The 71844-nt window shown below is 48.4% G+C and overlaps 1 protein-coding gene and 1 long non-coding RNA gene across 2 annotated transcripts; one reads left to right on the top strand and one right to left on the bottom strand.

Moving 5' to 3' along the window:
- Positions 1-31977: 31977 nt before the first annotated feature.
- Positions 31978-34686, bottom strand: FOXL2 (forkhead box L2). Its single transcript, XM_075546844.1, has one exon. The coding sequence runs from the start codon at positions 34402-34404 to the stop codon at positions 33253-33255; it is 1152 nt and encodes a 383-aa protein (XP_075402959.1). The 5' UTR covers positions 34405-34686; the 3' UTR covers positions 31978-33252.
- A 1242-nt stretch (positions 34687-35928) lies between these two features.
- On the top strand, positions 35929-56263 carry LOC142445222 (uncharacterized). The gene is made up of 3 exons (XR_012783999.1): positions 35929-36042; positions 36311-36486; positions 53647-56263. It is a non-coding gene; the product is annotated as an uncharacterized LOC142445222 (long non-coding RNA).
- Positions 56264-71844: the final 15581 nt, after the last annotated feature.

The following is a 71844-nucleotide window of genomic DNA, read 5'->3' as shown; positions in this document are numbered from 1 at the left end:
GTGTAGAAGGATACAAGATTAACAAGCAGAAGTCAATTGGGCTCTTATATACATGATGGGAAAGGCTGCAAAAGAGATCAAGGAAATGATACCACTCATAATGGACACTCAGGAGCTGAAATACTTAGGAATAAACCTAACCAAATATTGCCTAAAGCACTATACAGATTGAATGAAATCCCCATCTAAATCCCAGGATCACAGATGGGAGAGATGGGATGGAAAGAAAGGAAACAAGGTACCAAGCAACTCCAACAGTTAGGGCACTCATTAAATAAGGCCTGGAACGAAGTAAACTGTCACAAATTCAAGGTTGTGGAAGATCAGTACATCAGTTATAGATGGGACGACAGAACCAGGAACACAATCCTGAGTGTAGGCATCCACCAGAACTGGGTGTAGGCCCCAGCTTCCAGGAACACTGAAATGTGTTAAAATAATAAAAACGACAAAATTTGAACATAAGGTTTACTCTGAACAGTTATTCTAGATGCATACAGGGAGAGACCATTTTGATTTCAGAAAAAAATCAAGCTGTACAATGGAACCAGCCAGGTACAACGAGACATATAAAGAGAAGAGAGGGGGACTGAGTAACACATACCAGAGGGACTCCACAGAAATCAACCCAGGAGAGTTGCTTAGAGGGAAATTCGACACTGCTGGATCACAGGAGGAGCATAATAAAGATAAGTAGGCACAGACCCACAAGGTTTCGAGGGGCTGGGGACTTTGGCTTACTGCAGTGGAGGCCAGCTAGGGCTGGATCTTAGCCCCACCACTGAATAAAACCTAAGAGCTATGTCTGATGCTATAAGGAGGAACAACATTATAATTATTGGCTTGCTGGAGGAAGACACATTAAAGAAGTCATCTGCAACAATAGTGAGAGAATTCTTGGAGGAAAACTTACCCAGCTTAATGAATGAAAACCAGGCAACCATCCAGAAGGCTGAAAGAACACCAGCTAGACTAAATCTCAATAAGAAGTCACCAAGGCACATAATTGTTAAACTATCCAACTTTGAGGAAAAGGAGAAAATCATGAGCGCAGCTAGGGAAAAACAAACAATCACATATAAATGTCCCCAAATAAGAATATACTCAGACCTATCAGCAGAAACTATGAAGAACAGGAGAGAGTGGAGTAACATATTCCAAAATTTGAAGAAAAACAATGCAAACCCAAGAATACTCTACCCAGCCAAATTATCGATCAAGATAGATGGAGAAGTAAGAGTCTTCCCAGACAAGGAAAAACTCAAAGAATACATTAGAAGAAACCCAGCCCTACAAAAGATCCTTGCCGACCCAGTATGGGCAGAAGAACAACACTCACCCAGCATAAATAAGAGACTGCCACATAGAACAACCTCACCCAGAGGACAATAAAAAAACAGACCCCAAGATAGCATTGGATTAAGGATGGAAAGAAGTTAAGAATCACACACACACACACACACACACACACACACACTAATGAGAAAGGAAGGTAGGAAAACACCCAACACAAAAGGTATAAGATGGCATCACAGAGTCTGCAGATTGAGATAATAACCCTGAATATCAATGGCCTGAACTCACACATTAAAAGACTGAGGCTTACAGATTGGCTTAGAAAACACAACCCATAAATCAGCTGCCTAGAGGACACACATCACAAGGCTAACAAAAATAGGCTGAGAATCAAAGGCTGGAGAATGGTGAACCAAGCAAACAGCAAATCAAAAAAAGTGGGGGTTGCAATCCTAATCTTGAATAAAATTGACTTAAACGTGCAAACCATAAAAAAGAGTTAAGGAGGGACACTATATAATGCTCAAAGGAATGGTAGACAAAGAACCACTATGCATTCTAAACATATATTCCCCGAATGAGAGACGTGCTGAATACGTCAGGTCTCTGAAAAAAGAAATTACAGACTCGACAATTATAATGGGTGACTTCAACACACAGCTCTCCGAGAAAGATAGATCACAGGGAAAGAAACTCAATTAGGAAGCTAGCGATCTAAACACTACAATTAGACAATTATGACCTGATATTTACAGAGCTTTTCATCCAAATAAAAAAGTTCACATTCTTTACAAGCCTGGATGGCATAAAGTGAATCTACATAAATTTAAGCTCATTGATATCACACAGACCTCTCTCTCTGACCACTGTGCTATAAGAATGGAAATCAACCAAAGGAAGACGAAGAAAACAAGAGCAAACAATTGGAGGATGAATAACTCTCTTCTTCAAAAGGAGTGTGTACTGGCACAGATCAGAGATGAAATTAGGAAATTTCTAGAAATCAACAAGAATGAGCACATGCCGCCCCAAAACTTAAGGGACACAGCAAAGGCAGTTATCAGAGGAAGTTTCATAGCAATACATGCACACTTGAGAAGCAAGAGAGACTTATGACTCATATGTTGCCACAAAATTTACAACAACTAGAGCAGATTCAGCAGGACAATCCCACTAAGAGCAAAAGAAAAGAAATAATAAAAATCAGGGCTGAGATTCAGGAGAGGGAAAATAAGAAAACTATGAAAAAATGCTGCTAAAAGTGAGTTCTTTGAAAGGATAAACAGAATCAACAGACCACTGGTAAACCTAACCAAAGAAAGGAGGGCACAGTTTTCAATAGCAAGAATGAGGGATGAAAGAGGGGATATTACAACAGAGCCCAACGAAATCAAAAGGATAATTACACAGTACTACAAAGGATTGTACTCCAATGAATTCAACAACTTGGAAGACATGGACAAATTCTTGGAAAAACAATCCCTTCTTTAGACATTCCTCCCAAAGGATGTCAAGAATCTCAACAGATCCATAGCAATAGAAGAAATAGATAAGGGCATCAAGGGATTAACAACAAAAAAAATCCCCTGGACCAGATGACTTCACTGGAGAATTCTACCAAGCATTCAGGGAAGAACTAACACCAATCCTACACAAACTCTTCCAGGTCATAGAAAAAGATGGCAAACTCCTACACTCCTTCTATGAAGCTAGTATAACTCTGATATCAAAACCGGGCAAGGATCCCACAAGAATGGAGAACTACAGACCAATATCCCTAATGAACACTGATGCAAAAATCCTTAACAATATATATACAAAAGCATATAAAACAAATAATTCACCATGACCTAGTAGGATTTATACCAGGGATGCAGGGATGGTTCAACCTATGAAAGACCATTAATATCATTTGCCACATTGACATGAAAAACGATAAGAACCACATGATAATATCGATAGATGCAGAAAAAGCATTCAACAACATCCAACACCAATTCCTGCTTAAGACACTTGAGAAGATAGGAATGGAGGGAAAATTCCTCTAGACAATATGAGCTATATATGAAAAACCAACAGCCAACATGGTAGTCAATGGAGAAAAGAATAAGACAATCCCACTGAAAAAGGGGACCAGACAAGGATGCTCCTTGTCCCCACTCATATTTAATATCATGCTGGAGGTTTTAGCTAACAGCATCAGGCAAAGAAAAGACATCAAAGGTATTTGTCTGGGGGAGGAAGAGGTGAAACATCATTATTTGCAGATGATATGATTTTATTTATGGAAAATCGCAAATGCCCCACAAGGGGAGTACTGGAAGCAATAGCGGAGTTTGGCAGAGTGGCAGTATACAAGATCAAAAAAAAGAAGTCCATTGGACTGCTATACACATCAGATAAGACCACAGAAGAGGAGATAAAAAAGATGGTACCCTTCACAATAGTCAAACACAAATAGAAATATCTAGGGATATTCCTGACTAAAAGAACAGAAGATCTATATGGGGAAAACTACAGAGCACTATTATAAGAAACTAAGAGTGACCTCAACCATGCTCGTGGATTGGAAGACTCAATATAGTCAAGATATCAGTTCTGCCTTAGGCACTATATAAGTTTAATGCAATCCCAATACAATTACCCTCATCTTTCTTCACAGAAATAGAAAAACTGATTACCAACTTCATATGGAGAGGGAAGAAGCCCAGAATTAGCAGAGAACTCCACAAGAAGAAGGACAGAGTGGGAGGGCTTGCTTTGCCTGACTTTAGCACCACAGTCATCAAAACCACATGGTATTGATACAATGACAGAAAATCAGACCAATGGAGAAGAACTGAAAACCCAGAAATAAAATAATCAGCATGCAGCATCCAGATCTTTGATAAGGGCCCCAGAATATCCAATGGGAAGCAAATGCTCTCTTTAACAAGTGGTGCTTGAAAAAAATGGATATTTACCTGCAGAAAAGTGAAGCAAGACTCTTATCTCACTCCATGCACAAGAATAAACTCAAGGTGGATCACAGACCTTGAAGTTAAGCCCCAAACTATTAGGGCCATCAATGAGGGAATTGTGACCAACTTGAGAACTTTGGCACAGGGAATACACAGGCTATCAGACATAGGGAAGGACACAGAGAGGAGGCACAAATTGACAAATGGGATATATTGAAGAGAAAACACCTGTGTACATCGAAAGAATTCACCAAGAGAGTAATAAGAGAGTCCACGGATTGGGAAAACATCTTTAGCAATGATCCATCAGACAAAGGCCTTATTACTAAAATCTACAATACTCTGCTAGCTTCCAAAAAGAAATAAAAACTAATTGCCCACTGAGGAAGTGGGCCAAGGACCTGAACAGAAGTTTCACAGGGGCAGAATTCTGAATGGCCAACAAACATATTAGAAAATGTTCCCGATCTTTAACCATAAGAGAAATGTAAATTAAAACAACAATGATGTACCACTTAACACCCTCAAAAGTAGCCCAATTCAAAAAATCAGAAAGCAACAAGTGTTGGAAGGGCTGTGGGGAGACAGGAACTCTGATCCACTGCTGGTGGACCTATAAGTATGTACAGCCACTATGGAAATAGATCTGGTGATATCTAAAACAGATGGAATTCGAGTTACCATACGACCCAGCAATCCCCCTACTGGGCCTATATCCAGAAGAGGAAAGAAAAAGACCAAGGCCAGACATCTGTGCTCCAATGTTCATTGCGGCACAGTTCACAATGGCAAAGAGTTGGAAACAACCCAAATTTCCATCAACTGGCGAGTGGATTAAAAAGCTGTGGTACATACATACAATGGAGTACTACACATTGCCAAAAAACAGTGATGAATGTATGAAGCACATCACTGCATGGGAAGAACTGGAGTAAATCGTGCTAAGCAAAATAAGTCAAGCACAAAAGGAAAAGTACAACATGAGTGTGCTGAGGTAAGCTTTAAAAAAAATACAAAAGGGGTATGGGGAAAAAGCTATTTTATACAAACATTCCTGGGGTGAGGACCAGGTGGTGTGGCAGGGACCAGTCCAAATCATGGGATACATATGGCAGCCAACTAAAAAGGAGGTGGGGAAAGGAAAAAAAAAAGAAATGGATAGTGGGGTCAAGGGGCACTAACCCACCCAAGGGGCGGGTATTGTTTATAGCTCCACAGGGAAAGAGGGACCAGACTTCAACCCAGTGCTCCAAGATGTGAATGCAACAAGCCGGCATGGAGGAGGGAACCAGTGGAGAGGTCTGAGGGGCTGGCTCCTATGCCAACTATGTGGACAGCTGCCCCTCCCCACAGAAGAATTTATTTCAGAGGACAGCGCTGAAGCTGCAGCTCAGGGAGCGGGGCATATCTGATTGGAGCACACTGGAGCAGATGAAGAGGGAGGAGGAGAGAGTGGAACACATCCTGGCACACGAGGTCTTGAGTTCAGTGTTCCCGATTAGAGCAGTCAGTCCACAGAGAGGACCACATGGCCAGCCCCACTGTGAGACACGATGTACCTCACTGACTCATAGCCCTACAGGGGACAACACCAGAGACATAGTATGAGAATTGCTCCCGATCTGATTCTGCTACACCAAGGCAAAACACTAAGGGGATGCATCAGAACAGCAAGGGAACGGAGAGGTGAGGTCCCCAGGGAATGTTGAAAGTGGACTTTGGGGCCAGGGCATGGTGCCCCAACAGACTGGACTGGAAAACACTCCCAAAGGCCAACAAATAATTTTTGAACTAACTACAAGATTTTTTCTTGTGTTTTGTTTTGTTTGCTTTTTTTTGGTCATTGACTTGTTGTTATTGTTTTGTTGTATATTGTTGCTTGGTTTTGCTCTGTCTTGTTTTTGTGCATGTTATTATCTCCACAGGTGTGTCTAGATAAGATAAACTGGATGAACAATCTGGAGGAGAAAACAATGGGACCGACAGTTCCGGGGGACATGGGAGAAGGGGAGGTGCGGGGAAAGGTAGTGGTGTTAACAAACCCAGGGACAAGGGAACAACAAGTGATCCATTTCGGTAGTGAGGAGGGTGTAGGAGGCCTGGTAGGGCATGATCAAGGGTAATGTAACCAAGAGGAATTACTGAAACCTAAATGAAGACTGAGCATGATAGTGGAAGAAGTGGAAAGTCAAAGGAAATAGAGGAAAGAGCTAGGAGGCACAGGGCATTTATAGAGGTCTAAATAAGGGCATGTACATATGTGAATATATTTATATATCAAGATGGGGGAAATAGATCTATGTGCATATATTTATAGGTTTAGTATTAAGGTGGCAGAAGGACACTGGGCCTCCACTCTAGTACTCCCTCAATGCAACAATACTTTCTTCTATTAAATTGCCATTCTATGATGCTCACCTTCCCGACATAACTGCTGAAGGCAAAGTGGGTGCATAAGCAAATGTGGTGAAGAAAGCTGATGGTGCCCGGCTATCAAAAGATATAGGGTCTGGGATTTTAAAGGCTTGAAGGTAAACAAGCAGCCATCTAGCTCAGAAGCAACAAAGCCCACATGGAAGAAGCACAGCAGCCTGTGCGATCACGAGGTGCCAAAGGGATCAGTTATCAGGCATCAAAGAACAAAAAATCGTGTCATTGTGTGCTCACCTCCCTGATACAATCACTGAAGGCAAATGGATGCATAAGCAAATGTGGAGAAGAAATGGTGCCTGGCTATCAAAAGATATAGAATATGGAGTCTTAAAGACTTGAAGGTAAACAAGCAGACATCTAGCTCAGAAGCAACAAAGCCCAGATGGAAGAAGCACACCAGCCTGTGCTATCCTGAGGTGTCGAAGGCATAAGGTATCAGGCATCATCAGAACAAAAAAATCATATCATTGTTAATGATGGGGGGAGTGCAGAGTGGAGACCCAAATCCCATTTTTAAGGCTACTGGACATCCCCTTACTGAAGGGTTGTGGGGAGGAGATAAGTCAATCAGGGTGCGATGTAGCAACGAAGAAACATACAACTTTCCTGTAGTTCCTAAATCCTTTTTCCCCTTCTCCCCCCGACTATCATGATGCCACTTCTACCTTACAAATCTGGCTAGACCAGAGGATGTACACTGGTGCAGATAGGAACCGGAAACACAGGGAATCCAGAGCGGATGATCCTTTCAGGACCAGTGGTGTGAGTGGTGATACTGGGAGGGTTGAGCTGATGGCAGGGGTGTAGGTAGAGAGCAAATATGTTGAGAATGATGAGGGCAAATGTGCTTTACACAATTGATGTATGTATGGATAGTGATAAGAGTTGTATGAGCCCCTAATAAAATGATTTTAAAAAAGAGAAGAGAGGGAGAAACTGAAAATCAACCATTCATTCATCTCAACATGATAGACTGGAACTCACCAAGACTCCTTTTACTGAAACCAACCTGATGGTCCCAGTAAATAAAAAGTGGTCTCCACTCAGCCATATCTTTTGAGATTCAAATACAGTAAACCAGGCTTAGGACAGAGATGAAAGGATTTGTCACTTTAAGGGAAAGAAAGACCTTTAGTGGATTAATTTTGTTCAGGGGTTACTTTCAAGGAAATTAAAAGAAAAATACTTTTATTGGGAGCTCTTACATCTTTTATCACAATCCATACATTCATCCAGTGTGTCAAGCACATTTGCACATATGCTGCCATCATCATTTTCAAAGCATTCTGTTCACACTTGAGCCCCTGATATCAGCTCCCCATTTCTTCCCCCTTCATCCCCCGCCCGCCCTCCCTCACAAACCTTTGATAAGTTATAGAGTATTATTTTTATATCTTACATCGTCCTCCATCGCCCCTCACCCACTTTTCTGTTATTCGTCCCCCTGGGAAGGGGCTCTAGGTTTATCCTTGTGATTGATTTCCCCTTTCTCCCCCAACCCTCCCCTAATCATTCTGGTATCTCGACTCTCATTGTTAGCCCTGAGGGGTTTATCTATCCTGGATTCCCTGTGTTGCGGGCTCTTATCTGTAGCAGTGTGCATGTTTTGGTCTAATCTAATTTGTAAGGTAGAATTGAGGTCCTGATAGTGGGGGAAGGAAGCACCAAAGAACTAGAGGAAAGTTGTTTGTTTCATCGGTGCTATACTGCACACTGACTGGCTCATCTCTCGCCTGTGACCCCTCTGTGAGGGGATGTCCAATTGTCTACAGATGGGCATTGGGTCTCCACTCCATGCCCCACCCCCATTCACATTGTGTATGATTTTGTTCTGAGTCTTAGATACCTGATACCTGTTCCCATCGACACCTCGTGATCACATAGGGTGGTGTGCTTCTTTCGTGTGGGCTTTGTTGTTTCATAGCTAGATGGCTACTTGTTTATCTTCAAGTCTTTAAGAACCCAGATGCTATATCTTTTGCTAGCCGGACACCATCAGCTTTCTTCACCACATTTACTTATGCACTTATTTTGTCTTCAGGGATCATGTCGGGAAAGTGAACATCACAGAATGCCGGATTGTTAGAACAAAGTGTTCTTGTGTTGAGGGAGTACAAGTGGAGGCCCAATGTCCATCTGCAACCTTAATTCTTAATGTATAGATATGAGTACATAATTTTATTCCCTTGTGTTTATATATATGTTTATATACATATATTTATATATGTACATGCCTGTATTCAGACCTCTAGAAATGTCCTTTGCATCCTGATTCTTTCCTCTATTTCCTTTTACTTTCCTCTTGTCCCATCATCATGTTTGGCCTTCATTCGTGTTTAGTAATTCCTCACTGCTACATTGCCCCTCTAGGCATCTGATAACTTATCTTCCATTGATTTTAGTTCGCTTGTTCTTTTGCCCCTGGGTTGGTTTCCCCCAACCCTCTTCCTTCCTCCCACCTCCTCTTCTCCCGTATCCCCCTGGAACCACTGGCCCTGTTCTTTTCATCTCTGAATTCTTAACTAGATAGACATGTCCTATCTTATCTAGATAGACATGCAAATACATTTAAAAACAGGCAGAGCCAAATAAAGCAACAAAGGAAGTCAAAACCAACAAAAAGAATACAAAACCCAAAATAACAACAACAAAAAGAAAGCCACTGACAAAAATGGAAAAGCCCATAAATAGTTCAAGTTCTGTTTGCTGCCCTTTACGCGTGTTTTCCCATTGAGTCTGATGCGGTGGCTCACTCTGTCTCCAGAAATATTTGGTTTTGTGAGTTAGAAAACCCTAAAACTCAAAGCAAGGATATCTACTATCAAAGAGTTACAAGTTAACAGAGGCACATACTGTATTGTACATATTCCTTTAATCCCTACAAAAGTTCTGGAATTGGCTTCCTTTGGCTTAATTAATTTGTTTGCCTCTGAAGCAATCTATATAGTAGATGGAGGTGAAATATACTGATTTCCCAGGCCCATGCAGTACTTTCCTTCCTACGAGAATGGAAGAGAGAGAGAGAGAGAGAGAGAGAGAGAGAGAGAGAGAGAGTGTGTGTGTGTGTCTGTGTGTGTGTGTCCCATCTGCTCTACTGAGTTGAGAGTGGTGGGGAGACAGTTTACTAAAACAAACAAAGGCCAACAACATGTGTACTCTTGGAAGAATGGAGAATAGATTCCAGGTAGGAACAAAGCGGCAGGTATGTGTTATATCTAGGAGTATACATGTCCCTATACTGGGAACAACTTGGGCCCCAGCTGAGGTGCACATACAGCTAAATGGCAGCCACAGAAGCTGTGTGAGGACCTCTCTCATGAGAGATACAGATAGCAAGGGATGTGAGGGACCGGAGGAGAAAAGATTTGGATTGGAGCTGTATGATAGAATAATGCTTCTCAAATGTGCATGTACACACCTGGGAGCTTGTTAACATGTAGGTCTTTGTCTTAGTTATATAATCTGCTGTCAACTTGAGACTATTAATTGTGAAGGGGCAGAGTCTAGCCTGTCAATCAGGTCACAGCTAGATGACCTCATTTAGAGGCACTCAGTAGATTAATAACTGAATGGAGGCTTGACATTCCTGCTGGCAAGCCACATGGAGACCCACATGGAGCCAGAGGACTGGAGCTGGAGGAGCCACCTGGAGACCCACACCAGCGCTGAGATCCTTCCACCACCACTGCGTCCACAACTCTTTCCACCCACTGGCCTGTGATCTTCCTGAATTTGGCGTCATTTCATGTGTTGCATGAGTCTGAAGAGAAAATTAGAGACTGGTATTGGACATATGGGCTAATATTGAACTTATGGACTTGATCTGGACTGGGCTGAGATGTTTTCTTAATATACAATTACTCGGTATAAAGCTCTTTCTTATACACATATGAGTGTCTATGAATTTGTTTCTCTAGTCCACCCAGACTAACACAATCATGATTCAATGTCTTTGAGAAGGCTCACAGTGGAGGGTGATGCGGGTGGGGGTGGGTTTTGGAAATGTCTGGAGACAGTTGTGGATGCCACAATGGGGTGTATGTGTGTCTACTGGCATCTAGTGGGGAGAAGTCGAGGTGGCTGCTAAACATCTCCCAGTGCACAGGAATGACCTGCTTCAGAATGTCAGCAGTACCCTCAAAAGGGGAGGGTAGGTTCTGTTAATGGGGTGCAGGAGGGGTGATAGGTAGCTGAAATCACTGAACACGAAGTTAATTATCTGAAATGCAAGCCCTTACCTGATTCACAATAAAAAATGTCAGCAGTGCCTGGGGGGCAGGAATCTTGCTGAGAGGACTGCTTATAGGGTATGCAGATCATGAGCCACGGGAACGGGGACTTCTGAGCAGAGGGGCTGTCCACTAAGGGTCCTCAAAGGGGAAGAAGTGCCTGCTTTATGGCCTCAGGTCACAAGCAGCCCAGCGGGAGGGGAGGGTACATAGTCCTGGAATCTCACAACCACAAGTTCCAAATCTGGCTTGGAAAGAAGCTCGCAGATCACCTGCAGCCTGGAGAAGGAACGTGTGACCCTTATCGCCTGGGGACTGGTTAACAAGGTGGATTCTCAGATACTCCCCGCACCCCCAGACGTTTTGAATGAAAATCTGCATTTTCATAAGATCCTGCTGATTCACACATTCACACTAAGGTTGGTTAAACACTGGCCTCTGATGGGTCCCAAAGAAGCTTTTGCTGGTTGGCTAGTATGTGGCTCACTGGTGGCATGCTCAGGTTTGCATTACGTATGGAATGGATGGAGCGTTGGCCTCTCGATCTGCCGAATTGCTTACTCACAGTTCTAATAGAATGTGACTCCGCTTCACCTGGATCTTCTCAAATGGACAGGCAGCAGCAGTCAGGTGTTCTAACTCCACCCCCTTCATTGGTCAGAGCTCATTGGACTTGGCATTGCTCATGACACCACAGCAGTCACTCCAGGTACCAGCTGAGCCAACAAACTCCGAAGTCACTAGGCTTGACAGGATGCATGACCTCAAAGTCCCTTTCTTTGAGATTAGACTAGAAATTGTCAAGAGAAGTTGTCAATTTGCAGAAGGAATGGGAGGAACCTCGATGTCCATGTGAGCAGCAAACCCAGGAGGCAGCTGATGGGCGGAGGAAGCTGGTTGGTAAGGCAGGCCAGACGGGGATGAGCAAGAGAAGCGGGGGAGCCTTGAGAGAAATGGAAACTTCTAATCCTGACAGCAGTCCAGGCTCAGGCGTACAACTGGGCCCCCTTTGTAGGAACTGCAGAATCCAACGAAAACACCATTCATTGACAATTTGCACAGACTAAAGGAAAGACTAGTAACAATAAAGGAGCACTAAATAAGACCAAAATCCACACAAGTGAACCAATATATGGGGAAAAGGGTAAAGTTGTCAAGGATTTTGTCTTGTTGGATTCATAATTAATGCTCATGGAAGCACAGTCATGAGATCAAAAGACATTGCCTTCGGTAAATATGCTGCACAGATTTCCTAAGAGTATTGAAAAGTAATGACTAAGGTGCACCTGATCCAAGCCATGGTATTCGCCATCGCCTCATGTGCATGTGAAGGTTGGACATTGAATGAGGACGACTGAAGAAGAATTGGTGCATTCGAATTGTGGTGCTGGAGAAGATGGAAAGTACCACAGACTGCTCAGAGGACAAACTGATCTTTTTTTCTTTTTTAAATAAAAGAATGGTCAGAGTGCTCCTTAAAGGCAAGGATGGCTGGACTTCATCTTAGATACCTTGGACATGTTGTCAGGAGCGATCGGTCCTTGGAGAGGGACATCATGTTAGGGGAAGTGGAGAGACAGTGAAGGAGAGGGGGCTTCTCAAGGAGATGGATTGACACTGCCACAATGGGCTCAGGCAGAGGAGCCAGTGTGAGGCTGGCACGGGACTGACTAGTGTGTCAATGTGCACAGGGTCACTGTAGATAACACCAGACTCCACGACACCTAACTATACCAACACTGAGAGTCCAAGTGTGTGTTTGTGAGGGGTTGGGGAGTGGAGCAGGATTCAAATTGCTTTTGCCTGTAGGTCACATATGTCAATTTTTTTGTACATTTTCTTTCAGAGGTATACTGTTGGCCAACTTCCTACAGCCATTCTCACTCACCTTCCTTCCTCAGAGAATATTGCTTTTGTTAAGGGATGTGGGTAATTCAAATACTGCAAGAGACCCCGCACCCATTCTTAGGAGACCTCATAGATTGCATTTGACCTCCTAAAATATGTATGAAAATCCTGCTTCCTGCGGATATAATGTCATTTAATAAAATGTAATGTAAATATCTTTCCATAATGTGGTGAATTTAATGTAATCAGTAAAGGTCATAGCAGGACGGGGTGGCTCATAATTAGAATTCTGAATTATATAATGAGCAGTACAGATATGGGGCCCTGTTGGTCCAAGAGTTAAGAGTTCATTTACTGACTGAAAGGTCAGTGATTTCAACCCACCAGTGACTCAAACTAGCACTCTGCTCCTATAAAGATGATAGCCTAAGACACCTCATGAGGCTCCTCTGCTCACAGAGAGAGACATGTGCACACAAACTAGGGAATCTGGGCTCCATCCGGAGACTACCTACAGGGTCAAGGAACCGAGGAATGCCAGGGGCTACTGACATGGCACAATCCCCAATGTGGGGGATTTGTAATCTTCAGAATTGAGAGAAAATAAATTTCTGTTCTTTAAAAGCCACCGCTTGTGGCATTTCTGCTCCAGCAGCACTACGTGGTGTAATCCTGGTGGTCTGTGATCACCATTGATACAGATACTGCAGGTTATTGATCACAACTATTGTTGTTGGGTGTCATGGAGTCAGCTACAATTCACAGCCATCCTCTGTACAATAAAATGAAACACTGTCCACCCCAGTGCCATCCTCACAACGTCCCCATGTGTGAGCCCATTATTGCAGCCACACTGCCAATCCAACTCTATCTGCAAAGAGAAATGACTTGCTAAAGCTCTTCTACCCAGTGTCTTTGTAATTCCCACAGAATGCCACAGGATGGAAATACAGATAGTAAGTGCAACTCTGATAGAGGAGACTGACCCATTTAGCCATGCCAGTGAGTAAAACGCCATTTCAGAAAGAACAGAGAATCTCGTGACCTTCAAGAAAGCAGAGCCACGAGCAGAACTTCTGTGAGATCCTTTTGTGAAGTGGTGGTGACAGGAGAGACACCACAGGCCACAGCACTGAAACCAAGAGACAAGGGACAGGCTTCCTGGCCCACTGAAAGAGTGAAACTGAGTGATTTGGGGCAAGAAGCTGGCTTGCAGAGTGGGGTGCCCTGTGAGCAATAGCGGAGTTTTGTAACACTTGCCAAAGCAGGCCAGAGGCCAGTGGCTGAGAAGCTGAGGACCAGAGAAAGATGTGCCTGTCTGCTGATGAGACAAAAAGACTGTATCCATCATGTTTTCTGATCATGACTCGTTGTGGGATGGTCATGCCCCTAAAGCGTCCTCATAATTGCGTGTATTACCTGTGAGTGTCCTGTGGCTATTGCAATGAACCATTGGACAAAGGAGGATGGAGGGGGAGGCATGTCTGACCTCTGCCTCATAGGAACCATTCTTGGGGAGATGTGGAGTGTCATTCTCCTTCCTTCTAGTGTAGCCGAGGGAGGTCACACATGCCTCCCCGCCCCCGGGCCACTTCTTCAATCTTGCTGAGGGTCTTTCTCTTTTCTAAATTAATAAATCACTTTACTGGGGACTCCTACAGCTCTTATAACAATCCATTCATCACTTTGTCAAGCACGATGTGTTTCTACAGGGCCTGGTCCCTCCTAATAACATGTTCAAAGTATGTGAGATAAAGTCTCACCATTCTTGCTTCTCGGGGCATTCCTGCTGAACGTCTACAGATTTGTTTGTTCATCTGGCAGTCCATGGCTGTGTCAATCAGGGTAGAATAGAGACACAAATTCATAGACACTCATATGTGTATAAGAAAGAGCTTTATGTACAAGAACAATTGTATATTGAGAAAACATCCCAGCCCAATCCAGATCAAGTCCGTAAGTATGATATTAGCCCATATGCCCGATACCAGTTTATAAATTCCTCTTGTGACTTATGCAACACATGCAATGACGCTGAATGCAGGAAGATCACAGGCCAGTGGGTGGAAAGTGTTGTGGATGCAGTGGTGGTGGAAGCATCTCAGTGTTGGTGTGGGTCTCCAGGTGGCTCCTCCAGCTCCAGGGCTCTGGCTGCATCAGTGTGTCCCCATGTGGCTTGCCAACAGGAATGTCAAGCAGAGTGTCTGTATCTGGTCTCCAGTGAGCTATTTATGTCCTTAGTGCCTCCAGATGAGGTCATCAAGCTGCAACCTGGTTGACAAGCTAAACTCCACCCGTTCACTATTAATAGTCTCAAGTTGACACCAGATTATGTAACTATAACAATGGTATTTTCAATGTTCTTCACCCACATTAAAAGGCAAAGCATCAAATCTTCTTCTGTCACCATTATTTATTGTCCAGTTTTTCACATATATAAAGTGACTGAAAATACTATGACTTAAAGAGACAATTCACGAAAGAAGGTGAAGGAGAAGGCAGTCTTTAAAAAGGGGAGCCAGCAAGTGGAGAGCAAATGTTCTGAGAATGATGAGGGCAATGAATGTACAAATGTGCTTTACACAATTGGTGTATGTATGGATTGCGATAAGAGTTGTATGAACCCCTAATAAAACGATTTTTAAAAAGGGGAGCCAGAGAAAAATGAAGAAGGCACAGGGAGACACTGAGAGAAGTCCAACAATTAAAGGCAACAGAGGTTTGATAGTCTGGGTGCACTAGGGAAACAAATTCATGGACACTCATGTGTATAAGAAAGAGCTTTATATAAAAGAGCAATTTTATATTGAGAACCATCCCAGCTCATGCCAGATCAAGTCCATAAGTCCAATATCAGCCCATAGGTCCAATACTAGTTCCTAAATTCCTCTTTAGACTCTCGCAGCCATGCAATAATGCCAAATGCAGGAAGATCATAGGCCAGTGGGTAGAAAGTCTTGTGGATCCAGTGGCAGTGGCAGGATCTCAGCACTGATGTGGGTCTCCACGTGGCTCCTCCAGCTCCAGGGCTCTGGCTCCATCAGTGTGTCTCCATGTGGCTTGCCAACAGGAATGTCAAGCAGAGTGTCTGTATTTGGCCTTCAGTTAGCTATGTATTTCCTTAGCACCTCCAAATGAGGTCATCAAGCTGTGACCAAATTGACAGGCTAGACTCCACTCCTTCACAGGTTGACAAGAGATTAAGTAAAGGCCACAGAGGTAATACTATTATATAAAAAATCCTGCAATAATAGTAATAACAATAATCCATGCGTATATACATAGCTGGACATGCAAGCTGAACAGGTGTGAGCAGGAGAATCCATTGCATGTTTTCTTTTTTAATGGTTTAATTTGAAACTACCCTAAATGGAGGAATTCAATCAACGAAGCAATCGCCACACAGTGGACTGTCATGTAGTTGTTAAATAGTTATGAACTGTGTAGCAACATGGAAAAATGAAAATAATGACTATGTCAGTGATCTGATTTTAGCCGATGGCTGGCTTTCTCTTCTATCTTTAAATTGTCATGGTTGCTACACTATTGCTTGTGCAATAACATTTTCTAATAAAAGAGGAGAAAAAGATGAACTTAGAGCTGAACACACGAGGCAGTGTGCGTTGTGTTCTGAGCTCTCATGGTTGGAGTGGTGTCTGGCTTTGTCTGGAAGAATGAGGAGACACTATCATGATCCCAAGTCTACCTTACAAATCCGGAGGATGTCACTGATACAGACAGGAACTGGACACGCAGGGAATCCAGGACGGATGATCCCTTCAGGACCAGTGGTGATACCTGGAGGGTGGCGGGAGGGTGGGGTAGAAAGGGGGAACCGATTTCAGGGATCTACATATAACCTCCTCCCTGGGGGATGGACAACAGAAAAGTGGTTGAAGGTAGACATCAGACAGTGTGACATATGACAAAATAATAATAATTTATGAATTAGGAAGGCTTCATGAGGGAGGGGGTAGTGGTGAGGGAGGAGGTAAAAATGAGGAGCTGATATCAAGGGCTCAAGTAGAAAGAAAATATTTTTAGAATGATGATGGCAACAAATGTACAAATGCGCTTGACACAATGGATGTATGTATGGACTGTGATAAGAATTGTATGAGCCCCAATAAGATGATTTTTTAAAAAGAACGAGGAGGCCAAAGCACGGGCCCTTTTGCAATCCTTGGGCAGCTAGTGTGTACAAGGCACTGGTACTTGCCATCAAATAGATTGTGACTCCGTGTGCCGGGGCCACCTGCTCCATAGAAGGCCCAGAAGCCTGTGGCCAGGCCTGCTTTCCCAGGGGCTTCCGGCGAGTTCGAACCACCAGCTTTTCCACTACAGTTTTCAGTTTAGTGCTTGACCACTTGCGCCACCTTCAGTGCTCTTCAATGAACTGCTTGGTCTCTTGGATTTGAAGAGGAAGGGTGTGTGGAGAGCCCCTCCTGCCCCAGTGGGAGTTCGGCGGAATTAATGGCCTGCTAACGCAAGGGGACGTGGCATAGTTTTTCAATTCAGCGGTGTCTGAGCGTATTTGTGAATTTGAGAAAACAGACCTGCCCTGTCCCGTCCCCGCCCCAGCAGCCGGGCGGGCCTGGGCTCAGTGCAATGAAACCCAGTTCTGGCCAAGGACGCTGCCCTCTGGGGTCAGTTTTGGCAGGCGCAGATCCTCAAGCCCAGAGGTATGTGAACATATGTCCATTGTAAGAAACTGGGGTCTAGGCTGCCGGCATAGGAGCAGTGCTTTACCGCCAAGGGCGCCACTACAGGTGTCGCCGCGGGGGGGGGGGGGCACACCCCAAGCCACCGATGTGGCGGAGCAGGGTGGCCTCCTCGGACCGGCCCACGACCCGCAGAGGCCCAGTTTCACTTGGCTAGGTGGCCATCTGTGACAGGACCAGGAGGGGTGGCCTGGCGAGGGGCGCTCGCCGGGTGGGACCTCGGGTGTGGAAGCGCAGAGGCGGGTCAGCTGCGTCCCGTTAGCGGGCCTGGCCGAGAGCGGGCGGGTAATGGGGACCAGGCAGCCCTAATGGGAAGCAGCCGGGCGCCCAGCAGCCTGCTCACCCCCGCCCGCCAGCCACCGAGATAAAACGGAAGCGCCGGGAGAGGCGCTTTGATTCCAATACGAAACAAATTACTCCTCCCCGAATGGAACCAACTCATCCGGAGTGGAACCTCACGGCCGGCGTTTCTACCTGCAAGGCCACGGCCTGCGGCCCAAGGACCCCTGGAGGCTGGGTGGGGACAGTGCAGGAGGTGGGTTGTGTGTGTGGTGTGTGCTGATGGCGGGGCCTGCTCGCCCCCTGGTCTGGGGCTGTCCAAATACCTTGTCAGGTGGAGGTCCCGCTTGGCTGTTGGGCGGACCTGTGAGTGCGTAGCCCCCACCCCTCTCCAGGTCAATGGTCCTCAACCTCCAACCAGTGTCTCCTGGAACCCAAACTCGGAAACCTCATTGCGTTCTAGTCCGTGTTGACTCAGAATGACCCTAAAGGATGGGGTAGAACCGCCCCTGTGCGCTCCCGAGATTGTCACTCTTTACCGGAGTACAGAGCCAGGCCTTTCTTCCGTGGGATGCCTACTAGTTTCAAACTGCTGACTTTGCAGTTAGCAGCCCAGCGTGTTGCCACTTCGCTATCAAGGCTCCAGCTAAGCTAATCAGTAAAATTTTGAAGAAGAGTCCAGGGCTCATTTTTATTTCAGAATTAAAGATTATCCCAGAGGCAATAAGTTCCGAGGTTCATCCAGCTACCATGGCTCCAGAAAGTCTAGATTCCATCAGATTTTGCTCTCCAGTTCCCCTCTTTTGATCGGGATTCTCCTATTGAATCTTTGGGCCCCAGGGCTGGGCTCCTCACTTCTTGTCCAATCAGATCTTAGCTCAGGGACTGCAGTTTCTCAAGTACATATGGAAGTAAGTGGACAGTTGTCAAAGGTCTTTGGAAAGCAAATAAAAACAAACAAAAACTGGTCACAGACCCTGAGCCCTAGAAGCACCAGTGGGCGATTCCCTGGGTGGGGGAGGGGAAGGTGTCTTCTTGCTGGAGTGGCATCTCTGTGCTCCTGCCTGCTTCCATGCAACCCATTTGGTGGGGTGTGTGTGGGGGGTCCAAGAAGCTAAAAGATCTGGATTTAACATGCATCCGTGTGGATAGTCTGGGATGAACACACATCAGAAGCTCCTGGAGCGTGTGTTCAAGCCCATTCCCAGAGTTTCAGATTCAAGGGATCCTGGAGCTCTAATTTCTAACCAGGTCCCAGGGGACCCTGGATTCCTCATGGTTATGTCCTGGGCTGGAGACTGCAGGTCAGTGCTTCGTGGGAGAAAGATGAGCTTCTCTCCCCTGGTAAAAGGCTGCGGTTTGGGAAATCCACAGGGGCAGTCCTACAGGGGTCTCCAGGAGTCAGAATAGACAAACTGGCAGTGAGAGTTTTTAAAGCAAGGTCCAGGGTGATGCCGACGGCATAGCATCCACCTGGAGAATCACTGCAATGATACTTTACATTCCCAAGCCCTGGGCGTGGTAGTTCCCCTTAATGCCACCCCTGGCATATCCTCCTATTAGTCGCTGGCATTTGTGTTCGTTTCTTTTCCAGTTTTCAGAAGGCAAGTTTGTCTCGCTCTTTGTCCGGCTCCCAGGACCGTTCGGCTTGGGCAGCGCATCGTCTCTGACTCTGCTCCCAGCAACTAGGTGGGGGTCAGAGCCCCGCAGCATTCTCCTCCTTCCTGCCATAGCACAGCCTCTCCGTTTGGAGTCCCAGTTTGGGTGAGTCTGGTCCGGTCCAGTGAAACTGGAAGCTGAGGAAAGAACGTGCTAATCTCACAACCAGGCCCAGAGGGGCGGGCCGCTGTTGTGCTGTGTCAGTGACAGCGTGTCTCTGGGGTGAAACTTTTTTTCCTCTGCTGCTTTGTAGAGTCATAGCTGTTCATAAAATATTAGCTGACGGTTTAACTGATTTCCGGGGGAAACTACCAGGAGGGAGAGAAAAGAGACCCCTCCCGTTTTAGGTCCATCTGTATTTACCAGCGTCTGCCCTTGGGCTTCCCACAGGGCAGGGAGATGCAGCAGAGGCTCCTGGGAACGGGCTGTGTGAGTGACAGGCTCAGTGGGGCTCCCGGATGAAGCTTGGAGACTGCTCTGGCAAGCTGAGGACTCCGGGAAAGAGGGGGCAGGTGGCTTATGAGAGGGGGTGTGTGTCAACCTAGGTCAGAGGGAGTTATTCTTTGTTCAATTGCTTTAGCGTCCCCAGAAAAAGCATGCTTCAGGAATTGACCATAGTGTTTATAAACAAAGGGTCAGAAATATGAAATGTAAACAACCATGGCATGTCAACTCCCTGTTAGGATAGTAATCTCCAATTAGGTGACAATGGGCCATGTGAAACCCATTAACATTTAAACGTCCCCCTGAATTGGTTTTCGTTGGAGGCGGTCTTTGGGGTGTGCTTACATTGGCTGTACGGTCCCCATTTGGCTGCTGCATTCTTTTCTATCCTGGCTGTATATTGGAATCCTGGGACTGCTTTGATCAACCTGATGCACACTGGTTTCTAAGGTCCCTAGGTGATTTTGGTGGTGTAGTGGTCACACATTGGGCTGCTAACCTCAAGGTCAGCTGTTTGAAACTACCAGCTGCTTCATGAGAGAAAGATGAGGCTTTCTACTCCCTTAAAGAGTTACAGCTTCAGAAACCCACAGGGCCTGTTCTACCCTATAGGGTTGCTATGAGTCAGCATTGACTCTGTGGTAGTGAGGGAGGTGATTTTGATGTGCCGTGAGGGAGGGCTGAGAATCCTTGAACAATTTATTGAGTGGCTAGAGGGGTCAGACAGATATAACTCAGACTTTGGGGGATGGGTCTGCTTTACCTTCCGGTGAACTCCATGATTGTATATTCTGCCACGGGAGGGAGCCACTAGATTAAGCCACTATAAAACCCTCCCTGCTGCCGATAGCTCCATTTGACAGGACCAGGAATAGACCTCACAGTGATGCTACAGAGCAGGGTAGAATGGCCTCTGTGGGTTTCCTAGACTGTCACTCTTTATGGGAGTAGAGAGCCCTGTTTTTCTCACTCAGAGTGGCTGGTGTTTTTGAACCACATAGCCACTGTGCCACCAGAGTTGCCATGAGTCAGAAATGACTCAATGACAGTAAGTTCTTAAAAGGGAAAGCCCTTGGGGTGTAGGGGGTTACACTTTGGACTGCTAACTGCAAGGTCAGTATTTTGAAACCACCAGCCATTTGGAGGGATAAAGATGAGGCGTTTCACTCCCATAGAGTTACAGTCTCAGAAACACACAGGGGCAGTTCTACCTCGTCCTGTAGGGTTACTGTGAGTCAGAATCAACTTGGTAACCACGATGGAGGTAGGCCCATCTGTTTTCTTTTCCTCTGAGGCAAATGGAATGAGGACCGACCTATTATAACTATACATGGGACTTTGCTCTTGAGCAGAGAAGAGACCAGGCCAGAACAGCAAGGAGAGGGAAGGCTCAGTCTCTGTGCCAGCCCTTCTGGAACTCTGGCTGCCAACCTGCCTTGGCTGCAGTCACTCATGACCGCAACTCCTCATAACACCCTTTACCCCTTAGACTGCTTGAAGCCAGTGCTCATGGCTTAAGTTAACTGGGACTAAAGAAGAATCACACACACACACACACACACACACACGTAATCCCTCCCACCCCCACCTCACATGTACACTCACACATACATCCGGTATTTGCACTAGGCTCTTTCTAACTCCATGTGGTCCCAATGGAAGATTCTCTGGAATCTGTATTTTTCCGGAGCCCACTTGGTGAGCCTCAGCTGTCAATTGGGAACAGCAGTGATTTCTTAATGTGGCGCCATGGCTTCATCGGAATCACCTGGAGAAGCAAAGGCACAGATATACACACATGCCCACACTCATGCCTACAGACACGCACACACAGACTGCCAAATGCCCACCCCAGAGAGGGGGCCGGTCCATTGAAGAGGATCCTAAAAATTTGCCCCCTAATGTTCTAGCAGAATCTACTGAATTAGTGTCACCTATTAAATTCTTCGTTAGTGGAGGCTGTGTCCTTCTCGTGTCAGGGGAGAGAAGCCTTGTTTTCTCTCCCTGTGAAAGGCTGAGGTGAGTTTGGGAAGGTACAAGACGGAGCCCAGTGATGTTTCAGCTTGTTGGAGTAAATACAAATCAGCGATCAAGCCAAAGAAACCTTTCCAGTTTGACTTGAGCTGGTCAAAGGAACCAGATTATTTGCTTTGCGTTCTTGGCTCTGTAGACAACCTGAAACAAAACAAAACAAAAAGTGTGTGTGCATGTGTCAAGCAACAAATGTACCTTTTATTTTAGAAACAAAAATATCATTTCTGACCCAACAATAGCCGGATTCCTGTGAATGAAGGGTTTGCATATTTTCCTGTTTTAATGATTTTAGTATAAACAGCCCAGGCCACGGGTTTGATTGTCAGAAGGTCCCGAGCAGACCAACAGGACCCCTTCAGTCCTGAGAACCTGGACCTGGCTTAGTGCCAGGACCCAGATTTGTGTTTAACAGTTAGCAGCGGGGTCAGGAGTTGAGGGAGAGGGCAGTGAGTGAGCCCCCAAGACCACAGTGCACAGGAGCAGCAGCTGCAGCCGTAGTGTGGGAGCAGTAACCGCACCAATGGATGGTTTCTTTGTGCCGGAACAAGTGCATTTAGCCCTCTGAATACTCACATTCTTAGAGGGACGTTCAGAGAGGGTAGGTAATTTGGTTGAAGTCACACAGCTTCCTGGGGCAATTTCCAGGATGCAAATGAAGCTACATTTGATTCATAACTATCATAAGACACTGAACATGGCAACTTAGCTCATAGAAATCACCTTCTGTGCCCTCAGAACTTTGGTTCTAGAAGTAGACTCAGTCACCTCTCCGGGTCTGTGACTGGTCCTTGCTTTCTTCCAAGACATCCCTCTCACCACCCAGTTGCACAGGCCTCTAGCAAAGCGAAGTAGCTGTTAGTAGGAACTGCAAAGTCTTCTCTCCGCTCAGGTCAGTCCCAAATGTCTGGGCAGATCTATCTTTTGTACCAAAATCCTGACTCACGGAATCCATGCCAACACCCAGGGACCCTAGAGGACAGGATAGAATTGCCCTGTGAGTTTCTGAGACTGTAATTCCTTAAAGGACTATTTCTTCTGAAAAGTGATTGGTGATTTTGAACTGCTGACCTGCAGATCACAGCCCAACGTATGACCACTGCATGACCTGTGTCCTGAGAGTGGGACCATCCGTTTTCTTATCGGGTTAGCAAAAGGCTCAAGATTTATCGGTCAATTACTGATTATGCATTTTGTGATCCAGATAATGGCCAAGAAGACCTTCTTGGTTTTGAAGCAAAGATAAGTAGATTGGCACTATTCTATAAAAAAGAAAAACATGATTCATTCCCATGATGGAGTAGTATGCCGGCTTTGAAAATCATGTTTCCAAGTAATAAAATATGGAGAAACCCTCTTCATGCAAAGAAGCAGGCTACAAAAGCAGGATGTTTATAAAAGCAGGTACAAAACTGCAAACAATTTAAAATAGATTCTATTAAGTATTGGAATTAGACTTATTTTTTTAACCAGAAAATAAACAAACCTAAAAACCAAACTCACTGCCGTCTAGTTGATTCCAGCTCACATATAGGACAGGGTATAGAACTGCCCCCCCACCCCCACCCCCATGGGTTTCTGAGACTCTGCGGGAATAGAAAGTCTTTCTCCCAGAGGGGCTGGTGGTTTCCAAAGGCTGACTTTGCAGTTAGTAGCCAACCCGTAAGCACTACGCCATCGGGGCTCCTCCAAACCTGCACAGGGTGGCAATGAGTTAGACTAGACTCTGTTTCAGTGGGTGTGGCGTTGCTTGGCTATCACTTGAGGGTGGGGCAGGATTACTGTATCTTTTGTTTTGCTCAGCATAATGTTTTGTTTTCCAAATTTTCTTCAATTTGTTAATTTTGCGACTGAGGGGTGTGTGTGCAGAGAGAATGTAAAAAGTCCTACCTAACGCCTAGCGCTGAGTGTGGCAGTGCACCGAGACCGTGACGGACTAGTTTGACTTCACCTTGTCTAGAAAGGCTTGCAGTAGTCGGGGTCCGTTCTTGGCTTTCTGCAGCCCCTCCGACAGCGTGTTTCTAGAGAATGGAGACTGCGTCAGGATCCAGCGGTGCAGACTTAGGTGCGCTTGTGGAGCGGGGAGATTACAAGGGCAGTCCAGGGCCACTGGTCCGGCAAGCGGGAAGGGAAGGGAAGTCAGTCGGAGGTGGGGCAGGCTACCTGAGTGCTGTCAACTCTTCCTGGGGCACAGCCTGGGGAGCTGTCTACCCAGTAGGAGGCTGCCTGTGGACACGGGGGGGGGGGGGGGGGGGGGGGAGGGGAGGCCGGTGGTGGGGATGCGGATTGCGGACTCCCATGGTCAGCCCTGCCTTTGAGGGAAGCCCCAGAGTAGGGGGGCTCTGTCAGCACAGCACCCACCCAGGCCCTCTTTCTCTGCGTGGTCCCAGGGCGGAGAATCTAGAGCCTCGGGAGTCGGCGGGGAGCAGAGGTGGGAGTTGAGAAGCGCCGGAGGTCCCGGCCATAGTGGAAGGTGCAGTGGCCACGCTAGGCATCCAGTGAGGCCGTCCGCTCCACTTGCGGCGGCGTCGGGTCCAGTCCCAGCTCCCCACAGTGCTGTAGCTCCGGAGGTGCCCGGAGGCGGCCGCGGTGCCGCTTGCTACCAGCAGAGGGCGGATGGGGCAGTGCGGCGGCACAGCGACCTTGCCACACCGCGGGCTCCCTTCCAGCGCCCGCACTCGGAGAGCTGGGGGTGGCCTTGAGCCGGAGACCAATCACCTCAGTACGCAGTACACAGGAGCCAAAAGCTCCGGCCCAAGGGCACAGCTTGCAATGTGGTCACGCTGCAGCCCTGGGGCAATATCAATGTCAGAGCTGGAGAGGTGGAGGCGGAGTGGGGGTGATAGGATAGGGGTAGGAAAGAAGAAAAAACGAACACAAACACACACATACAAACAAACACACTACATATACACACACATATATATAGTAGATTCCAAGAGTAAAGGTGTTGCTGTTGTTTTTGTTGTTTTAAGGACGCTCGTGGGAGCTGCGAGGCCAGTGGAGGGAGCTGGATGTCCAGGAACTGCCTAAGAGGGATGTGGCCCAAGCAAGGACCCAGGGACCTCCCAGGGCGAGGAATCTAGACATAGCTAACTGGGGCTTCAACCCTTCCGGGGTCGCTACCTGGTTGTTGAACTTGGAGAAACCCACCTAAGACTCCAGGGTCGGAGAGGATCCCAGACAAAAACGCAGTGAATTCACGTTTCTATGATGCTCGGCTCTGGCACAAGTGAGCACCGGCTCCTGGCTTTGCGGCTGAGGTGACAGGAACCTATCAGGACGTGCTTGCCTCACCAGACTACTTCAGAGACGCGGTCCCCAAGGCGACCGGACGGAAGTTCTTGCAAGCTGCCCTAGGACCCTCGGGCAAGCGTCAGCAGCCCTTGGGTGCGACCTCAGGCCTCCTGGGTCACAAGCACAGGAAGAGCTCGCAGATCCGTCAACGAATTGGCGACCCTGCGTGGGGGGTGGTGGCTCTCGGAGGCAGCCTGGCGGATGCCCGCTGGCTGGGGTGGGGGGCGGGTCGCTTGGGGGCACTACATCCACCCACGTGGGAGTCGAATTGCGTCCATCGGCTGGCGGGATCTTGGTCTGGCCTGGTCTCTCAGGGACACCCATGAATATTTGTTTGGTAGAACGAAAAAGAAAATGTGAGAAGTCCTGTTTGCAAAGGGAAGAAGAATGTCACTTGCCGCTCTAAGTGGCGGGCCAGAGTCCTGTCTAACCACTCCAACCAAGACAGATGCAAGAACGGACTCCAGGCGTCGCCCAGACACACCGCTCCTGGTGTGAACGGGCACCCGCCTCCCTGGGCACACATAGGCACACACAGACGAACGTGCCAATGCGGGAGCCCCTCGGGCACCGGTGCGCAGAGGCCCTCGGCGGGCGGGGGAAGCGGGGTCTCAGGTGCAGTTCCGTGGCGGCAAAGGGATCTGGGGCTACCAGGCAGCGCCGCCGCCGGGCTCCACGGTCTCCCTCTGTCCGCTGGGCAACTCCGGTGTCTGCGCGGACCGAGACCCCAGCCCGGTAGTTGGGGCTGGAGGTGGGGTGGGCGGAGAGGGGAGCGAAAGTTGGGGGTGGGGGGCGCTTTGAGATAGCAAGATGCCTCGCCCCCCAGGTTGGATGCCTTGTCGTTGTCCCTCTCGGCCGAGCCCCCAAGAAAGAAGCCTCCCTCCGCGGCAGCGGCGAGGGGGGCTGGTGTGCTGACCCGCCAGGGACACAGCTCAAAGTCCCTTTGGGCGGCTCTCCGGCCAGGGCTGGGATGAGACCAGGTGTGCGGGGAGGTGAGAGAGGTGGCTGCCAGACAACCTTCGGCACCCGCGGGCCCTGGGGCCTGGCCCTCCGCAAGGATTCGGGGCTTTGCCTGGCGCGGTCCCCGGGATCCCAAGGACGCGACGTGCACCAGCGTTGTTGAGTGGGCTGGCGTTGCTAAAAGACAGAGAGCGAAGGGACAGGGCCACAAACACTCGCTCTTCTGCAGACCGGTTCCACCGACCCAAGGTCGTCTATGCGGAACACTTGACACCAGGCAGCGGCTGTGGGTTCGAGGTCCTGGGGAGAGCACAGATGTGCGGCTGACGCCATGATAGCACGGGTTCGGGTCCTGGCGGCCACCGGAGCCCAGCCCGGGCTGCACACCTTTGCTCGCAGGGCGTAGCCAGCGAGGAGAGCTCCTCAGCCCCCAGAGACCGTAAATGCAGGAAAACAAAATGCCGGTGGCAATTAGGCCAAGGACTTTGGGGCCCGGAAGACTGCGCCGGGCAAAGCGGCGGTGCTTCAGTGGGCTGGAGGGTGGGGCAGGCCCTGGCCCTGCAGTCCCGGCCCCGGGGGTCAACGAGGCTCGCCCGTGGGAAGCCTGTGGACCCGAGGTTAAGGCGGCTGGGGGCAGCCCCGCGACCCCCCTGGGACTCCTCGGGGCCCTGACCCGGCCTTTATCAGCACTCGGCCAACTCGGGGGCTTCAGGAAAAAGGACAAAGGTCCGCTGTCCCTGCGGGTGGGGGCTTGGTTTCCTGGCTCTCTGCTCAATTTGGCGGTGGCTGGGGACCGGGGTTAAAAAATATGCTTTGAAAAGCCCCCTCCCCAAAACAAACCAACAAAAGCTAAATGCACATTCCCCTTCCCCCCTCGCCCACAGATCCTTCAAATTGCCCGGGCTTGGCTGGGCTCGGCTCCGCCGGCCCGCAGACGTCGTTTTCCTTTGGAAAGCAGAGGGCGACCGGGGAAGGTTGTGGTGTTTTTACCGAGGGCCTCCGGGCCGGGTTGAGCTCCCACGGCCGAGCGTGGGAGCGGGCCTCCCAGGCCGAGCCGAGGTGGGGAGCCCACGGGCGGTGCGGAGCAGCCAGGGCCCGGGGTTCCCAGCGCCGCCCACACGGCACGCACTGCCCGCGCCCCTTCCCCGGGCGGCGCCGGCGGCTGCGGCTGGGCCCAACCCGCTTCCTGCGTTCGCCCCTCGGGCTTCTCGTCTCCACGGGCTGGGCCGAGGGGAGCCGCTCCCACAGGTTGACCCCTCAACCTCCCGCTCAGTGTTACGGCTCAGTGGCTGCAACAGCTTTAAGAGAATTTTTTTTGCTTTTTGAAAAATGCGAACAGCATCGAGTCCAGGGAAGAGACGGTGAGGCCGGGAGCGGCGGTTGTGCCAAAGTCACTGGGCAGGTCAGATGGACTTTCTCGAACAAAACGTTGCATCTGAGTGCAGCGAGAGGACTGAGAGAGAACTCCTGGTTGGGTCAGGGCGCCTGTGCCCCAGGGCAGCGCATCCATCCTGTGCACCCGACACGCACAGGAGGTGCCCAGGGGTCTGGCTCTGGGGTAAACTTGGGTGGCCCTGGCCACAGGTTACTAATAGACTCACTGGATCTCGTTTGTTTCTCTGTCCTCTCCCGCTCTTCTGTTCTTTTTTCTTTCCTTTCTCTAAATTTCACTCTTTCTCTTCTCTAAATTAAAAATCCAACTCACTGCCATCTGGTCGATTCTAACTCAGGTGACCCTACAGGACAGAGTAGACCTGTCTCTGTGGGGGAAAAAGAAAGTAAAAAAGAGGTGTCCCCGAGGGTGTCTTAAACTGTAAAGCCTTATCCATCTCCCGAGGAGCTGCTGCTGGATTTGAATTGCTCACTTTGCGCTTAGTAGCCCAACTCATGACCCACTAGGTCACCGGAGCTCCTTCTTCTTTCTATAGGGAAGGGAAATGGTTGTTGAGCATCCACTATACACCGGAGCAAGTGCATTGGATTCTCTTAATGAGCCTGAGACAGAGGAGAAGCTGTCAAAAAGTCCCTGGAAACATGCAATGAAAAGATCCTGGGATTTCCCCACAAGCTTTCTGCAGCCCCCTCGTATGCATAATCTTTGCCATGTAATTATTTCTAATTTACATTCTTAAATACTTAGAAATTTCAACAGTCTTCTTGCTTGCTCATGTTCATACAGTTATTTTGGTGGACATGGGCTCCATCCCAGGCCTGACTGCTGCGCAGGTTCTGGTCACTGGAGTGACTTGGTCCCAGAGCAAGCTTGTGCCAGGTCATCTCTGATCAGAGCATCAGAAAACCTGCCTGGAAAACAGCCCACATGGCAGCATTTCCTGCAGCTCACAGGGAATGTCCCTCAGCCTCTCCTCCCCTCTGGCCCCCCTATCACCCTGTGTCCCACTGAGCTCCCAGCTCTCTGCACCTCACACAGGGAGTGGGGTGTGCAGCTGAGCTCAGCTGCTTTAAAAAGCTGGAGGCTCTCTGTCCCCACAGGCAGCCGAGTAATTTCTGACTGGCCCTTTCCTTTCTCAAGATCTCAGTTTCCTTACATGTAAACAGACCAGGGGGTCCTGGAGGTTCACATTGGGCTGCTAATCTCCAGGCCAGCAGTTTGAAACCATCAGCAGCAACTCTGGGACACAGATAGGGCTTTACTGTTTAAAAAACGGAAAAGAAGATTTTCTTTCTTTTTGGGGGATGGTGGTATGGTCAATCTTTTTTATTCGTTGGGATTTAATACATATAACATCTCATTCCATGTATTTCAATCATGTCAAGTAGAATTGTACAATTGCTACCACAAGCCTCAACAAATTTCAGTCTTGGAAACTCACAGGGGCAGTTTTACCCTATCCTATAGGGTTGCTATGAGTTGAAGTCAGCTCAGTGGTGGTGACTTTGGTTTTGGTTGGGACCCAGACACTCTGTGACAGCCTTTTTCCACCCCTCAACAGCCGGAAGCCACGAAGACTTTGGTTTCAAGAATCCTTAATTCTGAGTTCTTTCCATGGCAGAGTCAGAGGCATGGAGGTTGCTTCCATACCCTCTAGCACCCTGGTCACCACCCTATGGGAGAGGGTATAAGCTGCTTCCAGCCATCTCAAGACCAACAGAATAGGGAGGGCCCTAGCCCATGTCACCCTTGGGTTAGTTCCACAGGGAGGGGTCCCACATGGTCTGAAGGAGCCATTTTCAATCCAAGCACCCCCCCCCCTCCTAGTGACCCAGGTGGGCAGCTCCAGCTCCAGGGCTGCAGGCTTCCCTTATGTGGGTAGTGCCAGCAGGGCCCACTGTCTTGGTCCAGGCCCATTTTGCTGGCAGTCTCCTAGAGCTGGTCAACCCAGAAGCCCCATTTACCTGGGATTTTCTTCCTGCCACCAGGGGGCTCCACTAAGCCAGTGTCAAGTTGCCAGAGACCTGGGCCAGGCTTGAGGGCACCTAACCTCAGGTGGTCCTAGGCCTCATGGGCACCCAAATCTGGGATCCAGGTGCAGCTTACTGCTCCGAGGAGGAAACCGAACCAGGCGATCCTGTGGCATAGGGTGCAAGATCACCCGAGAAGTCCCTAAGCCCCCAAAGTACTTTGTCACACACACTGTGCTGGCTCTCTGCTTTAGATCAGGGTCCCCCCTTCAGAACTCAAGTGCTCCAGCAGGGTGGTTGTCAGGGAGTGAGGTGAATGTAAGAATTTGTGTGTAAATTTGAGGAGGGGGCTGGTGGTGTCAACAGCGTGAGGATGTTTCCATGAGCTTCACAAGTGGGCATGCACACATACACACGCCACATTCACTACCATGTGTAGCAGCTCATTACCCAGCACAGGCAGAGATTGGTAAGATATTTGTTTCAAACTCTATTTACAGTACATGCTGGCAAACATAATACACACACCCCCATGTGGGCGTCTAGACCAGATTGTATATGCTAAGGCATAATTGCAACATGTTAGGCATTCTCAAAAACTTTCTGCCTTCACTTAGGGAATTCCTTAAATCAGCTCCTCTAGAGAAAATACAAACGTGCAAAAGCAAGAGAGGAGAGCAAGGAAGAAGGAGGAGGAGGAGGAGGAGGAAGAGGAGGAAATAAAATCAGCTCCCCTTTCTTACCTCTTTACTAGAAACTCTCCCCACCCAATTTCCTCATTTCATCCTCCCTACTTGGTCAGACTCTCCCGCAGCCTTAGGTGCCTCTGCCCAGCAATGCTGCCTTTCTAAGACCTCTTCTGCTACAGGGAGGTCCTGACAGTTGTGGATCAGGGAGCCTCTCGCTAGCAGCCGAAGCTTTGCATGCCTCCTCTGTGATTGTTCAACGGTAGCTCAGGAACACACCACACTTATCACAGTTGAGGTGTGAATGCAGCACACTGTCCATCCCAGGAAGCTTTCTGTGATTATATCAATATTCAAAATAGATGATCCCTTCCTGAGAGAATGACAGCCACGCACTACCCCACCCCCTACCTTATCACCAATACAGACCTGACACCATGAGCCCATGTTTGCAGCCAGCACAGCCAACCAGTCCAACCGCCACAGGATCATGTTCACACCACAGAAAGCATGGAGCAGCGGCAGCAGCTCACCTTCTATGCTGCAACTCTCCTGAGGCAGACAGTGGAGCAGCGGGGGTCAGGAAGACCACCCCCCCACCAGCCTGGCCTACATTTCTGGAGTCCAGCAGCAGCATATGAACCTTCCTCAGCAGCCCGCTCTTGCACAGGCTCCTGCCCTAGTGCAGGATGATGATGGGGTGATGGCTCTCCAAACCACATGGCTTTCTTGGCCTTCAAACCTTCCACCCTCTCTCAGGAAACCTGCATGAGGAGACACTTCCAAGAGGTAGCCACTTTCCTTTGGACTTAACTCACTACACACCCATGGATGCTCACTAGGAAAAGAACACCACTAGGCTACAGGGCCGGGCTGCCGTGGCCTTCTCTGCAGCGGCCAGCACAGTGGCTCTCCGCTGGTCTAAGACCTGGATCAGAAATCCCTGCCCAGTAGGCTTTGCTGGAGGGAAGGAGATGCCTGTGGTTGGGTGGGGGTGGGGATGCAGCTCCAAGTGCCTTTGGCCTGGGCAGGCACTGAGGATACCTGCCATCCCATCATAGTATTGAGGGCCAACCACCTCTAATACTCCTCAGATCTCTGCGCTAGCACCTGGTCACATGCCCGTAGGCTTGCCTGGGGGCACCGGTTGTAGCATCGTTATTGGAAGAGTCTCCATACAAGGGAGAAAGGAAATCTGATTTCTGCAGTCTCACAATATGTTCCCTCTCCGTGATTCCCAAACCTCCTATCTCAGGGTAGACATTCCGATTATTAAACATAATTAGGTAACCACTCACTCCTTACATTTGTATAGCGTGTTTTGCAGTTTACCAAGCATATCTGGACCCAGGGTGTTATCTCTTTGAAATAGACTTCTCTGACAGCCAAGACGAAAACTAACGTAGGCTAGAACGACATAATGAAAACACATCGCACATATCTAGTCTACTTAAGAGGAAAAATGCAAGCGAGAATGGGTGCAAAAATAGAACAAATCCTACCTAGTCTCGCCTGGCTTGTGCGGAACTTCGGCAGCTAGGGTTTCTCTGAAGACAGCGAGCAGTGATGGTACAGACAACAAACCACCACTGGAACAAAGGGCAGCGACAGCCACAGCCGTCCCCCACTCTCAACCCTTGTTTGCATCTCACTGAAAATGGATACGATTGTACTGGAAACGTCTTTTTAGCCAGTTGCTGACCTGACTGAGCCTCCATGGAAAGAATAGAAGTCCGTGTTAAAAGAAGGAACAAAAATTTATTCAGGGATCGACAAGGCTAAAACATACAACAAAAGTGCTCTAGTTTTCTCTAGAAAATTTGGTCTCCCAAACAACACACTACAGAACCGCCAGGCCTAATGGACGCTGCTGGCCGGCCGGCTCCGGGGCCACCAGCCGTCTAGGCCTGTCACTGCCTGGTTTCACATTTCTCATTCTTCCCTACTAAGGTGGGAAGACGAAGACGTTTGGGGCAAAAAAAAAAAAAAAAAAAAAAAGCAGAGGGATGAGCCTTCCTGTAGCGTCAGTCAGGCAGCGGAGTGCTCGCACACACCGGTCTGCATCGAAAAAATCCGGGAATTTGTTTTCAGATGGGGAGATGGGAAATTTTCAATTCGTGGAAGAAACCGTCTTTTACTGGGCGGTGTGGCGTTTTCTTCTATCCCTCTGAACGCAAGTTTCTGAAGGCTCCACAGGAATTCGACTTTCAATCTTCTGAAGAAAAGACAGAGGTCCCTAACGTCTGGTTTCCGTGTTTTATTTTAGCGAACTCCAAGGCCACGTTTGACCGGTTTTCCCGGTGAATGTTTTTTGTTTTCAAATTTTCCTTAAAAAATATTTTCCATATTATCCAAAAAAAAAAAAAGAGCCCCACGACCCCTTTAGAAAAACATAAGCCAACCAGGGTGCCGGGATGGGGCGCGTAGGAAGCTCAGTCTCCCTCCTAGCCCCGCTCGGGGGTCAACCCGACACCCAGCCGCAGGCGGGGCAGCGAGGCAGCGGGCTCCGTGCTCGGGCCCACCGCCCGCTCGCTCGCCCAGTGCGCGCGGCGGCCAGAGGCTTCTGAGCAGTTCCGGAAGGCTTCCCGGAGCAGACAGTCAGGTTTGTTGCTCAGGGCCGCGCGGCAGCGGGGCTCCGACCTGCAACCGAGGGCCAAGTGGTCTGCGCCGCCAGCGCCCCGCTGTACCTCGACCCCAGGCGCTTTTGCTCCACGGTGAAGTTTTGGCTGGAGGTGTCCGGCCCACGCTTGGAGGCTTGGGGAGGAGACCAGTCAAACGCGCGCGCGGAGAGGCGGCCTGCAGGCCCGGGGAGCCCCGGGACGGAGCGCCAAGAGGAATGGCCGGGAGGCAAAGCAGTGAGGACAAAGAGGAGAGGGAAGAGAGCTAAGGGGTCGAGGAGGCGCCTGGGGGCACTGGGCGCTGTCTCCAGCGGCAGCCACCGCGGGCACGTGGTTCAGTTCGCTGCGGTGGCTGCGACCTAGGCCCGCGTCTCGCGCCCTGGCGGCGTGCGTCCTCGCTTCCATCGGTGCCGAGATGCCCTGGGACCTTAGAGATCCAGGCGCGAGTGCAGAGCGCCGGCCTTGCTGTCGTGGTCCCAGTAAGAGCAATGCATCATGGCGAGCTCGGGCTGCCGGGCGCAGGCAAACTGCAGGCCCGGCGCGCTGGTGGGCGCGGGAGCCGGGGGCGCGGCCGTGGCCGGGCTGGCCGGGCTGAGCTGGCCCGGGGGCGGCGCGGCGGCCCCGTGGTGCGGCGGGGCGGGCGGCGGCGCGGCGGCCGAGTGCAGATGGTGTGCGTGCGGGTGCGGGTGCGGGTGCGAGTGCGGGTGGGGATGCGGCGGCGGGGGCGCGGCGGGCGGGCCGCCCAGGCCGTTGTAGGAGTTCACCACGCCCGGGGGCAGAGCCATGCTTTGCACGCGCGAGTAAGGCCCGTACGACGCGGCCGGGCCCGCCAGCCCCTTGACCACCGCGGCCGCACTGGGGCTGCCGGGGCCGGCGGCGGCCGCGGCGGCGGCGGCAGCGGCTGCGGCCGCCGCCATCTGGCAGGAGGCGTAGGGCATGGGCGAGGGCGGCTGCGGCAGCGGCCACGAGTTGTTGAGGAAGCCAGACTGCAGGTACTTGGGGGGCGCCAGGTAGCCGTAGCCGTCGGCGCCCGCGCCCGGCACGCCGCAGCCCCCCGCGGCACCTCCCGCCGCGAAGAGCCCCTTACCGGGCTGGAAGTGCGCGGGCGGCGGCCGGAAGGGCCGCTTCATGCGGCGGCGGCGCCGGTAGTTGCCCTTCTCGAACATGTCCTCGCAGGCCGGGTCCAGCGTCCAGTAGTTGCCCTTGCGCTCGCCGCCGCCCTCGCGCGGCACCTTGATGAAGCACTCGTTGAGGCTGAGGTTGTGGCGGATGCTGTTCTGCCAGCCCTTCTTGTTCTTCTCATAGAACGGGAACTTGGCGATGATGTACTGGTAGATGCCGGACAGCGTGAGCCGCTTCTCGGCGCTCTCGCGGATCGCCATGGCGATGAGCGCCACGTACGAGTACGGGGGCTTCTGCGCCGGGTCGGCCTTCTCGGGCGCCGTCCCGCCGCCGCCACCGCCGCCGCCGCCCTTGCCGGGACTCGGCGGCGGCGCCTCGGGCTCCTTGGCTGCGCGGCCGGCCTCCGGGGCCAGCAGGGTCCCCGCAGTGTCCTCGTGCTCGGGGTAGCTGGCCATCATGACAAAGCCGGGCGCAGCGGCCGGGCCGCCCCCCGCTCTCCCCTCAGGGGGATGGCACGGCGATGTGCCCCAGCGCTCGCCTCCCCAACTTCAGGAGGCTGCGATGATGCCCGCGCGCTCGCGGCCGCGGACTCTTCTTGCCTCTGGCTTCTCTTCCCCCGGGAGCGGCCGGCGGGAGTGGAGCTCAGCCCCTGGCCATGGGGAGGGGAGTTCGCCCAACAGAGGGGCTCTGGGCTCGCCGCCCCTCCCCGCCAGGGCAGTCCCCGCCTCAGTGGGGTTTCTTTCCTGCGCTCTCCCCTCCCTCGCACCCTCCCCCGCCCCCCAACCCTGGTTTCCAGAGACAAGACCCGCGTCTCCGGCGGAGCAGCCTCCTGGAGTCCCCAATGCGCCAGGAACCTCTCTCCGCTCTGATTCGTATGGGCTCGGCTCAGTTCCGCTTGCGTCAGGCGTCTTCGCCCCTATAGCGGGGCGGCCAGCCGCGCACGGGCGAGTTCATCTCCAAGTCACTTTTTGGTAAACGCCCCGCAATCGCCAGGACCCGCCTGCCTCCGCCCGGCGAGCGTCGGCCGCCCGGCGGACGGCGAGGCTCACGTTCTGGCGAGCCTTTGAAATCCACCGGTGTCGCTCTCCTGGGGACGGAGCCGGCGAGAGGCCTCGGGCCTCGGCGGGGTCCGCCCGCTCGCCGTCCGGTCCGGGCCCGGGGAGCTCGGGCTGCAGCGAGGAGCGGCGCTCCAGGCCTCCTCGCCGCTTTCAGGTGAAAGAGAAAGGCTGCCGCTCTCTCGGCGTTGGGATGAGGCTAAACTTGTAGCTCACTTTGGAGAGGGGCTGGACGTAGAGGGGGCCGGACGCAGGGAAGTGCAGCTTGGTATCTTATTGCTGAGCGAAGAAGCCTAGCCTGTTGCGTCCCTCGCGCTCTCTCTGCCTCTGGGCTGAGATGGGGATCGGCGAGAGATCCTGGCGGGGAGGCGCGGGGGAGCGCTGGCAAAGGCGTTTTCGTCCCTCCTGGGGCTGCCCTAGGTACTAGGGAGCAGGCTGCTCCGCCCTGGGATCTGATGGGTCAGCGTGAGGTTCGGGTGCGCAGGACTTTAATACACATTAGATGCCCCCCTCCGCCCTGCGGGGACACAAACGCCAATGTTTCCATGGGGTTTGGGCGGTGGGGGTGGGGGACCTGCATGTAAGTGCGCAGGTAACACAGGTGGAACGAATAGAAGCCACTGTCCCCGTGTCCAGTCCCAGCTGTTTCGGTGCGTTTGCGCTGGTGCAAAAACACAGCTATGCACTTGTACATATAATATAAGACGTCCACACGGGTCAGAGGAGATGTGAATCAGATCATCCTTCCATTTCCTCTCCTCTTCCTTTTGTCCCTCCCCTTGCCCCCTGCCTCTTTCCCACTATGTGGACACATAAAATATCTGTGCATATGTTTTGTCACAGCCCGGAAGAAAATCAACAGGCTGAGGGTGGACACTTGTTCAAATTTCTCTGCTGGTAGGACGTTTGTTCTGCTCTTGTTTCTCCAGGGTTGCAGGTTGAGTTCATACTTACCTTTAGCAGAAATCTTACCGGGGCCCAGTTACATCAGTATGTACAGAGATGATCACAAGAGAAGCCAGTACTGGTGTGAGAAGTCAGGTGTGTCCTTTTATTGATGTTTTAAAAATAAAAATTATTTTTGAGAGGGTGCCTTTTACTGGTTAGCTTAGCATGTGCCATACTTTAGTCACAAAACGTGAAAGAGATGGTCAATGCTTTGAGTCTTCCAGACCTAAACTCCAAGATTTCTTGGTTTTGAAAGGGGGCGGGGTTAAGAGACTGCCAGGAAGACAAACTGAGTGGATGTCTTGGAGGTGTGTGTTAGTATTGGCATACCTGGAGTGACAGCCTCAGTGATTTTTTCCAGGCTGCCCAGTGTCCGAGAGTCCTTGGAAAGCTTGAGGAGTCCACAGTGGGTGATGGTCTCAGCATCCACAGGTCCCCTGTGTGTCACCTGGCTGTTCCCACCCAGGCAGCACAGGACGTGGCATTTTGAAGATGACTCAGAGAGACCAGCTGGGCAACCAGAGCTGACCTCAGCAGGTACACTTGCCTACCTTTGGGCAGACAATATCACCAAATAGCCAGAGTGCTTCCCGGGACGTCTCCCGCTTCCACACAGAAGAGGCAGGTAGAGCTTTCCTCAGCTACAGCTAGTGCAGGTGTTTGCTATTGTTTCTCTCTCCCTCGCTGCCTGGTTCCTGCCCAGGCTGTGAAGGGGGAACTCTGAATCAGTCCCGAGGCTGCTGCAGAGTGACCCCAGGGGCCATGCTCTCCCAGCCAGGCTAGAGAACAACAGCTGGGGGAGGCCTTACCCTGGTGGGGCCGCTGAGCTTCTCCTCGGGGTTTTTTTTTTTTCCTGACCACCCAGGCTGGCTCTAGGTCTCTTCCCCGCCCACCCCCACCCCCCACTCCACCAAAGGCATTTCCGTTGCTCAGCGCTGACAGCAGCCAGGTGTAACAGCATTGTTGTGTGTGTCATCACTTCCCTGAATTCCACACTCAGAGCTCCCTGCTTTAAATGAGCATGCGTGTGTGTGTGTGTGTGTGTGTGTGTATGTGTATGCTCCACAGGGAAGTTAGTTCCTCTAAAGCATTTTCTGGGTAGACCTAAGAGGAGTCTTGCTCTCCCCAGGACAGCCATTTCTGATGGCTATTCTAGGACCGGGAAGCCTAGTCCAGATAGAGTCGAAGATGGCTTGAGTGTGACACTGGGAGGACTGGTCTCTCCCCAAGACTCGGGGCCACACTGCTGCCTGACATTCGAAGATTGGAACAAGCCAGGAAATGCTGCAGGGGGAATTGTGGTAGGAGATCACCTCCAAGGTGTCCAGGGCATGCTGGGTGGGGACGGAGACTCTCCTTGCAGTGGCCTTGCCTGAGGCTGCCCCTGATTGACTTCTTAACCCTGGGCAGGCTAGCTATGGACCGGCTTCTTGGCCAGTTGGCATGCCGTCCTGCATAGCAGGAGTTGTGGAAGCTGATGGAACCCCAGGGCTACCCCTCTTCCGTGGTGGCATTACCAGCCTGGCTCCTGCCTCCCAGGACCAGGGGCCTGAGCCCAGTGGGACTCCTGCTCCCAGCGGCCCCCGCCCACCAGGAGTCCCTGCTGCAGCTCAGGAACCATTCCCTCTGGTTGCATCTGTGCTCCTACACCGCTATGGAAGGTTCACTCAATCCCTGCAGGTTAGTGAGTGGCATGGCGGTCTCCAGGCAGCGCTCTCCTGGCCAGCTGGCAGTGCATAGCTGGAGCTTCCTGGTCCAGGTTCTCCTCCTGAACAGAAACACACCTGCTCTGTCTTCAGGGTGAAAGAAAGGAAGCTGGCTGTAGCCACCCTGGTGAGTCCAGCCTGAGTGGACAGCACAGCCTGACAGGGGAAGCTTAGATATGCTTTTCCACATGGCCTTACTTATAAACTCAACAACTGCCAGCACCTACTTACTCCCACACCTACATCACAGGTCAGATTCCTCAACCCATGTCTCCCTCTCTGTCAGCCTTTTAGACGCCCAGCGCTCCAGCCCTCTGACTCTCACCCGTTAACACACACTAATCCACAATCTACAAGTTCTTGTGGGAAGCCTATCAAAGTGACTCCAACTGAACGCTACCCGCATCCTCAGCTGAAGACCCACTATGACCTCTGTTGCTCTTGGCTTATGGCTGGGTGATTGGGCTGCCACTGGGGTTATGGGGTCTCTGCCTGGTGGGGCTCCTGCCCAGAGCTCCATTGAGACAATCAGAGCATGCACTTTCCAGTCCCCAAGGCTTCAGCTCTGCAGGTAGAGTGTCTTGTTCCGCTGAGCTGAGTTTGTTGCCCAGACTGGCAGGCAGCAGCCTCCTGGCCGGCACAGCACACACAGCATCAGGCCCGGCCCCCAGCCAACCAGTCTTCATCTGCCTGGTTGGGATCAGGGGAGTCGTACTCAAATATGCGCTTGAGAGAGTGTCAGAGGGGAGGGGCTTGAGAGGGACAAAGTGGGAATGTTGGCTATGGTTTCTCTCCTCACTCTAGGGAAGAACTCAGAGGTGATAAGAGAATGTTTCTAATTGGTCAGTGTCTTTAACCCAGGCTCCTGGCCCTCACCTAGTCTGGCTTCCCTGGGGGTGGGGGTGGGGTAAGGGTGTGTGAGTGGGGGACGCTGGGCACTTGAAGCTCTCTGACCCTGCGCACCACAAACAATATTGGGAAATGCCACCTTCCTTGAAATGAAGCTGGAATCTCCAAGACACACACTCTGATGGGAATGAATGGCTAGACCACCAACCAACAGCTAGCTCAGGCTCTGGGAGTCCCTTGTCCCTTGGGGTTACTGGCTCATTACTGTGGCACAACCATGCTGCTGAGCCTCAGACAAGAGCACAGGCTACTTCCCCTCCCTGCCCCCTACCCCCCTCCATCATCATGTGGACATGCTGAAGCATTTAAACCAGACTTTATTAAAAATAGAGAGTCCTCTGCTTCTGGGCCATCTGTGGGTCAGGTCAGGTGGGAGCCTGAAGGCCCCCTGCACTGCTCTGTGAGAGGGTTTCAGAGGAAGCCTGTGCCCTCAGACCACCTTCAAGCTAGTGTGTGGTTCCAAGAAGACTCCTAGGGGTCATTTTAGTTTAAGGTTGAAAGATTACTTTAGGACTATCATTTGAGAGTTCACCTGACATGCATTCTTCATTGGTGTGTAATATTCCACATTGTTGTGGAATATCCAGTTTCCTATTGATGGACATTTGTGTTGTTCTCAGTTTGGGGATATTGTGAATAAGGCTGCTATCAACGTTTTTGATACCTGTCTTTTTGTGAAAGACATCTTGGATCTATACCTTTGAGTGGGCATATGTTTACCATTAATATGTATTGCCGACCAGTTTTCCAAAGTGGTAGAATCAGAGTACTACGAAGACAGATACTTCATAACAATCTTTTCCTATAGATCCAAGCCACGAAGTTGCTCTTGAGTTGCTTTTGACTGGTGGTGACACCAGTGTCACCATCTAGAATTACTCCATAAGGGTTGCTTGGCTGCAGTTTTTGGAAGCAGGTCTTTCCTCCAGGGTTCTGCTGTGTGGGGCTCCAATTGCCCACCTCTAGGTTATAGCTAAGGAAATGCCATGGGGGCCACGGCTGACCTCCTGTGGCTACGCAAAGGAAAAGGGAAACCTAACTTTACATCTGCCCAAGGATGATTCCTGGGAGTCAGAGGTTAGCTGTGTCGCCGCCCTCCATCTTTCTGACACCACTGTCTCCCCTGCAGTCCTCTGCATTACCAGGGTTGATTAGTCATGGCATATCAACACAGAACTCACAGACTACATGTTTTGGGGGAACATTGGGGAATTGACAGTTTAGCACAGTCAGGATCAGAAAACGTTAAAGATACAGTTCTTTTGTCTGCAACGCTTCTTCTCAGGCATGCTAGCAGATGAATGACTAGTCATGCCAGTCATTCAGCCTCTTACTCGTGGTACTTTGGCCTCTGCCCAGCTCTGGCAAGTATTACTTAGCTTCTTCGGTGCAGATAAATGCCTTAGGGCTATCCCCCTCTGAAAACCAGCGTCCTGTCCCAAGGCACTCAGCTTTACTCCGCTTCACAGGCTCAATGTGACTCCTTGGCTCTGTTTCATGGTCTCAACACTGGCTCCTTTTCACTGTTTTATGGTCTCAGTGCTGTGGTCTCCGGTCCCTCTGCCTCCATCACTTCCATGTGCTCCACAGATGGCTCTTCTTTCTGAATGTTCACAGGATTCCTCTGTTCTCGCCTCTGAGCTGGTTCACTTTTATACTTAGAGGAATGGTGCAACTGACCCTATATTTGAATGTCCCACACCTTACTTGTATGATCTCACCCAATTATTTGGTGGGAGTTACAAAGACACAGATAGATGGGTTGCACTAGCGGCCATCTAGCTGAGAAGCAACTAAGCCCATACGGAAGAAGAACACCAGCCTATGTGATCATGAGGCAGGGATCCTCAAACTGCCGCCCACGGGCCACATGTGGCCCACCGAGGACATTCATTTGGCCCGCCGGGTGCTTTTGCCCTGTTTGTTTTTTTACTTCAAAATAACATATGTGCAGTGTGCATAGGAATTTGTTCATAGTTTTTTTTAAAAGCTATAGTCCAGCCCTCCAACAGGTCTGAGGGACAATGAACTGGCCCCCTGTTAAAAAGTTTGAGGACTCCTGTGAGGGTGTCGATGAGATCAGGTATCAGGCATCAAAGACCCAGAACAAAAAAGCATATTATTGTGAATGAGGGGGAGTGTGGAGTGGAGACCCAAAGCCCATCTGTAGGGAAAGCCCATCTGTAGGAAATCCCATTACAGAAGGGTCATGGGGAGAAGATGAGTCAGTCAGGGGAAAGTATAGAAATGATGAAACATACAACTTTCCTCTAGTTCTTTAATGCTTCCTCCCCACACCCCACTATCATGATCCCAATTCTACCTTACAAATCAGGCTAGACTAGAGGATGTACACTGGTACAGACAGGAACTGGAAACACAGGGAATCCTGGACACATGATCCCTTCAGGACCAGTGGTGAGAGTAGCGATATCAGGAGGGGAAGGGGAAGGGTGGGTAGAAAGGGGGAAGTGATCACAAGGATCTACATATAACCCCCTCCCTAGGGGACAGACAATAGAAAAGTGGGTGAAGGGAGACATGGGACCGTGTAAGACATGACAAAATGATAGAAATTTATAAATTATAAAGGGTTCATGAGGGAGAGAGTGTGGGGGAGGAAAGGGAAAACTGAGGAGCTGATACCAAGGGCTCAGTAGAAAGAAAATGTTTTGGAAATGGTGATGACAACGAATCTACAATGTGCTTGACACAATGGATGTATGTACGGATTGTGATAAGAGCTGTATGAGCCCCCAATAAAATGATTTAAAAAAAAGAAGAGCTGTACCAAGTAATTTCTCTTTATTGCAGTAGCGAAGCAGAAATTGTCTTCACCCCGAGCAGCTCTTTCCTGACAGTGTTCTCCAAAGACCATCATGTACCTCCAGTTATTACTCTCAAAGAATAATCCACTGCCGTGGAGTCCGTTCTGATTCATAGCCACTCTGTATAGCAGCAGTTCTCAACCTGTGGGTCGAGACCCCTTTGGGGATCGAATGACCCTTTCACAGGGTTTGCCCGCTTCATAACAGTAGCAAAATTACAGCAACGAAAATAATTTTATGGGGGTCACCACAACATGAACTGTATTAAGGGTTGTGGGATTAGGAAGGTTGAGCACCACTGCTGGGAAGGGTTCTGAGGTTTTGCAAAGCTTTAGAGGTGCAGACAACCGCATTTTTCTCCTTTAAATTGGATTTGAACCACAGACCTTGTGCTTAGTGGTCCAACATTTACTCAAAGGCACCCCTAGGGTCCCTTAATAAACCAAAGAAAACCCAAACTCATTGTCATGGAGTCAATTCTGCCTCATAGCCCCGCCTCCAGTGAGTTTCTGAGACTACAGCTTGTTATGGGAGTAGCACGCCTCTTCTTTCTCCTTCAGAGCACCTAGTGGTTTTGAACTGCTGGCCTTGTGGTTGGCCGGTGGCCACATCACCACTGCGCCATGTCATACCTACTATGATGTCGTGGTTACATAATCGGCGATGATTCACAAGCTCATCAGTTCAAATCCACTGGATGCTCTGAAGGAGCATGGTGAGGTTTTCTACTTCCATAAACAGTTACTGTCTTGGAAGCCCCCAGGGAGCAGTTCTCCCGTGCCCTGCAGGGCTACTAGGCGTCAAAATGGACTCCAAGGCAGGGAGGGCTCCTTAGTAGTTGCTACTTAGGAAGCATTTATTCTGTGCCAGGGGCTTTACATGTATCACCTCAGATCTTTTTTTTTTTTTTTTTTGACAAAGCCTAGACTTGATAGTCTTCTTGTTTCACAAATCTGGAAACCGAGGCTCAGAGCAGTGAAGTAACTTGTGAAGCCCCTCAGCTGTTAAGTGGCTTCTTGACTTCGGAGTCCTGAGTTTCACCTCTCTTTGTTCCCACAAAGCCAGGAAGCCTTTCCTTTCATCTGACCAAAGATAGCTGCTCTCTCCAGGCCTCGCTTCCTAGCAGCCCCTGCTCCGCTCTCTCCAGACTGCCTACCGTGGGCTCGGGGTCTGTGTGCGCTTCCCGGGACAGGCCTTTTCTTCCAGCAGGAGTTAGTCTGGGCTTCACCCCTTGTCTAGGAAGGTGGTCAGTGGGGAGCAGTGCGTGGTCAGTGTAGGGAGAGAGCAGGAAATGGTCACTCTGGGAAATGGTCCTGCTGGAAATGGTCACTCTGGGAGTGACAGCCAGCAGCGCTCTCCCCAGGACCTTGTCTTTAGGGTGCTGACACCAAGTGTCCAAAGCCCCTGGCTTGACCGAGGGTGGTGTGGTTCTCCTCATACACTCAGTGCAGGCACCCCCTCCTCAGTCCCCTCTCTAGATTAATTGAGGCCTTGCCGGCCTGGGTTTATCACTGGGATAATTGCTGGCCGGCAACTGGAGTGGCACAGCAGGCTTTTTGTTGGGGGAAAGAGTTGTCAGGATTCGGGGCTTTGGGTAGGGACAGGTCAGGATCCTAGTGGGCTCTGTTTCAGTCACGTCTTGGCCCTGGCCTCATATTGGGAGGCAGCACTTCTGAGCAAGAGACCCCTCATGTGGGTGGTGGGGGTTCAGGCCCAGAGATACCAGGAACTTCTCTGCTCTGGGCCACAGAGGCAGAGGCGAGCCTGGTGTCTGGCGCTGTCCCTGACACATGCCGCCATCCTCCGGGCCGTGTCGTGTTGGAGGGCCTCACACAAGCCTGTGGCGTCCTAGTTCTGACTGATGCCTGTCCAGGAACTCACAGAGTAGACTGGATTTCAGCGGTTTCACATTTGCTCGCTTTGTGAATAGGCGACACAGCCACACGGAGTGCTGGTGAGGCTATGAGTTAAGCGTTGGACGACCAGCTGCGAGGTCAGTGGTTCAAAGCGCCAGCTGGCCCACGGGAGCTGGTGAGACTGTCTGGCCCCATGCAGACTTGCGGTCACTGACACCCTGGGGAGCAAGTTTACGCTGTGTGATCTATGGTTGCTGTGATTGCCATTGACTGGATGCCAGTAGGATTTGTTGTTTTGCTAGACGTAGCTCCCCTCACCCCAAAATGGTTTACAGTGGAGAGACTTCCTTTTACTTGCGTGCACACATGTGTGTCACTCCAGTGAGAGTTTTCACACACGAACCACATTCCTTGATCCATTTCTCTGGACCCTTCCTGCCCTTCTCTGCAGCGCTGGCGGGGTCTTGAGGGCTCTGCACCTTGGGAATCTTTCCATATGATTGCATTCTTCTTTTAGAACTGCCTGTTGTCTCGTCTGCACATCCCTGGTGGCATCGTGGTTATTCATTGGGCTACTAACCACAGGAACAGCAGTTCAAAACCAGCAGGGGGTCGGTGGGAGAAAGAGGAAGCTTTCTATTCTTATAAAGAGTGACAGTGTGGGAACCGCACAGGGGCGGTCCTACCCTGTCCTGTAGTGCTGCTGTGAGTCGGCATGGAAGGAATGACAGTCAGGGTTTGCATGCTCTGTAATTTGTTGAACCTCTTCAGGAACATTTGAGTCTTGCGCCCCACCCCCCTCTGCCCCAGTCTTTTGTTTTATAAGAAATACTGCAAAAGGTAAATCTTTATAGGAGCAGACTACTTCATGTGTCTCCCATGGACGGGCAGCCCAGTGCTTATCCCATCCCACCGCCAGGGCTCCTTAGCTAATTTCATAGAGATGGACACATGTCTAGACATATAAGAGCCAGGGCCAAGGGCACGTGTGCCGGCCGCTTCGACAGATGCTGCCATCGTGCCTCCTTGGAGGCTGAACAGTGTAGGGGCTTTCGGTTCCCCACAACCTCACTAACCCAATTACTATTTTTCTTAAAGAAGTAAACGCTACAGACAACGCTAAGCGCGTCGCAGTACCCTTCCTCGGTTCCTTTGATCCTGCCTCTGTTTGCCCTGGTTCAGGCGGTGTGAAATACGCTCATCCCCCTTTCCCCACTTAGACCGCACATGCATCCACTACTTGGAAGGCCTAGCATCGCTTTGCTCTTTGTAACTTTGTGCACGCGGTACCCACGGTTGCCCAAAGCCACGCGCTTGCTTTTCTCCTTCAGCCTCTGACTGTGAGAAGGTTGATACACAAAGGCGCGCACTGTTCATTTTCACTGTGTGCACGGTTCCATTGTACAAGCCCCACAGTTTATTTATCCATGCTCCCATTGAGCGTGCGCGGGCCAGCCTGTGCCCGCCAGGTCCGCTGGTGCTCATGTGCTTATGTTTTCCCAAGAAGTGGGGGTGCTGATCCAAAGGGTACAGGCAACTCTACTAGCTGATTAAAGAAGGCCTCAGCTACTGCTTCTGGAAAACACGGGGATCCCTACACCTCAGGGTGTCCCTCAGAGAAGTGGGGGGTTCTTCAGTGAAATGGGCTTGTAACTTACTTGCTGTATGACTTAGGGCCTCACTTCCCCCACCTGTAAAATGGCGATAAGAGCATCCACCTTGTAGAGTTTTTGAAAAGATTAAATGAGATACTCTTAAACTCTCACCAGCAATTGCTATTATTAACATTATGTCTTTGATGACTTTGTTTTCCTTTTTTTCTTTTTTTAAAAAACATTTTATTAGGGGCTCATACAACTCTTATCACAATCCACACATATACATACATCAATTGTATAAAGCACATCTGTACATTCTTTTCCCTAATCATTTTCAAAGCATTTGCTCTCCACTTAAGCCCTTTGCATCAGGTCCTCTTTTTTTCCTCCTCCCTCCCCGCTTCCCCCCTCCCTCATGAGCCCCTGATAGATGGCTTTGTTTTTCAACCTGGTATTATGGTAAATTGCAAACCTATGCAACAATGAACTTCCATCTCGCTTCCTTTGTGTTCTGCCCATTTTATTTTATCCACTGCCACTGGACATTTTGAAGCCAATTCCAAATATATCATTTTGTCCATCACATTTCAGTTTATATATATTTTAAAGATAAGAACTTAAAAAAAGGCAGAGTCATGCAAATAGCCACTCAAGGTGCAGTTGACCTCTATTTGTCGGGAGCCACAGAGAAAGGAGCATCAGGACCAGGAGGCAGCTGTAGAGTGTGCGACCAATTTTTTCCATAAGCAACCGCCTCCTTTGCCATGAGACCAGAGGAACTACATGGTGCCTGACTTTGCCATGAGACCTCCTTTGCCATGAGGCTGAGGAACTACATGGTGCCTGACTTTCCATGAGACCTCCTTTGCCATGAGACCAGAGGAACTACATGGTGCCTAGCTGCCAGTGCTGCATGTTTTGACCAAAGATTCTTTAGAAAAATCCTCATCAAAAGGGGGGAAAATGAAAAACTCAATTTCAAATACCCATAGAATTTAGTTTTTCTAGGTGGCTGACCAGTTCTAGGCGAATCCCTGAAAATATGATCCAGAGGTAATCTCTTAACCTTGAAATATCTGCTGAGGCCGTCTTATCACCAAACAGCAACCTTCCTTACCTGGTAAAGAACGTTTGCTTTCAGCATTGTGCTCCTCTAAGGTTTACCAATCAACAGCAACCTGGAAGGTTCGATAGGAAGCTTTGGGGAGGGGCGGTAGGGAGGGCAGCGGTTAATGCAGACAAAGCAGTTCACAAAGGAGGGTGAGAACTGGTGCCACCTCAGATGATGTAAGCAGTGCCACTGCATTGTGTCAGTGTTGAATGGGCGTATGTTCTCAACAAGGACAACAAACAAAGGATTACAAAACACGTTGCCACCATGTAATCATCACCCCTCGAGATTGAGAGCAATGTCTTAATATCATCAAATATCCAGTTAACGTTCATTGTTTTCCAATTGTTTCAAAACCTTTTATAACTAGCGCTTTGATCAGGATTCAAACAAGTTGCATATATTTGGTTAACGCGTTTCATAAATTTCTTTTTAGTCTTTTTCGCTTCTCTCTCTCTGTCTCCATGCAGTGAGTCTGTTCAGGAAAGCGGGGCAGTTGTAGAGGTGCTCCCGGCCTGGGGCTCTGCTGACCACATCCTTGTGCTGTCTTTTACATTGCTTCACTCTCTTTTATATTTTCTAGACTTTGGTAGTTAGCTCTAAAGGCTCGGTTAGGTTCAGGTCTGAAACTTGGGCAAGAACACCCCATCAACTGTGCAGGCCATCACAGGGGACGGGTGTCTGCTTGTTTCTCTTTTGGATTTTTAGCAACCATTAAAGATCACTGCCCAGGGATATGGTTTATGGAGGACCTGGAAATGGTGAGTTTTGAATTCTATGATTCCTTCATCATTAATTAGCTGGAATATTACACAAAGAGAAACTCCTTAAGGAGCCACTAGGTAGCTCTCAGATAGAATCCATGAAGATCAGGCAAGAAGAATGCTCACTTCTTATATTTAATAACAACGAGAATGAAACTGCAGGTGATCATTTTAGGGGATGGTTGATTTAATGGGTCTTGAAAGGTATTGAACAATAACTTCTACTCAAAGGAAGACAGGAAGGGAAGACAAAGATCACGAGAGGAAGGAAGAGAGCAAATGAACACGCCAAGTTGCCGTGGTATTGTTCGTGTCCCCAGACTTAGTTCTTGAGCCCCTTTTCTGGGCAGTGGTTGGTCTGGGTGTCGGGGACGCAGAGAGGATTTCTGTTTATAAATCCTGATATAAATGGCCAGCTGATAGGTCCATGGTCTGCACACAGCTCCCCAGTCTGAGACGCAGTAGGCATAGGCAGCATTTCTGGATGAGTAATCTGGGAAACGTCACTGGCATATGTAGATCGAGTCCCGGAGAAGCCACAGTAGGGCTCAGCTGCCCACCAGTGCCGTCGCAGGTGCTGGGAGCCGGATGGCGGCATGGCATTACTTTAACAGAGAGCGCTTTCATTGTTGCGCACCTGCCGTGCATCCACGCAGGTGTCTGGGCTCTGATGGGCAGAAGAATGCATCTAGGGTCTGCTCTTGTCGAATCTTTTGGATGGGCAGAAGAGCAGCATACACTTAACCATCAAGCACTGGGTATAATCCCACGAACTTTTATTGAGTGTCTACCAGGTGCCAAGACCATGGCTCCGCAGGTGAGCTAGACACTGATCTCATTCTCCAATTGGCCATTCGGTCTCTCAGCATGACCAGGTTCTGGGTGCTCTGTGCCTGTATCCTTCCTTTCCCACTGTGAATTCTTGACCAGGGGAACATCAGGCTGTCTCACCGGGTGTGGTGAGGGGACTTGCCTATCAGGATCTTCTAGCTGCTTGCTGTGGTGGCTACCAATCTTTGCCCCTCAAGACTCAGCTCAAGGGTCACTTCCTCCAGGAGGTCTTCCCTGACCCAGTCCTCCCCCTCAACATGAATTAGCCAAGGGTTTAATTTCAGCTTTGTGAGAGATTGCAAATGAAAGTCGGAGGGGATTTAGAATGGGTGTTGGGGGTAGGTTGGGTGCGGCCATGGCACCCGGCTGTGCTTCCTTCCATTGCAATGGTCTTCACTCTGCGCTGGGATTTATTTGTTAATCTGCGTTTGTCCCTGCTAGTCAACGATGAACACCCCGTAGGCAGAGCCTCTCCGTAGTCCTCTTCCATTCTGTTGACTGGTATAGAATGCAGAAGATGTTTGCTGAGTGATTTCTTGAGGTTCAAGAAATCATTGGAACATTTTTTTTCTTAAGATCACTTTATTGGGGACTCTTAAAACTCTTATTACAATCCATACATCAATCATATCAGGGATATTTGTCCATCTGTTGCCATCATTCTTTTCTAAACATTTGCTTTCTGTTGAGCCCTTGGTATCAGCTCCTCTTTTTTCTCTCCCTCCAACGACCCCTGGAATGATTATGAATTATTATTATTTTCATACCTCACAGTGACCACTGTCTCCTTTCCCCCATGATTTCTGTTGTTCTTCCCCCTGGAGGGGGGTGTGCAGTTGGTTATGTGTTGATCATTGCGATCAGTTCCCTCTTCCTACCCTCCTCACCCTTACCCTTCTGGTATCACTATTCCCATCCTGTGTCCTGGATTCCGTGTGTCATGCGTGAGCTCGTATCTCTTATCTATATCTGTGTACATGCTCCGGTCTAGTCTGTAGTGGGAAGCAGCCCTGGGGTCATGATAGTGGGGGGTGAGGCAGCCTCAAGGAACCAGAGGAAGATTGTGTGTTTCATCGGTGCTTTATTGCGCCCTGGTTGACTCATCATTGACCTTTCTGTGGGGGAATAGCACTTTTTTTTCCCTTTTAGGTGACAAATAATTGGGAAAGAAGTAGACAGTCAGTTGTTATCTGACATTGACACTTAAGTATGAGCCAGTCAATGATTTAATTATAGTCCCGTGAGAGGTGGAAATTAGGAATAGGAGGGAAGTTGTAATAGGTGTTAGGGTACATGTGTGTGCTCATAGACAGCGAGGAGGCAGTTTGAAGGGAGGGGAGGGCGATTCAGGATGATGGGGGATCCTGGGCAGCTCTGAGTCACCTGGAAGTCTAATGCAAAGCTGCAGGTGGTGGAAGGACAGCCTTCCTGGTGTGCCAGGCCTGACTCACTCCCTGACACTGGGTGGCACATCCCCCTGGGAGGGAAGTCTGGCTCTGTGAAGTGTGGGGGGCTTCCTTGCTTTGTACTGCACCTCTTTCCTGTGGACACTTGCCGGAAGCAAGGCGTGGGCCAGGCCAGGGGGGTTAGCTTTCTTCTCAGCTCAGGAAGCCCATGAGAAGCCCAAGCCTGGCACACTAAGGTACAGCTCTAGCATCTCTGTGAGCCCACAAATTCAAGTACTGATGCGTGTACCCAAAGAGACCCCTGCAGGGCAGGCTGGTGGCTTCTGCCTCCTCCCCCGACCTTTTTCTTGTTGTGAAAATATAGATGACACCGTACTTGTTTTTCACATATACAATTGCATTTTACATATACAATTCAGTGAAATCACTTACACCAATCCTGTCGCCAAATTCCTCATCCTCATAAACACAACCTCAGTGCTTCCTGGATGATACTCCCCCAGGCCCTGGTAACCATGATTGAACGCTCCCTCTTTTTGTTTACCTTTTCTAGGTATTTCATATTAGTGACATCACACACATCACACATGCTTTTGAATGTGATTGACTTGCTTCCCTCAGCATAACAGTTTTAAGGTTCATCCATGTTGGACATATCAGAATTTCTCTTTATGACTGGGCAATGGGGCTTAGAAAAAGGTTGTGGGAAAATTCCATTATCTTTCAATTCCAATTTCCCATGAACCTTCCGAAGCCCCCGCACATATGCCGCATTTTGTTTCTCTCTTCGTTGACGGGCATTTAGGTTGTTTCCACTGTTGGATTATCTTGAATACTGCTGCAGTTCACATGGGTGCCTATGCGTCTGTTCACGTCGCTAAGTTCTAGGGTCTTGGATCTTTACCACACAGTGGCATTGCCGGGCCATATGGGCAATGAGGTGAGTTGTTTAGTCTAGCTCCTCTAGCCATAGCCTTTGTTAGAGAACCAAACCAAACTCACTGCCAAGTCCTTGTGACTCATAGCAAGCCTGGAGCACAGGGGAGAACTTCCTGTGAGTTTTCAGAACTGGAACTCTTTTGGCGGGTATAGAAAGCCCCATCTTTCTCGGCTGGTGATGTCAAACTGCTGACACGGTGGAGTGCGGCCTAATGTGCACCCATGACACCACCAGGGTTCCTTGTCGCCTTGTTCTCCCACCAAAGACCTCCGTTTTCCTGATGGGTCTGAGGTAGGAAGGTGGGGGAAGATGCTAATTGGGTTGTATGACCCAGCTGTGAGTGATTGTTAGCAGAGTGAATTGTAGGTGCCGTTCTGCTGCGTACAAAACGAACCCTCTCAGAAGCAGGAGTGGGGATCTTACGACCAGCAAGAGTTTGGTGGCAGGTGTGGAGGAGATCCTTTGGACCAAGAGATTCCTTCACATGGAACCTTTGATCTAGAAGACAGCTGTGATGCCAGAGGAACAGCAGCAGCGGGACTAGGAGCCAGAGCGGTGGAAGTCCTAGCCTGCAGAGCATGGAAAATGGAGGGCTTTGGGATGGGGGGCGGGGGGCTGGGGGCTGGCTTGCAGAGTGTGGTGCCTCTGGGCACTTAGCAGGGGCATCTGGGTTTAGGGACCCATGAAACTGGAGCTGAATGACCTTAAGCAGAGGCTTACAGTGGAGTAGCATGCCATGTAGACATTCATTAGCACCCTTAAAAATGTGTGGTAACATTGCCTGAGCAGGGCAGAGGCAGGTCAAGAGGCTGAGAGCCAGAGAGAAACCTGCCTGCAGGCACGGCAGAGAAGAGACTGTTCTGCCCAAACACCTGTATCCTGAGCATGTCTCACATGAGTTGTAACCTGTTAAACTCCCTAATAAATCCTCTCATCATGAGTATTATCTGTGAGTTCTGTGGGGTCCCTGCAATGAGTTATCAAACCCAGTCACAGAAGTAGAGTGCCGTGGGAAGGATGGTTGGTGCCAGACCAGGATGAAGAAGGATGGAGGATGAAGCATGTCTTGTAGCAATCAGCTGTGGGAGGCAGAGGGGGTCAGATGCAGCCCCACACCCTCTCTCCACATGGCGGTTCTAGCGTTTGTGGCACTGCCCAACTGTTTTCCACACAGCTCTACTGCTCGCATCTTGCATTGCCCCCAGCAATGGATGCCGGGGGCCCACTTTCTCCATCTCCTCATCAACACCGATTGTTCTTTTCTTTCTTTTATTTTTATAATCAAATCATTTTATTGGGGGCTCGTACAACTCTTATCACAATCCACACATACATCCATTGTGTCAAGCACTTTTGTACTTTGTTTCCCTCATCATTCTCAAAACATTTGCTTTCACCTGAGCCCTTGGCATCAGCTATTCATTTTTTCCCTCTCTCCCCCTCCCCCATGAACCCTTGATAATCTATAAATTATTATTATTTTGTCATATCTTACATTGTCTGATGTCTCCCTTCACCCACGTCTCCACTGTTCATCCCCCAGGGAGGAGGTTATATGTAGATCCTTGTAATCGGTTCCCCCTCACCCTCCCTCCACCCTCCCAGTATTGCTACTCTCACCACTGGTCCTGAGGGGTTCATATGTCTTGGAGTCCCTGTGTTTCCAGTTCCTATCTGTACCAGTATACATCCTATGGTCTAGCCAGGTTTGTAAGGTAGAATTGGGATCATGGGGGGGGGGGCGGGGAAGGGGAGGAAACGTTCAAGAACTAGAGGAAACTTGTATGTTTCATCATTTCTACACTGCATCCTGACTGGCTCATCTCCTCCATGCGACCCTTCTGCAAGGGGATGTCCAATTGCCCACAGATGGGCCCTGGGTCCCTACTCTGCACTCCTTCTCATTCACAATGATATGATTTTTGGTCTTTGATGCCTGATCCCTGATCCCTTTGAAGCCTTGTGATCTCACAGGCTGATGTACTTCTTCCATGTGGGCTTTGTTTCTCAGCTAGATGGCTGCCTGTTTATCTTCAAGCCTTTAAGACCCCAGATGCTATATCTTTTGTTAGCTGGGCACCATCAGCTTTCTTCACCATATTTGCTTGTACACCCATTGTCTTAAGTGATCGTGCCAGGAAGGTGAGCATCTCAGACTGCCAAGTTGTTAGAACAAAGTGTTCTTGAGTTGAGGGAGTACTTGAGTTGGGGTCCACTGTCCATCTGTTTCCTTAATACGAAAGCTATTAATATATGTACATAGATCTATCTCCCTCTCGTCGTGTATAAATATATTTACATCTGTATATGCCTGTATTTAGATCTCCATAAATGCCCTTTGCCTCCTAGTTCTTTCCTTTATTTCTTTGTACTTTCCTCTTGTCCCACTATCATGTTCAGCTTTCATTTGGGTTTCAGGAATTCTTCTCAGTTACATTGTCCTTGATCCAGCCCCCCAGACCTCTTACAGACACCCTCCTTGCCACTGATTTTGGGTCACTTGTTGTTCCCTTGTCCCTGGGTTTGTTAACACCCACTTCCTTTCCCCGCCTCCCCCTCTCCCATGTCCCCGCAGAACCGTCATCCTGCTGTTCTCTCTCCCAGCTTGCTTATCCCGCCTTTCTCTTCCAGGTAGACATGCAGCGACAACAATATGCACCATCACAAGACCGAGTACAAGGAAGCAACACTATGAAATAAAACAATAGCTACAACAAGAACGAAAAGGCAACAACAACACCAAAAAACCCTATAAATAGTTCAAGGTCTATTTGTTGTCCTTTATGAGTGCTTTCCAATTGAGTCTCATGGGGTGCCATGCCCTGGCCCCACATCTATCCCTGGTATTCCCTGGGGACTTGATTGCTCTGCTCCCTCCCACCCACCCCGCTGCTCTGCTGCATGCCCCAGTGGCTGGCTTCAGCTTAGTGGGCTCAGGGCAGGCACGATTCCCACGGTGTGTCTCTAGTGGTGTCCCCATGGTGCTATGGGTCAATGAGGAACGCTGTGTCCAGTGGTGGGTCCCACCTTTTGGTTGTCTCTGTGCATTGCTGCTCTGAGCAGAAACATTGTTCTCAGAGCTTGGTGACCCAGGTTGTGCTTCACTCTCCCCCACCCCTTCCTCCCTCTTTGGCTCCTGTGTGCTCTGATCAGACAAGTCCCTCTTCTTGAGCTGTAGCTTCAGTGCTGTCCTCTGAAGGGAATTCTTTTGGGGGTGGGGGGAGGGTGGTGCTGTCCTCTTAGTTGGTAATGGGGCCAGCCCGGTTGTTCTTTTCAATCTCAGTCAGTAAAATGGGTTTGAAGTGGCATCTTACTGTGATTTTGATTGGCTTCTCTCTGCTGACTATTGATACTGAGCATTCTTCCACAGCTGGCCATTTGAATATCCTCTTTGCTGAATTTTGCTCTATTCAGATCCCCTGCCCATTTTTCAGTTGAGCTTTTTTGTCTTTTCCTTGGTGAAATGTATGCGCTTTAATATGTGATCGGCATTAAGCTGTTCTCATGTATAATCCCCGTGAAGTTTCTCCCAGTCTCTAGGTTGTCTCTTTGCTTTTTAGCAGATGCACAAAAGTTTTTAAATTTTATTTTGTCCTTTGCTGCTGCTTCTTTCAGTGTCATATCTAAGGCTTTGTTGCTGGAGATTGTTTCAAAGTATTAACTTATGTTTTCTTCCAAGAGTTTTCTGGTCTTCCGTTTGAGTTAGTTTTTGTATACGGTGTATGAGCCTAACTTCATTCTTTTGCAGATGAACATCGAGTTGTCCCAGGACCTTTTACTGAAGATGCCATTCTTTCACCATTTGCTGATCTGAGTGCCCTTGTTGAATCTTCATATTTATGTGGAACTGCAGAGAGCTGCAAGTGGACAAAGCAAGCCTGAAAACGGATCGCGTTAGGAGGATTCATTCCCAGACTCAGACCTGTCATAAAACTACAGTAATAAAAACAGTCTGGGCTTACCCAATGAGAGACACATACACCGATGGGATAGAATCGAGAATCCAGAGATATGTGTGGATACCTTTTTGCCTTCTTGAAGCATATCAGCAAGCCCTGGCCTCTGCCTCCCCCACATAGCTGACCCACAGGCTCACACTGACACCCCTTGGGCAAGATTTACCTCGGCTGCCCAGTCCCAGGAAAGGAATAAAGCATTGCCCTGGGCCGAGGGACAGGCTGTCGCTTAACCTGTGGCTGTTGTCAAGCTATGAAATAGGAATTTTAAGGTCAAAAGAAGCGATAGCTGGTGGAAAGGTCGAACGGGAGATCCTTTTTTAATTTTTAGGTAGAAGTGACTTTAGGATTGTGATGGTTAGAACATTCAACTGGGACTTCATGGATATAATGTTCCACGATCAATGGGTTCCCATGTGCAAAGGCTTCTGCGATGTTATTTATATGTCTAGGGATAAAATTCACCTGAAGAATATGTTCATAGAATAGCACAATTATGCAGTCTCAGCTATGCTCATGTCAAATTCACATGACACTGCACACTTGTGTTCCTGTTATGTGCATTGCACACACACACACACACACCCCTCTCCTTCTGTTTTAGGTCTTAGGAAAACTGTTGTACTGAATGCTTATAATTTGTGCTCACCAAATACCTACGGACATTTCTATGTTTTTCTTTTTAGATCCGGAAAGGGAAGTTCCGTTAAGATCCCACCAGTCTGTCTTTGGCTCCTGGGCTTTGTGGTGAGGACTTTTCAGGTTTTGAACCATAGCAGGTGTCTGTAAGGATGAAGCTTCTACCACATAGATGAGTTTGTTTGAAACGGACGCCTCCCACGCACCAAAAATGACATTCAAATGGCTAACAAATGCATGAAAAAATGCCCATGGTCACTAGCCACCCGGGAGATGCAAATCCAACAACTGCGCGCTCTCACCATACACTCACAATGATAGCCCAACTACCTCCCTCCCCCCCAAAATGCTGGAGAAGGCAAGAAGCTCTTATACACTGCGGGTGGGCTTGTAAACATGTGCCATCATTGTGGAAAGCTATCTGGTGCCACGTAAAACAATAGGGGAATAGGAATCCCATATGACCCAGTATGTACCCTCTGCCGGGCATATAATCAAAAGAAGTAAGAGACACAACACGAATAGACATACATTCTGCCATGTTCAATTAGCAGAGTTCACAATAAGAAGAAGCTGGAAACAACCCAAATGCCCTTCAGTAAAAGAATGGATACTATGCATCCCTAAAAAACAGGGATGAATCATAAAACATCTCATGACATGTAAGGACCTGGGAACCATTATGCTGAGCAAAACTAGTCAACCACAAATGACACATCTTGTATGAGACCGCTACTATAAGGACACACACAAGACAGGCAAGCATCTGTTCTCAGGTCACACAGTCTTGTAATTCCGCCTCCCAAGCAAAGAGGTGGTGTGTCTACCAAATGCTCATGATCCACATATCACCCCATTTACGTGTCCAGCTTAAAAACCACTTCAACAGAGGAGGTCTCATCTCAGCTGCGGTCATTTTCTCATGTAGGGAGAGGGAGAAGACCAATCAGTTCCTGCTAGATACCAGTGATCTACAGTCATCTCAGATTGACAAACACTCCGATAAAGGTGTCAGTGAACATCAGTCAGTGAAGTCCAAGTTCAGAGGTGGCAGGGGTGTGGTGTGGTGTGAAAGGGCGATCTGTCTGCCTTGGAAAAGGTTATTTTACTTCTGTTGGTGACTAAACCAGGTGGAGTAACTTGCTACTTGGAAAAATGCTTACCATTACTTATATAGAGCCCCAGTGGGAGAATATCTGGTATTATGTTCATAAGTGGGCACTTTTGACCTAGTATCTATTCAGTTCTTGGTGATGCAGGCCACGTGCTACAGACAGCCAGGACTTTAGACTCTGTCCCTTGGAGGTGCACAACATCCTTCTTAAGCCTTACCAGAAGGATCTGATTTGGAAACCCCACTAAAAGAACTGCTTACCTGTAGCAGATTAAAGAAATTGAAATACTCCTTTGGATTAAGGCTGAAACATGCTAATGTGAGAAGAAGCAGATGACTAAGGTTATGGATTTAGAAGTCATTAGACTTTGTTCAGCTCTCTTGCTCTGAGGGTGTCCAATGAATGGCAACTTAAGATGAGTTATATTGGCTGTTTTCACTCTCTTTTTTAATGAAATGCCTTAGCCCAGCAAGCATAGCTGTGAGTGAGCATTATCGAAGAGTTTTGCCCTATCTCCAACCTTCAGTGTTTGCATAAATGGTGTCTAGTTAAGTTTTTCACCAATACAAGTCAACAATTCATGTATTTTAGTCTGAAGGGCTATTCTATCCATGTATAATTTTCTTTTCTCAACAGTATTTTAGATTCTATGCCATTGGTGAAATTGATACTATCAACAGAATTACCAAATTCCTCATGGAGATGATTTATAATGTCTCCCAATAAATTGATAATGATGTCTCTAAAGTGGACCAAGGTCATATGTAAAGCACAGATATATGAATGAATTTTGAGTTCTAACTTAATGGTAACTCTAATTTCAGAAAAATTAGTTCTTATGATGTAGAGCCCTCCTTGATACTTGCCCTCATGAAGAGATCACTGAAGGTCTGGGTGCTATAGCCAAGTGTAGTGAAATCAGCTAGTGCCCGACTATCAAAAAGAACAGCCACTGGGGTCTTAGAGGTTTGTCTTAACACAGGCAGCCATCTAAGTGAGGTGTCAGCTCAGGGAAGAAGCCTGTACACCACCAGCCCGTGTGATGCAAGGATTGCAAATAAGATCCAAGACCAGAGGAGGGAGCTATATGAATTCTGAACATCTGGTTTGTAGAAGGTCATGGGTGACAGTAAAAAACCAAAATCGACTTGCAGTGTTCTCATATGGATTAAGTCTCTGGTAAATCCCCTGGCTCACCAACCAGTCATGTGATTAGCTTTGCTGTCATACAGAGTGCGTTGGAAAGCGGATTAATGCTGGCTAGACCAGCACATGCACACAGGTACAGATGAGAGCTGGAAGCACAGGAATCCAGGACAGCCAGGAGAGTAAGGGGTGGTGGGGAGGAGAAAGGGGGAACTTATCACAATGATCTACCTGTAGCCCCCTCCCAGGGGGATGGACAATAGGAAAATGGGTGAAGGGAGACATTGGTAACACATGAGCTAATAATGATAATTTATAAATTATTAAGGGTTCATGAGAGAGGAAGGGAGGGGAAAAATGAGGAACTGATACCAAAGGTTCAAGTAGAAAGAAAATGTTTTGAAAATGATGATGGCAACAAATGTACAAATATGCTTGACATAATGGATGTATGTATGGATTGTGATAAGAGTTGTACGAGCCCTCAATAAAATGATTCAAATTTTAAAAAAAGGTAGTGGACTAATGAATATGCAGTTAGGTTAAAATTTAACAACTTATCTTTTGTTCTCTTTTTGATCCATTTTATATTTTTCTAGCTTTTATTATTTTCTGTTTTCTTTTGGATTCCAGTTTTTGTTTTATTTTATTACTGTTGTTTGTGTGTGTGTGTGTATGTGTATGTGTGTTTTTCCTTATATGGCACCCAGGATAGGTAAATCTATAGGGATAGTACCTGGATTATAATTTCTTAGGGTCATGGTAGGGGAGGCTGGGGGCAAATAGGCAGCTAATAAGGAGTACAGGAAAGGAGAAAAGGTTCTACTTGTGATTGCACAACTCTTTTTAATATTGTTAAATGATGCATTATCTGGAATGTGGATTGTATGTCAATAAAACTCCTAAAACTTAAAAAACAAAACAAAAGAAACCTCCCCTCCCCCCAGTGTTTACCTTTAGGTACCATACCTTCTTGTGGTGGGCAGAATTTGCAGTGATTCATTCACTGATTCATGCATTCAGAATGAACATATCCTTTTCTGCACTGGCTTTGCTCTTGCCTCTGATAAAGTGCAGTCTACAGGCAAGTGCAATACAGTGTGAGTGTGGCAACTGGGGAAGGCTAAGGGCTGTGGAGTTCTTTTCTTTTTTAATCATTTTATTGGGGCTCATACAACTCTGATCACAATCCATACATACATCAATTGTGTAAAGCACATTTGTACATTCATTGCCCTCATCATTCTAAAAACATTTGCTCTCCACCTAAGCCCCTGGCATCAGCTCCTCATTTTATCCCCTCCCTCCTCGCTCCCCACTCTCTCATGAACCCTTGATGATTTATAAATTATTATTTTGTCATATCTTTCCCTGTCTGACATCTAACTTCACCCACTTTTCTGTTGTACATCCCCCAGGGAGGAGGTCACATGTAGATCTTTGTAATCGGTTCCCCTTATCCAACCCACCCTCCTTCTACCCTCCCAGTATCTCCACTCACACCACTGGTCCTGAATTCCCTGTGTTTCCAGTTCCTATCTGTACCAGTGACCATCCTCTGGTCTAGCCAGATTTGTAAGGGAGAATTGGGATCATGATAGTGGGTGGGGAGAAAGCATTTAGGAAATAGAGGAAAGTTGTATGTTGCATCATTGCTCCATCGTACGCTGACTGGCTCCTCTCCTCCCCGAGACCCTTCTGTAAGGGGATGTCCAGTGGCCGACAAATGGGATTTGGGTCTCCACTCCGCACTCCTCCCCTCATTCACTATAAGATTTTTTGTTCTTTGATGCTGGATACCTGATCCCTTCGATACCTCATGATTGCACAGGCTGGTGTGCTTCTTCCATGTGGGTTTTGTTGCTTCTGAGCTAGATGGCCGCTTGTTTACCTTCAAGCCTTTAAGACCCCAGACACTATATCTTTTGGTCCCAGGCACCATCAGCTTTCTTTGCCACATTTGCTTATGCACCCATTTGTCTTCAGTTAATATCAGGGAGGTGAGCACATAATGATATGATTTTTTGTTCTTTGATGCCTGATAACTGATCCCTTTGGCACTTCATGATCACACAGGCTCTTGTGCTTCTTCCATGTGGGCTTTGTTACTTCTGAGCTACATGGTTACTTGTTTATTTTCAAGCCTTTAAGACCCCAGATGCTATATCTTTTGATGGCCGGGCACCATCAGCTTTCTTCACCACATTTGCTTATGCACCCGCTTTGCCTTCAGTGGTTGTGCCGGGAAGGTGAGCATCATAGAATGCCAATTTAATAGAAGAAAGTATTCTTGCATTGAGGGAGCACTTGAGTGAAGGCCCAATGGCCTTCTGCTACCTTAATACTAAACCTATAAATATATGCACATAGATCTATTTCCTCATCCTCATATATAAATATATTTGCATATATAGATGCCTTTATTTAGACCTCTATAAATGCCCTTTGCCTCCTAGCTGTTTCCCCTATTTCCTTTGACTTTCCTCTTGTCCCACTATCATGCTCAGCCTTCATTTGGGTTTCAGTAATTCCTCTTCATTACGTTACCCTTGATCATGCCCTACCAGGCCTCCCATACCCTCCTCACCACTGATTTGGATCATTTGTTGTTCCCTTGTCCCTGGCTTTGTTAACACCACTACCTTCCCCTCCCACCGCTCCCTCTCCCATGTGCCCCTGGAACGGTCAGTCCTGTTGTTTTCTCCTCCGGATTGTTCATCCAGCCTATCTTATTTAGACAGACCTGCGGAGATAATAACATGCACAAAAATAAGACAGAGCAAAACCAAGCAACAGTATACAACAAAACAACAAAAACAATAAACCAATGACAAAAAAGTAAAACAAAACACAACAAGAAAGAAAAGCTTGTAGTTAGTTCAAGGACTGTTTGTTGGCCTTCAGGAATGTTTTCCAGTTCAGTCTGTTGGGGCACCATGCCCTGGCCTCAATGTCTACCTTCAGCATTCCTTGGGGTTCTTGCTGTTCTGTTGCACCCCCTTAGTGTTTAGCCTCAGTGTGGCGGGATCAGATTGGGTGCAATTCCCACACTGTGTCTCTGGTGTTGTCCCCTGTAGGGCTATGGGTCAGTGATGGACGTCATGTCTCATAGTGGAGCGAGCCATGTGGTCCTCTCTGGACTGGCTGCTCTAATTGGAGTCATCCTCCTCAAGGTCTGGTGGGCCAGGATGTGCTCCACTCTCTCCTCCTCCCCCTTCATCTGCTCCTGTGTGCTCCGATCAGATATGTCCCTCTCCCGGAACTGCAGATTCAATGCCATCCTTTGAAATAAATTCTCCTGGGGGGAATGGCAGGTGTCCACGTAGTAGTTGGGATGGGGCCAGCTCCTCATACCTCTCCACTGGTTCCCTAGGGCTGTGGAATTCTTCTGCAAGGAGATGATGTACTGTTGTCATGAGAATGGGCCCAGAAATGGCTAGGGCAGGCACCCAGTAAGAGAAGCCTGTACGTGGAGACCCAGAGCTCAGCGAGGTGGTGCCGTTCTCAGGGGACCACAGAGGCTGGATTTAGCGGGACACGCATGAGGGAGGGTGGTAAGTAGGGCTAGGGGAGAATGAGGCTGGAGAGGTTGAGAAGGTCTACACCACAGATGGGCAATACAAGTGGAAAACTCAGTAAGAGTGAAAAAGCAGGTTATACGTTAGGGAGATGATTCTGGCTGCAGCCAGAAGACGGATGACTGAGGCTAGGCCCGGGGGTAGGGAATGCAGGTGAGAGAAGATGGGCCTCCGGTGAGGAAGGAGCAAATACAGGGTGCAGACACATGGAGAGGAGTATAGGAGGTGGAACCCATGCAGCCTGGTGACTGATGTGAGGCTCCAGGGGACCGAAGAATTGCTCGGGTTTCTGACACGTTCCCCTGGGTATAGGGTGTCGCTACTCAGAGCGGAGAGGCTGCAGGCACAGCCCTCTCGGGGAGATGATCCTCTCTCTGTGGAGCATGTTTGTGGTTCCCGAGGGACAGCCAAGGGGGCCTATCTGGGAGGGAGATGGATGTGTGGGTCTGAACTCAGGAAGAGAAGAGAGGTTTGGGAGTCCATAGCCCACCGCTGGGGCAGGCAGGGACGGGGGTGAGAGAGAGAGAGAGAGAGAGAGAGAGACAGAGAGAGAGAGAGAGAGAGAGAGAGAGAGAGAGAGAGAGAGAGAGAGAGAGAGAGAGAGAGAGAGAGAGAGAGAGAGAGAGAAAAGAGATGGATCAATGTGGAGGCGCCTACACAATGACCAAGAAGGGAGGTCGCCCAGTGTGAGGCGGGGGGAGCTGTGGGAAGACAGTGGCTGAGGGCTGCCCGCTGGCTTCCGGGAGCAGGAGTGAACTCCCTGTGGGCACTCTCCCACGGTGGTGGCAAAGTCTCTCTGAGGGCGTTGCTGCAGACTAGTTGTGGGCTAGAAATGGTAGCTTCTTTCATGCTTAGTATGGAACTCTCTTTAGCAGTCAGTTATTTTACTATCATGTGATCACCAAAGAACTCCTCTTTGGAAGCTCTTTTTGAAACGTTAGAAATGAGGCATCTGTGGCTCAGAGAGGTTAAGTGCCTGCTCACAGTCACACAGCTGGTTAGCTCTGGAGCTCACTTGGAGGCAGGTCTTCTTGCTCTATATGCCCCATGATTTTTCACTCCTTGATTTTTCACTCCTTGGTGCACACTCAGCAGCGGCTGCCTCTGGGGTTGGCATCCTGGCTTGCCCACACCCTGCAAACCTCCAGGCCATGAGGACTTCAGAAGAGACCTGTAGCCCAGATTAGTCCCAAAGACAACACGCTTCTGAAGAAGAAAGAGGAGGCCCAGGCACAGCCAGGTCTGGGATGGGTAGGGCTTCCCGAGAATCAGTGGGGAACTTCCTCTTGGGCCAGCCATGAGAGGGGCAGTTCCTCTCCTAAGCCAGGCGTTGGGGCGTCGGGGCCCCAGCTGTTCCTGCCTGGCCACCCGCAGCCTGCTCACTGCCCATTGTCCCAGCACTGCAGTGCCGCTTCCCATGTGCCTCCTGTTTACACAGGAAGCCCTGCTCTGGGATGTCTATAAGGACCGCTGGCTCCAAGCTAGAATTCCTCACAGGCAGTGTCGGGAGGAAGGATTAGAGCCAGGTACTGCTGCTCAGTGACTTTTCAAAAATAGTATAGCATGGGGGTCGCCGTATGGTCTTGGAGTGTAATTGCCCTGGGTTCAAATTTAACCACTAGTTGACCACATGACCATGAACATTCAGACGAACCCAAGGAGAATAGACTCCATCTTTGTAAGGGGAGAAGAGGGGTGTTATCTCAGCTCATGTCACATCTTTAATGTAAGGCTAAAAAAAAAAAGGCAAGTAAAGTGCCTGGAATGTAGTATATGATCAATAAATTACAGACCTTCTCATTGTTCTTGTTGGTACTTGCTCTTTATGGCCTACTTTTAGTTTGTGCCAAATTTCAGCTATGTGCCACTTGCAGGTGATAGTTCGAAAACAGAGCCCCAAGGTAACTAGAAGAAGAAACAACAGATATACAAATTGAGAAGGAAGAAGTCAAACTATTTCTACTTGAAGATGGCACTCTCTTGTATATAAAATCCCAAAGAACTCATCAGAAAACGACTTGAGCTATTTTAGCAAGGCTGCAAGGTACAAGGTCCACACATAAAATCAGTTAGGTTTCCATATGACTCACTCAAACCCACTGCCAACTAGCTGACTCATACTGACAGTTTACAGGGGACAACGGCCCTCTGGGTTTCTGAGACTAACTGTTTACGGAGTAGAGAGCCTCATCTTTCTCCCTCAGAGTGTCTAGTGGTTTCAAACTGCTAACCTTGGGGTTAGCAGCAAAACTCAGAACCACTATGCTACCAGGGCTCCTCTTTTGTGTACTAGCTCTGGCTAATCTGAAAAAGGCATTAAGTAAGTAATTTCATTTAAAATAGCATCCAAAACAAGCAAACAAAACCCCCAGGAATCAATTTAACCAGGATGATGAGGGATATGTCCACTGGAAAGTACAAAGTAATGCTAATGAAAGCTCTAAATAAATGGAAAGATATCCCATCTTCATGGATTGTTATTAGATGCCATTGAATCTGCAACCCTGTGCACAACAGAACAAAGCACCGCATGCTCCTGCGCCATCCTCGCAATTGTTCCCGTGCCTGAGCCCGGCGATGTGGCCACTGTGTTGGCCCATCTCATCGAGGGCTTTCCTCTTTCTTACCAGCATTCCATTTATATATAGGTATATATATATATATAAATATATATAAATAATTTTACTGGGGACTCGTACAACTCTTATCACACTCCATCCATCCATCCATTGTGTCAAGCATAATTGTACATTTGTTGCCATCATCACTTTCAAAACATTGTCTTTCTACTTGAGTTCTTGGTATCAGCTTCTCATTTCCCCCCTCCCTTCTCACACCCCCTCCCTCAAGAAACTTTGATAATTTATAAAATATTATTTTTTCATGTCATATACTGACCGATGTCACCCTTCACCCACTTTTCTGTTTCCATTCCCAGGGAGGGGGTTATATTTAGATCATTGTGATCGGTTCCCTTTTTTCTCCCCCACCTTCCCCCTACCCTCCTGGTATCGCTAGTCTCGTTATTGGTCCTGAGGGGTTTATCTGTCCTGTATTCCCTATGTTTCCAGCTCGTATCTGTACCTGTGTACATCCTCTGGTCTAGCTGGATTTGTAAGGTAGAATTGGGATCATGATAGTGGGGCAGGGGAGAGAAGCATTAAAGAACTAGAGGAAGTTTGTATATTTCATCATTGCTGCATTGCACCGCACCCAGACTGGTTGTCTCCTCCCTGAGACCCTTCTGTAAGGGGATGTCTAATTGCCTACAGATGGGCTTTGGGTCTCCACTCTGCACTCCCCTTCATTCACAATGATGTGATATTTTGTTTTTTGATGCCTGATACTTGATCCCATCGACACCTTTTGATGACACAGGTTGGAGTGCTTCTTCCATGTGGACTTTTTTGCTCCTCACATAGATGGTCGCTTGTTTATTTTCAAGTTTAAGACCCCAGATGCTATATATTTTGATAGCCAGGCACCATCAGCTTTCTTCATCATATTTGCTTATGCACCTGCTTTTTCTTCAGTGATCGTGTCGGGAAGGTGAGCATCATGGAATGCCAGTTTAATAGAACAAAATGTTCTTGCATTGAGGGAGTACTTGAGTAGAGGCCCAATGTCCTTCTGCTACCTTAATACTAAACCTATAAATATATGCACATAGATCTATTTCATCATCCTTATATATAAATATATTTGCATCTGTAGATGCCTTTATTTAGACCTCTATAAATGTCATTTGCCTCCTAGTTCTTTCCTGTATTTCCTTTGACTTTCCTCTTGTCCCACTATCATGTTCAGCCTTCATTTGGTTTCAGAAATTCCTCTTGGTTACATTACCCTTGATGAAGCCCTAACAGGCCTCCTACACCCTTCTTGCCATCTATTTTAGATCACTTGTTGTTCCCCTGTTCCTGGGTTGGGTAACACCCACTTCCTTTCCCCCGCCTTCCCAACTCCCATGTCTTCCCAGAACCATCGGTCCCATTGTTTTCTCCTCTAGATTGTTTATTCTGCCTATCTTATCTAGATAGATCTGCAGAGATAATAATATGCACAAAAAGAAAGATAGAGCAAAATAAAGCAAGAAAAGAAAATAACAACAACAACAACAACAAAACCAGTGACAAAAAAGAGAAAAGCCTATCAATAATAGTTCAAGGTCTGTTTGTTGACCTTTAGGAGTGTTTTCCAGTTGAGTCTGATGACCATCCTTCCATTGTACTGAACATAATGTTCTTCTCCAGAGTCTCTCCTGACAAGATGTACAAAGTATATAAGACAAGGTCTTGCCATCCTTGCCTCCAAGGAGCACTCTGGCTATTTGCTGTCCATGGTACACTTTTTAGTACTCAATGGTACCTTCAATATTCTTCTCCAGCACCATAATTCAAATACATCTATTCTTCTATGGCTTTCCTTATTCAATGTCCAACTTTCACATGCATATGATGCGATGGGTCAGGTGGAAATATTGCATGGTTTATGAATTAGAAGACTTAATATCAATAAGATGTCAATACTACCCAGAGAAATCTATAGATCTGTTGGAATTCCTATCAAAATTCTACCAACCATCTTTGTAGAAATTGAAGAGCCAATCTTCAAATTTATATGAAATTTCAAGGGGTTCTGAATAGTCAAAGCAATCTTGCAAAAGAAGACCAAAGTAGGACGCATAATGACCAATTTAAGATGCCATGAAGTTATAAAGGAGCTCTGTTGGTGCTGTGGGTTAGGCACTGGGCTGCTAACTTCAAGGTTGGTGGCTCTAATCCACTAGCTGCTCTGTGGGAGAAAGGGGAGGCTTTCTTTCTGCTCCCATAACGATTTAGAGTCTCAGAAACTCTAGGTGTTGGAATGGAGTTGATGGCAGTGGATTTATAAAGTTGTAGGAATCTGGTGGCACAGTGGATTAAGCACTGGGCTGCTAATCAAAAGGTCAGTGGCTTGACCCCACCAGTGAGTTTCTGCACTTGAGCCAAAAGGCCGAGAAGAGATCCACCAGTCACTTTCTGAAAGATGAGGTAGATTGCATCTAGAAAGATATCTAGCCTCATGAACTATGGAACAGTTCAAACTCTATCCTATAAAGTTGCTATGAGTTGGAATTAAATAGAAAGAAATTGCCTCCCCCCCCCTATGAAGTTATAGTTGTCTTGGAGAAAGTACAACCAACATACTCCTTAGAGTCAAGGATGGCAGACTTTGATGTATTTTGGACATGTCAGGAGAGACCTGTCCCTTGACAATGACATCTTGCTTGGTAAAGCGGAGGGGCAGCATAAAAGAGGAAGACCCTTGACAGGATGGATTGACACAGTTGGCTGCAACAGTGGGCTCACATGTGAAAACACACATGGCACAGGACTAGGCAGTGTTTTGTTCTGTTGTACAGGGGGTTGCTCTGAATAGGAGCTGACTTAACAGCATCTAACAACAACAACAACAGAGCTATAATAATCAAAACTACCTCATATTGGTGTAAGGATAGAATATTGGGAAATGGAATAGAATTAAGAGTCCAGAAATAAACCCTTTCAGTTTTGGTCAATTGAGTTTTTGACAAGTGTGCTTGGTTCATTCCAAAGGGTAAAAGTAGCCAATTCAATATTTTTTGCTGAGACAACTGTATCTCCACTTATGAACAAATAAATAGCTACAGCTGGGTCCATATGTCACATCATGTGGTGTTTAAGGTCATGCGTCACCTTGGCTAGGCTACGATAGTGTTTTGGTAGATGTATGTAATCATCCACTATTTTGTGACGTAAAGTGAGCAACCGATCTATTGAAAGTGGAGTTTTCTTATTGGTTTGTTTTGCTTCCCTTTTGGTAAAACTTACCATCTCCCGATACTGCATCGAACTTATCAATCTCTGACCACGGGTTCTTGGGACCTAAGCCAACAGTTTTCTGTCTGATCTATAGATTTTGAATTCATCAGTCCCTGCAGCCACATGAGCTAGGTGAAGCCTCCAGCCTGCTGCCTGACTCACAGATTTGGGAGTTGCCACAATTGTGTGAGCCAATTCCATTGTGTGAAATAAACCTGTCTAAATATTTGTGTGTGTGTGTGTGTGTGTGTATGTGTGTGTATTTCACTGATTTTACTTTTCACGAGATTATAGCCTAAGATATTTGGTACTGAGAGTGATTCTAGAGGAACAAAATAGAAAGGACAAATTTTCAAAATTGGTCCTCAAGTCTGGAGTCTTAAAAGCAGTATACTCTGCCTCAAGTATTAAAGATGGTACTTTTAATCCATGGTATGAGATTAACATAAATAAGGAAAACATTACCACTTTAGGTAAAATGTTAGAGCCAAGACTCTGGGTGATTGAATACTTGATAGTCCCACAATTTTTTCAGAATGTGGAGTATAAGGAGGCAAATTGGTTAAGGAAAGGGATGGACTCCGAGATCCAGGCTTACAGCTCAAGTGTTGTATGCCACACCTGAAAGTCGCCGCTCGTGCTCAGAAAAAAAGCCTATTTCTCATAGTGACAGAACAGATACTGTCAAAAGCCAAACGCAGAGTCTTATTGTAAGAGTGGCTGAATTACAGCATCCATTGAATCCCCAACTCTGAGTGGTGTCTGAAGTTAAACTGAAATTCAAATGAATATTTACTGGGAGAAATGCGATCCTAAAACTTGGGATGGGACATGTAGGTAGATAAGTAGGAAGCTGGGGCAAGGAGTCTCTAAGTGTTGTCAAAGCACTTCTACCACCAAAACCAGCCTCCACACGGAAAGGATTACTCCAAATGGAAAGGATTACTCCTTAGTCTGCTAAATCACCCTCCACTAGCCATTCCACCTCACGCTGATGAAATTAACACAGCTGTTCCCGAAGAGTCTGTCTGATATATCACCTAGGGTGGCTTGAGCATCACTTCATGCATTGTAAGACATTCCTTAATGTCCCCACGATCCACACCCATCACCCATTTTTGCTTCTAGACTTATAACTAGACTGGAGTCCCAGGAAGCACCAAGAGATGAAGTACAAAGTATGTTCCAGGACGAGAGGTGCAGTATCCTCTGAAAGATCTGCTTAATTTTTCTAACATGCAAATAAGATGGGTAGATAACTACACACCCATTCCTGTTAGAACATTAGTCAACGTGGCAGCTCAGTGTCTGCCACTTACAGGTCCCCCAAACTAGTCACAGAGGCGGTGCTACTGAAGGGCAAGCACACACCTTAAGAAATGCGATTCCCGGCACAGCAGTATGAGGTTCTGTTTAAAATAAGAAAACTCTGGACTTCACGTTTCACCTACAAATATCTGCAGAGTGTTTGATCCTATAGAGAGGTAGATGGAGAATAGTGATTCTTTGCACCTCCTTGTTTTTTCTGGTACAACCACTGGATGGAATTGGGGCTGTGACCCTTGGAACTCATGTTTTCAGATTGTCTCAAGACCTCAGCCTGACAGTCACTAAATGCATAAATTCCCAGGGTGAGACCCAGGTATTCTGGCAGGGGTCAGATTCAACCCAGGGATGCATATGGCAGCCAAATAGAGTAAAAGAAAAAAAAACAAAAAACGACATGGGTAGTGGGGGAACAGGGCACTAACTCACCCACAGGGAGGGTACTATTTATGTCTCCACAAGAATAGGAGACAGGGACTAGACCTCACCCTGATACACCAAGCCTTGAGGGCAACATATCGGCATGAAGCAGTGGACTAACAGGGTGGTTTGTGGGGACCGGTCCCAATCCCAGCTACGTTGACTCGTCCCCAGAAGACTGCACTGCAGAGGACAGCGCTGAAGATAGAGCCCAGGAAGAGTGGTGGGTCTGTCCAGACCACATGGAACAAACTAAAAGGGAAAGAGAGAAAGAGAGAGTGGACGGCATCCTGGCCCAACAAGCCCCGAGATGACACACCTGCTCAGAGCAGCCGAGGTACAGAGAGGACCATAGGGCTGGCCCCATCACGAGACATGACATTCCCTCACTGACCCGAAGCACTACGGGGACAGCATTGGAGACGCCGTGCGGGAACAGTGCCCGGTCTGACACCCACCCACACCTGGGCGGAACACGAAGGGGACACAACAGAGCAGCAAGGGGAGCAAAGCCACAAAGTCCCCGAGGAATCCCCCAAACAGACCTCAGTCAGAGGGCAGGGCTTGGCACCTCATCAGACTGGATCAGAAGACAAACATAAGGGTCAGAAGACAGACCTGGAATTATTTATAGGCCCCTTTTCCTCTTCTTTTTTCTCTCATGTCTATCTATATAGGAGAGGCAAGATAAGCAATCCCAAGTAGAAAACAACGGGACCAGTGGTTCCAGGGGGACAGGGGAGAAGGGGAGGTGGGAAAGGGAGGGGGAAAACAACAAACCCAGGAATAAGAGATTTAAAATTGGTGGTGAGGAGGGCGTAGAATGGCTTGTGGGATTCGATCAAGGACAATGTAGCTGAGAGGAATTACTGAGAGCCGAATGATGGCTGAACATGATAATGGTACAGGAAGAGAGTAAAAGGAAATAGAGGAAAGAACTAGAGGCAAAAGACATTTATAGAGGTATAAATACAGGCATGTGCATATATTAATATATAAGGAAAGAAATATAGGCCTATATATATATATATAGTCATATGTTAAGAATTAAGGAAGCAGATGGATATTGGGCCTTTACTCAAGTACTCTCTTAATTCAAGAACACTTTGTTCTAATCATCTGGCATTCTGTGATGCTCTCCTTCCCAAATGGATACATAGGTAAATGTGATCAAGAAAGCGGATGGTGCCTAGCTATTAAAAGATATACCATCTGGAGTCTTAAAGGCTTGAAGATAAACAAGCAGCCATCTAGCAGGGAAGCAACAAAGCCTACATGAAAGAAGCACACCAGCCTGTGTGATCATGAGGTGTTGACGGGATCAGGTTCCAGGCATCAGAAGACCCAAAACAATCATACCGATGTTAACGAGTGGGGTCAGAATGGAGACCCAAAGCCCATCTGTAGACAAGTGGACATCTCACAGAAGGTCACAAGGAAGGGACGAGCCAGCCAGAGTGCAGTATAGCACGGATGAAACATACAACTTTCTTCTAGTTATTTAATTCTCTACCCCTACCCCACCACAATAGCATGACCCCAGTTCAACCTTACAAACCAGTGTACCAGAGCATGTACACTGGTACAGATAATAGTTCTTGACACATGGAATCCAGGACAGATACCCCCCGCCACCCCCGCCCCCAAACACACACACCAGGGACAGTAATGGGAGTAGCAATACCATGAGGGAAGGGATAAAACTGGGAGTTGAAAGGGGAGAAAGGTTGAACCAGTCACAATGATTGACCTATAACCTCCTGTCCCACCCCCTGAGGGGGACGAACAACAGAAATGTGGGTGAAGGGAGACAGCGGATGGTGTAAGATATGAAAACAACAGTAATTTATAATTTATCAAGGGGTCATGAGGGTGGGAGGTGAGGGGGCGGGAGGAGAAAAAGGAACTAATCACAAATTAATCTCAAGTAGAAATAAATATTTTGGAAATGATGATGGCAACATATGTACAAATGTGCTTGATACAATTGATGCATGGATTGTTATAAGAGCTGTAAGAGCCCCCAATAAAACAATTTATAATAATAATATTGAAAAAAAACCAAAACCAACCCCTCAGCCTGGCTTGAGTTTGGGACCCACTTAATAGGTCACAGCCATAAAAGAGAGATGGCTTAGTTAACCGGACGGTAAAGGTGACTGTTCAGCTGGACCCAGAAAGTTCTGTCTTGGAAAAAGTCATCTTGGGCTGCCACTGTTGCTTCTAATTATAAAGCATAGACGAGATTATTTTTTCTGTAGGGTTAGAGTGGGGGGCTCCTTTCCTCTGGAGCCCTTTCTTCTTTACTAACAGCTCTCTCTTCCCAGGGCTCCAGCTGCCAGTGTGTCCTTTTCCTGTGCTTCAAGGAGACTGCATGTTCAGTCCAGTGGGGCCTATGCAAGCAAGTGGGCTCTGGGCATGGAGATCACGGACCACTTGCCTGCCTCCAGCCAACGAGGCACTCTGCCCTCTTCACGGAGAGCCAGAGGTGGTAGAAGAGCATTGCTGCTGGCATTCCGTATTGCTACACTGAAGCTCCTCAGGTATGGTTTTCCCACTCCTGCCTGCTCTTCCCTCCCACCCTGCCTGGGGCGCCTGGCAGGACTGTCATGCCATTGAGTTGTTCAGGGCTGAAGGGCTTTGACGGGAAATATTAAGCATCAAAAAAGGTGTGCTAATGTCTGTCTGGGCTCCTTCTATCAGAGCCCTAGCGTACCCTCCTAGGAGGGGAGTTGCCCTGTCAGCTGGCAGTTGTAAAAAGGAGTCTTGGTGCACAGTGATGAAGCATTTGGCTGGCTTGAATCCCTGCGTTGGCCTTGTGGGACAGACTGGGGCATCTGCTTCCATCAAGGTTACAGTCTATCAGATCCTGTGGGCTGGTCGATCCTGTCTTAGAGAGCTGCTCGGCGTCAGAACCGATGCTCTGCATACAGCAGTGAGAGCTCTCTCGAGTTCTACTGTCTTCCACAATCGCCGTGGCCGCTTGCACTCCCCTCAGCATGGGAGAAAGTCCTAGCTTCTCCATAGCCTCTCCCCAACTTGCTATTTTCATTTGTTTTAAAATCGTGGTCATCCCAGTGGGAGTGAAATGCCATCTCCTTGTGGTTTTTACTTGCATTTCTCTAAGGGCTAATTACACTGAGAATCTTTTCATGTGTCTGTTGGCTATTTGGTGATATCCTCTTTGGTAAAGTGTCTATATGTTCCTGTTATTTGCTCATTTGTTTTAGGCTGGGTTCTTTAAAGAGGAAAAACTTAATTATCTATCTATCTATCTATCTATCTATCTATCTATCTATCTATCTATCTATCTATGTATCTATCTATCTATGTATCTATCTATCCATGTATCTATCTATGTATCTATCTATGTATCTATCTATCTATCTATCTATCTATTTATCTATCTATCTTGATGTTAGTCCAGGTAGACTAGAGAAACAAATTCAGAAACACGCATATGCGTATAAGAGAGTTTTATATAAAGAGTAATTGTACATTAAGAAAGCATCCCAAGTCCAGTCCAAGTCCAAGCCCATAAGTCCGATATTAGCCCATATGTCTGATACTAATCTATAAAGTCCTCTTCAGACTCATGAAACACATGCAATGATGCCAAATGCAGTATGATCACGTGCCAGTAGGTAGCGCTGTAAGCATCTCAGTGCTAGCTGTGGGCTCTACGTGGCTTCTCCGGCTTCAGAGGTCTGGTTGCATCAGGGTAGGTCCATGTGGCTTCTCCAGCTCTGGGCACCAGCATAGTTCCATGTGTCTTGTCAGCTGCAATGTTTCCCAAGGAGTGAGCTGAGAAAGAAGTGTCTCCCACCTCCAAGGAAGAAATACAAAACTTCCCAGAATTCTCAGGAGAAGGCCATGCTCACACAGAGGTCTCATTAGCTATGATCTGATTGACAGGCTAGACG

The sequence above is a fragment of the Tenrec ecaudatus genome, chromosome 4 (genome assembly GCF_050624435.1).
Source record: "Tenrec ecaudatus isolate mTenEca1 chromosome 4, mTenEca1.hap1, whole genome shotgun sequence".
In the NCBI taxonomy this organism is placed as follows: Eukaryota; Metazoa; Chordata; class Mammalia; order Afrosoricida; family Tenrecidae; genus Tenrec; species Tenrec ecaudatus.
This window is presented reverse-complemented; position numbering and strand designations above follow the sequence as displayed.

Bases quoted from the DNA above. Each gene is read 5' to 3' on its own strand.
- FOXL2 (XM_075546844.1), bottom strand. From the start codon at position 34,404: ATGATGGCCAGCTACCCCGAGCACGAGGACACTGCGGGGACCCTGCTG.